The sequence below is a fragment of the Macaca nemestrina genome, chromosome 8 (genome assembly GCF_043159975.1).
Source record: "Macaca nemestrina isolate mMacNem1 chromosome 8, mMacNem.hap1, whole genome shotgun sequence".
Taxonomy (NCBI): domain Eukaryota; kingdom Metazoa; phylum Chordata; class Mammalia; order Primates; family Cercopithecidae; genus Macaca; species Macaca nemestrina.
The window spans coordinates 35,156,072-35,228,160 of record NC_092132.1 but is presented as its reverse complement, the minus strand read 5'-3'; positions in this window follow the sequence as shown (position 1 = coordinate 35,228,160).

Sequence of the window (72,089 nt, the reverse complement as noted above, 5' to 3'; positions counted from 1 at the left end):
AATATCCTAAAGAGTGTTTTCCAACTTGGTTCCATCCTCCCTGTCTTTTTCAGGTACACCAATCAAATGTAGTTTTGGTATTTTCACATAGTCTCATATTTCTTGCAGGCTTTGTTCATTCTTTTTCGTTATTTTTTCCTCTAATCTTGTCTTCAGGCTTTAGTTCATTAAGTTGATCTTCAATCTCTGATATCCTTTCTTCCACTTGATTGATTCAGCTATTGATACTTGGGTATGCTTCACAAAGTTCTCATGCTGTGTTTTTCAGCTCCATCAGGTCATTTAGATTATTCTCTAAACTAGTTATTCTAGTTAGCAATTCTTCTAACCTCTTTTCAAGGTTCTTAGCTTCCTTGCATAGAGTTACTGCATGCTCCTTTAGCTCAGTGGAGTTTGTTATTATCCAGCTTCTGAAGCCTACTTCTGCCAATTTGTCAAACTCATTCTCTGTCCAGTTTTTTTCCCTTGTTGGTGAGGAGACATTCTGGTTTTTGGTATTTTCAGCCTTTTTGCTCTTTTTTTTTTTCTCATCTTCGTGGATTTATCTACTTTGGTATTTGATGGTGAGCTTTGGATAGTGTTTTTGTGTGGATGTCCTTTTTGTTGATGCTATTCCTTTCTGTTTGTTAGTTTTCCTTCTAATAGTCAGACCCCTCTACTGCAGGTCTGCTGGAGTTTACTGGAGGTCCACTCCAAATCCTGTTTGTCTGGGTATCACCAGCAGAGCCTGCAGAACAGCAAAGATGGCAGCCTGTTCCTTCTTCTGGAAGATTCATCCCAGAGAGGCACCCACCAGATGCCAGCTGGAGCTCTCCTGTATCACGTGTCTGTCGACCCCTGCTGGGAAGTGTCTCCTAGTCAGGAGGCACGGGGGTCAGGGACCCACTTTAGAAGGCAGAATGTCTCTTAGCAGAGATCGAGCACTGTGTTGGGAGATCCGCTGCTCTCTTTAGAGCTGGCAGGCAGGAGTGTTTAAGTCTGCTGAAGGTCCCCTTTCCAGGGGAGTCAATGGTTCTGTCTTACTGGCATTCCAGGCACCACTGGGATATGAAAAACAAAAAACAAAAAAAACAAAATCTCCTGCAGCGGCCCCTTTCCCAAGGTGCTCTGTCTCAGGGAGATGGGAGTTTTATCTATAAGCCCCTGACTGGGGCTGCTTCCTTTCTTTCAGAGATGTTCTGCCCAGAGAGGAGGAATCTAGAGAGGCAGTCTGGCTACAGCAGTTTTGCTGAGCTGCGGTGGGCCCTGCCCAGTTCAAACTTCCTGGCACCTTTGTTTACACTGAGGGGAAAACTGCCTTCTCAAGCCTCAGTAATGGTGGACTCCCCTCCCCCAACCACGCTTGGGCATCCCAGGTGGACTTCAGACTGCTCTGCTGGCTGCAAGAATTTCAAGCCACTGAATCTTAGCTTGCTGGACTTCATGGGGGTGGGATCTGCTGAGCTAGACCACTTGGCTCCCTGGCTTCAGTCCCCTTTCCAGGGGAGTGAATGGTTCTGTCTCACTGGCATTACAGGAACCACTGGGATATGAAAACAAAACAAAACAAAACACACCTCCTGCAGCTAGCTCAGCATCTGCCCAAATGGCTGCCCAGTTTTGTGCTTGAAACCCAGGTCCCTGGTGGTGTAGGCACTGGAGGGAATCTCCTGGCTTGTGAGTTGTGAAGACCATGATAAAAGCGTAGTATCTGGGCCAGAATGCACTGTTCCTCACGACACACTCCCTCATGGTTTCCCTTGGCTAGGGGAGGGAGTTCCCTGATGCCTTGTGATTCCCAGGTGAGGCAACGCCCCACTCTGCTTCTGCTTGCCCTCCATAGGCTACACCCACTGTCTAACCAGTCCCAATGAGATGAGCCGGGTACCTTAGTTGGAAATGCAGAAATCATCTGTCTTCTGCGTTGATCTTGCTGTGAGCTGCAGACTGGAGCTGTTCCTATTCGACCAACTTGCCAGCCACTCCATGCCATCCTAATTGATTACATTTTAAAGATAATACATTTGAAACTGTTGATAATAGCAATTGATTTTTCACTGTAGGCAATGAATGATCTAGTTTATTTTTTAAAATATCATACACATATATTTACTTTTTGGATGTACATTTCCAATAATTTTAACATATATATAGATTTGTGTAACAACTGATATAATTAGGGTCAGATTAGTTCTTTCACCTCAAAAACGCCCTGTGCTTGTCCTTTGTAGTCACACTCTCCCTCCAGTCCTAACCCCCAACAACCACTGTTCTGTGTTCTCTCATTGCAGATTTGTCATTTTTTGAGAAACATGCTCTTTCTAATGAGTCTAACTTCATAATTCATAAATTAACAATGAAATGTATAAATATTTTACACCAACTGTTTTCAGTTACTCTCTTTTTGACTACATTAAGAGTAACATCCTATGATGAATATCTTTTTAACACAAAGGCCTTAATCTGTCTCTGTTTATAACTCTTTCAATGATTCTAGAAATGTACATGTTGCAACAGTTGCAGATTTTTCACAATGCAATTTTATTTGAAATAACAGTATGAATTTATCCAATAGAAAATACGACCTCCACAATAGGTTGTTTCTATAATTTGGGGTATCTCAAAGCACAATCATAACTGTCAGAATTAAATCTTGTATACTAATTGAGCTTCCTAATTTAACTTACCAGTTACCCCCATCATTGATAGATATAAATTTCAAAGTTATAACTTCGAATTGAATTGAATTCCTTTCAAAAATTGTTATTTGATTAAAGCTTAAACAATTGAAATTTTTTATGGGCCAGTTTAAGAATATTTTCTTACAGCTTTTAACTGATTTTGAACAAAATGCAACCAAAATTTAGAAGACTGACATTAAACAATCTAATACTCATTAAAAACATCTATATTAATTTTTATATCCACTCTTCAAAATCTCAGACATTTCTGAAGTCCTAAGAATACAAAGAAACAAAACATACATTGCCATGCTGGCTTTCTTTCTCTAAAAAAAATTCTGTATATTAGTTTCGTCACTGAACTTTTGTATTACTGTTACTTGATGTAGTTATTTTAAAAATTAAAAGTTACAATCTGTTTTTCCATTATATTTTAATTGGTATGTCAGTTTACTCTCCTATAATTATGCATTATGTGTACTTCTGAAGCAATTCCAAGTACATTTTACTGCATTGAAAGATTACTGTATCAAAATATTCAAAATATTACCAAGAATAAGATATTTACTTAACTTATTTTACAAAAATTACAAAATTATATAATTTTACACCATGAAATTAATGATAAAACCATTTTGTTAACATTCTCAATCTTTTTGATGGAAGGACTTCTCAGCCTCTTATTTTTAACACAGATTTCATGTGTGCATAAAGCTGTGATTTTTTTAATTCTTTTTTTTAATTATTGTACTTTAAGTTCTAGGGTACATGTGCACAACATGCAGGTTTGTTCCATACGTATACATGTGCCGCGTTGGTGTGTTGCACACATTAACTTGTCATTTACATTAGGTACATCTCCTAATGCTATCCCTCCCCACCCCGGTACCACAAGACAGGCTCCAGTGTGGGATGTTCCCCTTCCTGTGTCCAAGTGATCTCATTGTTCAATTCCCACCTATGAGTGAGAACATGTGGTGTTTGGTTTTTTGCCCTTGCGATTGGTAATGGGGTGGCTTTGTGCATCACAGAGTCCATGGCAGGGACCAACATACAACTTCATGGAACACAAGTTGGTCAGACGTTTTCCCCACCACTACCCTATGTGTGAAAGAGTTAGTTGCTACTAGATACTCATGCCCTTGTGCACTCAATCCTTCGCCCCCAACCTCTGTATTGTGCCATTATGCAACAGTAGAAAGGTATAGAATACTTCCCCATCCTGTTGCCTTCAGACCTTGTTATTTGATTGAGACTGTCTTAAGCCAAGACATGATAAATAATTATTAGCTTTTACTTCCCCTCTTGCACTCTTGGATTCACATGAGAAGGCAGCCGACATCTTCTGATTCAAAGAGAATGCAGAGACATGTGGAGTAGAATTAATTCACCCTTAGACCTGGAAAGTCCAGCCATTCTTCAACTTGAAGCAGACCTTCCCCCAATAAGCTGCAGACCTGTGAGCAAGAAAAATAATTCATGATTGTAACTGAGATTCTGGGATGGTTTGTTACACAGCAAAAATTGACTAGTACAGACCACAATATCCTGTCTAAAAATGTCTCCTTCTCCCTTCATTTTACAAATCAAATGTGCATTTTCCTTCCACTGAAACTTTCTAACATTCCTACTGCATTCATACATTAGGCCCTCCTAGCAAAATTCCCCATTGTTATTTTAAAGTTATTCTCTGGAATATTCTTGCCTCTCTCATTACTTTATAAGTACTAACTTATGAAGTATTTGCAACATACACCTTCACTCTACTGGCTAGGTTAGTAGGCAAGTGCCTGAAGAGCATGAAGATGAAATGAATACAAGTATAGATTCTGGAAAGAAAGATGTGGTTATGCTGTTCCATTCGCCTCTAGCCTGTGAAACCATATCTGTGGACCTAACTCTGAACAGTATCTCCAAAAGAGTTTCAATTAACCAGATAAAATACGCCATAACTTTAAGCAGAAACAAAATTCAAAGATTAAATCTACTAAATAAACAAGGTCTGTGCTGCTCTGTGTGTGTGTGTGTGTGTGTGTGTGAGAGAGAGAGAGAGAGAGAGAGACAGAGACAGAGACAGTGAGACAGAGAAACAGAGAGAGAGAGGAGAGTTTTCTTAAGAGAAGGAAACCGATACAACATTTTGTCTTTAAATATTTGAAGAATACTTCTGTGGATGGAAAATAAACTTGCTCTGTGGAATATAAGTAGTGAGAACAAGATCTAATACCCAGAAACTTCTCTGATTTGCAGAGATGCTGCTGCCATTCGGAGTCACTGGATATGGAATGGGCCACCTCAAGAAATGTAAGTGTGCTTTCATTGGAGACTGTCTGCAAAGATTATACCCACCTTTAATAAACATAATGTAAGAGATTCGTGCCTCACATAAATGATAACAATATCAATGAATGTTAATGGAGTGTTTAATTGCCACCACAACCAACCTTCAAACCTTCCTTCCTTCCTTCCTTCCTTCCTTCCTTCCTTCCTTCCTTCCTTCCTTCCTTCCTTCCTTCTCTCCTTCCATCCTTCCCTCCTTCCTTCTCTCCTTTCTTCGTTCCCTCCTTCCTTCCCTCCTTCCTTCCCTCCTTCCTTCTCTTCTTCCTTCCTTCCTTCCTTCCTTTCTTCCTTCCTTCCCTCCTTCCTTCTCTCCTTTCTTCCTTCCCTCCTTCATTCTCTCCTTTCTTCCTTCCCTCCTTACTTCTCTCCTTCCTTCCTCCCTTCCTTCCTTCCTTCTTTCCTTCCTTATTTCCTGCCTCCCTCCCTCCCTCCCTGCTTCCTTCCCTCCCTCCGTCCCCACTGCTAGTAAAAAGCTATGATCATCAACTGTGTACCAGCATAATGTTCAACACGGGGGTTGCAGTGGCAAACAGACAGATATGTTTTCTGACCTCATGGAGCATTCCTTTGAGTGGTAAAGACTGATAATAAAGTAAACTAATAATTAAGTATATATTGTAATAAATGCAAAATATGAATAGAGAGCACATAGAGGGCATAGTTGATATATTTGAAAATTTGCCAGGGTTTTCCTATCTCTATGCTATTGTATATTTTTTCACCAGTCTGGTCTTGAGGCCTGTCTCATGATAGTGGCCATAAGCTCTAGCCTTGCCTGAACAGAAATTCAGGGGATTTAGTCTTAGATGACTACAATATGCCTTTTATCAGATATTTCTTTATTCTGGCAGACTACCTAATGCCTAAGTGTCCAACCTGTGACAATGTATCCCTCTAGAAACTTATTTATACTAAGACACCATTGTGACTTTTGTTTGACCTGTGTTCGGTTTATTCCTACCAAGATATCGACTCTGTAGGAGGTCCTAACTGGGAAAGAAGTTAAGTTTGGGTGGTTTATTCAGGTAAAAGACAGAGTAGGCAACTCAAGAAAACAACATTAAATAGCAGAAACAATTTATTATTTACAGGTCCCAGAAAGAGAGGGCAGCATACCCTCGAGGACCAATGGGAAAAGGCTATTAGTCCAGGACATGCATGCCCAACCAGTGGGTGGGGAATGAATGAGAGTGAGCCAGAGATCTGTGTGCTGAAGTCTTTATTATAATCCATGGCATTACTTAGGTGGGTTTCCTGCAGCAAGTTCTGATGGTGGGTTTAGAACAAGCGGGGATGAGTTCCATGGAGTCCACTGTGACTGAGAGGCAGTCATTGTGGTGTATATGAGCAGTGCATGAGGTGTGTGGAGTCAATAAGTTATATCAAGCTTTTCCATAGGAAGATGATCACCGGGAGTTGGTTGTATAAAGCAGATATCTGGATTGGACACATTAAGAAACTAGATGGAGGTGGAAAAGTGTAAACAAGGGTGACTATGCCCTGCTCCTGATATGAAAAAATTAAACATATTCAAAATGGATGCCAAGGCAACATAAAATTATAATTTTCTATAAATCCTAATTACAGATAAATACACTGAGCTTCAGACAGGTTAACATCCAACAGCTAATATGTGCCAGAGCTAGATTTCAAATTGAGGTCTATCCAATCTCTATGTTTGCATTTCCATTGCACTTCAGTGGGCGGTGAAAGTAAGTCCCTAATAAGGCACTTTCAAACCCCAAGATGCTGAGATTCATATGACATATGCTGTGTTCACAGATATCAGTGATTCAACAGTAAAGCTGCTTTCATAGCAAGCATTTAATTATTTTTAGTAGCATTAGAAATATTTTTCTTTTTTTTCTTTTCTTTTTTTTTTTTTTTTTTTTTTTTTGAGATGGAGTCTTGCTCTGTCGTCCAGGCTGGAGTGCCATGGCGTGATCTCCACTCACTGCAAGCTCTGCTTCCCGGGTTCACACCATTCTCCTGCCTCAGCCTCCCGTGTAGCTGGGACTACAGGCGCCCGCCACCACGCCCAGCTCATTTTTTAAAATGTATTTTTAGTAGAGATGGGGTTTCACCGTGTTAGCCAGGATGATCTTGATCTCCTGACCTCGTGATCCGCCCGTCTCGGCCTCTCAAAGTGCTGGGATTACAGGCGTGAGCCACCGCGCCCGACCTAGAAATATTTTTCAAACTAAATACTGGTATGAAATTAAAATAAGAAGAAATATGGTAAAGTATAGGCTATAAAGAATGGTGGGACCATTAGTCTAAACATAGTAACCTGCATTTGTTTAAATACATAATGCTGTAAGATTTCCTGTGAACCCATTGAGAAGCTATGTTTTGTTTGTATTCAAAATCCTGCCTCAAAACTTGGTATTTTCCCATAAAAGTGAATAAACTGATAAGGAGGAGTTATTTTCTGAGATACTTGCTGCAAAATCATGTAGACTGTAAATCTGTCTGAAGAATAGACCTGAATATTCTTTGTTATGTTCTTCCTAGGTATGGCATTCAGTTAAATAATTACCAGGGATTTAACTGCAAGGCACCAAAAAGAGACAGTTGTGTATATGAAACACATGCTGAGATTGCACTCAAATAACCTGAGTTCAAGTCCCAGCTCTAAGCCTCAATGTTCTTTGTTCTATCTGTAAAGTAGGCATAACATTGCTGATTTCACAGGGTTGAATGCTGAGGGTTGAAAAGAAGTGTTGTGCTATCCATAGAGAAACAGGTCTTTATGGCTGAAGCTGGAAGCCATTATCCTCAGCAAACTAACACAGGAACAGAAAACCAACACTGCATGTTCTTACTTATAAGCGGGAGTTGAACAATGAGAACACATGGACAAAGAGAGAGGAACAACACACACTGAGGCCTGTTGGGGGAGTGAAGGGAGTATGGAGAGCATCAGGAAAAATAGCTGATGCATGCTGGGCTTAATACCTAGGTGACAGGTTGATAGCAAACTACCATGGCACATGTTTACCTGTGTAACAAAACTGCACATCCTGCACATGTAACTGAACTGGAACTTCAAGTAAGGTAAAATTTTTAAAAAGATAACATAAAAAGGAAACATGGCCCTGTTATAAAACCAAGCCCTAAGATATGCTGCATTTGTCTAGAATAATTTCAATAGTTTCTAAATGTTCAATTTTCTATATACAGTGAATTTAAGCTTGTATGTCTCCCATTACACATAATGTTGAATCTCCCTTACCTCAACAGTTAAGAATTGTCCATTTATGGCTTATGGAATTGTCTCTGTCCTAATCTCTCTTGGAAATTTTTCTTTTGCTACCCTACTAATCTTCTGTGCCCCACGCTGTTTCTATCTCATATCCGTTGAATTAAAATGGATGTATCTTTGTTCCAGGGTTGAAACTATGTTTAGGGAGCCCTCCTTTTTCTATCTGCATTTTCTTAAATGACATCTTCCACATTCATGGATTTGTATTGCTCTGATTCTCACTGTTTCTAATTTGGTTCTGATTAAAATTTTCAATCTGCTGTAACATTAAGAATGTGTGCTCTCTTTTAATATGTGCTGTGTGAAGTGCCTACCTGTAAAGCCAGAAGTAGCAGCCTTTTCTAGTAGGGAAGGGACACCTGGGTTGTTCTGGATGTTGGTTGTAAGTGAATAACATTCAGTTGGTCACAACCTGAGACAGCCCTCCCTGCTGTGTAGATGTCAATGACTTTAGGACGTGCACTGTGCTGCGCTGCACACATTTCTCTAGTATGCTTCAGCCTCCGATGTGTTGTTTAATTGTTTCGTGTCCAGTATGTGAAGGCTATGAAAGTGTTTTAAAATCTTTAAAATTCTCCTTATGGAAATTTTGTAATTTTGTGTTATTACTATCATTGGCATCACCGTTGTGAGCTCTTGTGTTTTTCCTATATCACAGAGCAGGCAACTGTCTATAGGAAAGGCTCTTCCCTCTCAAGTTGCTGCCTAATCTTGAAATTACTGGTACAAACATATTATATATTTATTATTTTGGATTAGATTCATTTAATAAATATTATCAAACACCTTTTATGTGCTAGGCACTCACTCATGTTCTGAAAGGTATAGTCATTGGTATTATACTATGTACATTTACAAAATACGTTTAAAGGGATCATGGGGTATTATCATTGCTCTTTAATGGATAAATATTAATGAGTGTTTAAATACCTTGTAGGTTACAGTTCTCAAAATTGTCCCTAGACCAGCATCATTAGTATCACCTAGGAACTTCCTGGAAATACCCTGCTAAATCAGCATCACTTGGGAACTTCCTGGAAATGCCCTTCTAAATCAGAAACTCTGGGGGTGGCTCCCAGCAATGTGTGTTTTAATAAACCCTCCAGCTGATTCTGATGATCCTTGAGTTTGGAACCCAATGTTTTACAGGATGCCAGTTATAGAGATGGTGGCAACGGTGATGGGAGTGGGGAGGTAGGAGAGTTGAATTTGGATCATCTTAGGAGAAAATAAGTAAATGGTATGCACTTCCGCTATGTAAGGAAAGGCCTTGGCTGGAACAATTCAGTAAAGGGATGTGGAAAGACTGAATTTTACCACTTAAATAGAGGGTGTCCAGATGAACAGAGATATGAACAGCGAAAAGTATGAACTAAAAAGCTACTGAAAACTTACTTCAGGTATGTCATTATTATACTCAGAGATGATTGACTCAGTAGTGAACATTGTTGACATTTGAGCCCCAGTCTGTCCTTGCAGGCAGTATTGCAGTGTCTGTGCTTATGGATCCATAAAGCAGCACACGTTCTATAAATGCTTTGGTGTCATACTGTCTTTTATTCTGCTGTAACTGGCGTGTCTTTCCAGTTGGCTTTATTCCTGAAATTTCTTATGTTGATAACTTGTCCCACTGAAGGTGTCATCTGCAGTAATTCACATACCACAACTATAAGAAGGATGGGATAACATAACCACCAAGGAGAACTTTAGCTTTGTTGATATAATTACTCTTTGTAGGTCTTCTGAAAGACATTCTGGTTTACTCATGTATGTGTGTATATGTGTTTTAGTGTAATATACATAACTATGTGCATGTGAGTGTATGTTTCCAGAGACCTGCTTAGCGAGAAAAAGGCAATATAAATTTTATTTCATTACCTGCGATGAAAATGTTTGACTATAAAAGGTTTCTTTATTCAAGTTGCTAAGAATGTTCCTGCTTTTAGTCAGTTCACAGCACTTGCATTGTCAGCATACACTTTATAGAATTTCTCCTGTGAACTTCTCATTAACTTATATTAGTGTCCAAGCCATTAAGTTTGGATTTAGACTATAAAGGGAAAATAAACCAGTCCTTCGCTTCATTATTGATTATATGTGTCATCCAAATCTCTCCTTCCCAGTGGCAAAGGCCCTCATGGTCATTAATATACTCATTCTTCTTTAATTAGTGATTGTAGGAGCTTCCAACTACACTTTCAGATTGCATTGTGTCATGTTGCTATTAAAAACAAATCATTCTTCATTTAGTTAATGAATACACCTTAGGGACTCTCAATAAATATTAATTAAATTGTATTTCATTTAGTTAGGATTCTATTTGAATAACACAATCTGTGTCCAGATAAAACAAATGGCTAGGAATATTGGCAGGTATGTTTTATTTGGAAGAGTGTAGAGTATGTGCTTGGCTATAGAAAAAACAGAGCAGTGTAGACACAGCAGTGGTCAAGGGAAACATTATAAATCTCCAAATCCCAAATATGAGTTTGGTCAAAAGATGGCAAACTTTATAAATTTCCCTCAATTAGTTAGAGGCCATGGAAAATAAACTGTAATTAAACTGAACATATTTTCTTGCTTCCCCCTACTCTTTCACTTTTCCTTCTTTCCTTGAACATTTACTTCATTCCTTGTATTTATTTATGATACACACACATCAATTGTGAAAATGCAGTGTAGTGAGGAGTACTTTATGAAACTAGAATGGTAAAAAGTGGAACTCTGGTCTTTACTTGCTGGCTTTATATTTTCAGACAAGTTACTTTATATCTAGGATTTTAAGTTTTCCTTTCAGTAAAATTTCTGTGAAATTTGCTTGTAGAAAGGCAGTGTTTTATCTGTGCATTTCTCACTCAGTAACACTTATTGATTATCTACTATGTTGCAGAGACTGTGCTGTGTGCCCTAGTGGATGCCTGTGATTCCCTGACATGTACAAGATGCATTGCTAGACTCAAAGAGGAAAATATATTAGAAGAGAAAGGGGGATAATATTGAAGATTTTAAATATCCAAGTGCTCTGTAGGCACTCATTTAATTCTCATTATGATGTTGTGATGTGGGAATAATTATAAACCATTGCTAAAAGAGTAAGGAACTGAGGCTGAGCTCAAAGATTATTTAGTGAATTTTCCTAGGTAATACAATTTTGAGGTGATAGAAATGGACTATAAACCCACAAATTCTTACCATAGAGCTTGGGATCTTAAAAATATTGCCTCTTGGCCGGGCACAGTGGCTCACGCCTATAATCCCAGCACTTTGGGAGGCTGTGGCTGGTGGATCATGAGGTCAGGCGTTCTAGACCAGCCTGGCCAGTATGGTGAAACCCCATCTCTACTGAAGATACAAAACTTAGCTGAGCATGGTGATGTGTGCCTGTATTCCCTGCTACTCAGGAGGCCAAGATAGGAGAATCTCTTGAACCCAGAAGCAGAGGGTCCAGTGAGCCAGGAACGCACCACTGCACTCTAGCCCAGGCGACAGAGGGAGACGCCATCTCAAAAAAAAAAAAAAAAAAAAAAAAAGACTTATTTCACTCTAAATACATAATATAATATGCTATATATATATTATATATATAATCATATATACAAAATTGTACATAGGATAGGTAGCTATATTTATATCCCATTTTGTTCTAAGATTTTTTTAAGACAATAAAAACGTCATATTTATATTCCACTTTGTTCTAAGGTTTTTAAAGGTGATCATATATACATAATTCAACCCACGAGTATCTTCCAGTCCCCTAGGAAACACAAATAAAATATAATATTAGAGGCATGTATGAAGTCCTATGAAAATGCTAAATAAGGTAAAATCAACTGCCTAGATAACCTAAACAAGCTGTTTCAGAGGAATAAATATTTGACCTATGCGTGGGAAAACAATAGGCATTTACCAAGAACCAAAGGAGGTGAGGTGAGGGAAAAGTATTCCAGGCAGAGGGTAACATGAGCAAGGACATGACTTTGGAGTTACAGTATCATAGGATAAAATATTTACTGAGATGTAAGAATCCCGTGGATTAAAGAAGGAACAACATTGAGCTGGAGAGAGGTCTTCTAAGGTCAATGTAAGTGCCCAAGCAAGAAACTATATTATCTCCAATTTACAGATGAAGAAATTGGCATAGAGAGACATTATAATTCAATGTCTTGTCATTCATGAAAATCAACAAAGAGGACTTCACTTACATCTAAATCTGGTAGGCTTATAACTCTCTAAAATCATACTCAATTATGAAAAATCAAATTTATCAATGTGTGAGAGCGGTAGAGGGCACATCAAAGAAAGCCAGAAATGACAGGAGAGTAGTGAAAAGCTTATCAGTGGGAAAAGTCATAAGAAAACAATACTCTTCAACTAGGAAGTTGTTGTGAAAGCATAAGAGGTAGACAAGATTTTCGAATTGCTGACATTAATAACATTACAGTGAATCATTTAGAGATACTCAAACAATTCTGAGGATTAAGGGGAGATTAGATAGCATATGTTTTAGTAGAATAAAGAGGTAAGGGATTGTAGAGTAACATAGAAATTATCGTTGAATGGCTAATACTCATGTTCAGGTTGATCTGGAAGGTAAATGGAGTTAGGAGACCTAGGAGTTATATACCCAGTAACAGAAATATGATGTATATGAAATCTAGTGAGGCATTTGATGTTATTTTTCTTGTTACTCTGCTCACAAAAGGAAATATTTTAGCTAGAAGATAGTGTGATTATATGAATAAGTGACTACATGCCTCATTGTATTCAAGAAGTGCTGAATAATTGGTTGATTCATTCTTGGTGTTACTCTGATTCAGCCATACTGGCTTTTTTTGTTGTTCCTTGAATAGACCAAGAGTAATTATACCCCAAAGCTTTGCTGTTTTTCCTCACCTAGATATTGTAATAGCTTTTTTTTTTCACTTCATTTAAATCTTTGCTCAAATATTACCTTAGGAAGGTCTTCCCTGATCACTTATTTAGAATACACATACTTATGCTCAATTTGCATTACCATAGATTTTTATTTCTACATAGCACTAAACAGTATCTACCATTATGAACTTATTTGTCTCTACTACAAACATCAGGACTTGTTTTTAATGTAATAACTTTGACTCTGGCATACAGTAGGTGTTTGTTAAATATTTACTGAATCAAGGAATGTCTGATCATCATTGGGATGGGATTCCTTGCAGAACTGTGCAGAAATGTCCTGTTTTACTCAGTAATTATATAAAGACATAGATGGCTTTTCAAAATGATGGAAACTCCAGGGAAGATGGCAGAGGGAGTAGATATGTTAGAAAAAGCTCTATGCATTTTTAATACAATGTTTGGAATAGAGACGTAATGGTCAATCTCTGTTTACCATATGCTCTAAATAGGTTATTTAAATCAAACAGATGAATGACCCAAAGCTAGCAAAGAATCTCTAATGTGATGCACTACAGCATTGTGACTCAGAAAGATTTCAAATAAAATGATGAAATAGGCTACATCTAAGAAAGTGAAATGTAACAGGAAAACTGTGAAAACTACACTTGGATTTAACAAACAAAACTGCGTTGAATTCAAGGGAGGTGATGGCACAATAAAAACTAATTCATAATGAAATAAATTCAACCTAGTCAAGACATGGAAATTGTAGTAAACCATAAATTGTATTATTATGTAACAAGGCTATTATAAAAATTGAGTCAATGTATGGTTTTGTAAGCTAAAGCAGTGTCTAAAGTACTAATAATTCCATTATAGTGTATGTTAAATATAGCACATCTGAAGTATACCCTTCAAATTATACATTCATTCATTTGATTAGTAAATATATATGGAGTATCTACTATGTGTTAGGCATTGTTCTCAGTACTGAGGATGGGGTAAGCATATCTCCACACCTGATGTTTTTGTGATAGTATGTTTTTTGTTTGTTTGTCTGTTTGGTTTTTGTTTTGTTTTGTTTTGTTTTTTTGAGACAGAGTCTTGCTCTGTCGCCCAGGCTGGAGTGCAGTGTGCAATTTCGGCTCACTGCAACCTCCGCCTCCCGGGTTCAAGCAATTCTCCTGCCTCAGTCTCCTCAGTAGCTGGGATTACAGGCACCCGCCACCATGCCCAGCTAATTTTTGTATTTTCAGTAGAGACGGGGTTTTACCATGTTGATCAGGCTTTTCTCGAACCCCTGACCTCATGATCCACCCACCTCGGCCTCCCAAAGTACTGGGATTACAGGCGTGAGCCACTGTGCCCGGCCTGATAGTATGTATTTTTGAACTAGCGGAAGACTACTCCCCTCTCTGCACCCCAAGTTTATGGACTTATTGACAAAGCGTTGGCGTGCATTTAGCAATAATATATATGATGAGGAAAAAAGATGAAATCAGTAAAAACAAGAAGGTTTATCCGAAGTATTTGTATCTTAGGTATTTATGATTTTTTTAGAGAGTAAAAAATGTATTGTGTATTGCTCTGAAGTTGAGAACTAACGCCTACAGATGAATTTAAACATTAAATAGGACTTACGTCTGCACAAGTCCAAATTAACTATCTCTTGACATCACTCTCCTCAAAGTACTAATCTCTCCATCTGTAAATTTCTTAAACACAGAAGAGAATTTCGCCTTCAAGAGTAGTTTAGGCATTCTTTATTAGAGTTCAGAACAGGTCATTTCCAATTCTAGATTTCTGTGAAAACGAATTACAATCTCTGAAGCAGATTCCAGAAGGACAACCGAAATGTGGTAAGTGGGTGGTGATCAGAGTGTGTTTAGAAAAAGAAATTTTACAGTCTGTGATCTCAGAGTTTAAAACATTCTGAATGACTTACAAGATCTCTGGTAGGACTATGCTTATTTTGTGAAGCTGAGGGGAAGTGAAGCACAGTCCTGAAGTCGAAGATAGTGGTAGGAAATTTGTAAGTAGACTAAAAAAGAGAGGAGGGGTTAGAATAGGGAGGAAAATTGTGACTCAGTTACTAAAGCCATTAAACTTTGTCTGAAATGAAGGCAAGTAAAAAGGTGTTTGTATGACTAATGTGGAAATTTTAAAAAGCTGAAAGTTGTAGCAGAATATTCCGATCCCCTTTTATAAACTTACTTTTCTTTGTGGAAGGTGGGAGATGGTACAGTGGAACTGGTGAAGGTTTGTGGAAAAGGATGATATCAGGACGAATACAGGTTTCTTGGAAGTAAAGAAATGGGAAGGACTTTTGTGAAGAAGGTCAATGCCGCAAGATGATTTTATTGAAATCAAGTAGAAATATCAAAGAAATGTAAGATTAAAGATGGAAAAAAATTTTAGAATATTAACTTGAGCTATATAGCCAACAAATCATAGAAATTGCTAGAGGGAAAGATTTGCACCCAGGTGAGTAATTAGGGATAGTGGGACGATAGAAGCAGAGATCTAATGGGAAGACTGGGGGGAACTATTAGGAAGGTATCTCTTAAAGGTTGATGTGGAAATGGCCGAGCATGGTAATTTTTGCAATTTGAAGATAATTCCTTCTCAAATTTTATTGGTTATGCCAATGTTGATTTGAGAAAATATGTTTTTGGGTAAGTGGAAAATACATTCCCTTCTTTGACTGATCAGAGGAGATAACAGATAGTGGTTGGGGCAGAAGTAAAGATTAACTGGTAAAAAAGGTATAATGACTCCAAAAAATTAACTATACCTGTTAAGAAGACATATTAAGGCTGCCTGGGAAAGAGTAAAATTATGTCTTCAAAGTCAAGTTAATTGAGTAAAGGAACTTTATATATTATAACTTGCCAATTGTGTGCACTGCTTTATTTCAAGATCCCTTGCACTGTGGCAGAACACAGACAGAAAAATATTGTGATGAAAGGCACAGAATGTGGAGTGATACTTCCTGAGTTTGAATCCAAGATCTGTAACTTACTCACTACCATCTAACTTTGAGCGAGATATATAACATTCCTGTGACACAGTTTTTTTTTTTTAATTTATAAAGTTGATATACTAAAATGCACTTCAGATAGTTATTGTGAGGATTAAAATGAGTTGATAAGTGGAAAAAAGAAAAATATAAATGTTTGTGATATATAATGAATGTACTGTATAGGATAGCTATTAAAATTCTGAATAGATGGCCAAGTGGACTGGTGCACCTTTTTATAAGATTATCCATTGTTGTTGAATCTTATTACTATAGGTCTTGTCAAGAGGCAAGGAAAACAAATGCAGAACCTCTTGATTAAGGATTTCTCTGGGGTCTTTGTTTATCACAGCTATTTTCTTTAAGGCACAAGTAAGTGGAAGAGTTATCTTTCATTTCTTTGCTCTGATAAGATTGGCAGAATGAATAATAATTTTAAAAAGTAATTTATCTATATCTCTTTATGGAAATGTCTGTGTACCTTTTGTTATCAGAGATTTGGAGCTGCCTGTTTTCTTACATTATTAATGTTCTCCATGGCATCTAAAATGCCCTTTTACTCTAATTTGATCATTCTCAGTATCAGTCCCCAGTAACTTAGGAATCCATATTTCCATAAATGCAATCAAATCATCATCTTTAGAATTCACCGACCTTAGAGTCTAGTAATACACAATCAACTTCGGTTTTTTAACCACTCAATCTTGTTTAGCAAAACTTGATTAGATTCTATCATCCTACTCATTAAAGATTCCATCTGTTTAAAACTTCTTTTCTGTTTATAACAAAATTTCTTTCTTGATCTCTGCATTCTTTATGGCTTATTCGCTTTTTGAATTTTGTAATCCAAAAGGAGTATTTGTGACATGTTTTTATTTTCTTTTTGCTTTAAAAAATATGAATTTTTAAAAGAAATTATATAATTTTTAATCAACAAATTAAGAATTCCAGAGAGGCTATCTCACTTGGCACAACAGAGGGATAGACTGAAATGAAATATAAGGAATGCACAGCATGGAGGGACAAGTTCAACTAAAAAACACAAAAGAACACAAGGAAATTTTTGAAGATGATGGATATGTGTAATACCTTGATTGTGGTGAAGGTGTTTTAATTAAGAAAAAAAAAAAAACCAGAAGAATGGGAGGATTTTGACAATTGGTACCAAAAAGTTAGTCAAGGGATACTTCAAAACTTAAGTGAAACATTTGTCTGTAGGAAAAATGTTTAGAGGATGTATTGCATAGAAGTCCTTAAAAGGATCCAAGATCAAGAACTGGGAAACAGCCCAAGCATGGTGGCTCACGCTTGTAATCCCAGCACTTTGGTAGGCTGAGGCCAGTGGATCATGAAGTCAGGAGTTCAAGACCAGCCTGACCAACATGGTGAAACCCCATCTCTACTAAAAATACAAAAAATTAGCCTGGCTTGGTGGCACACACCTGTAATCCCAGCTACTTGGGAGGCTGGGGCAGGAGAATTGCTTGAACCTAGAAGCCGGAGGTTGAAGTGAGCTGAGATTGTGCTATTGCACTCCAGCCTGGGTGACAGAGCGAGACTCCATCTCAAACAAACAAACAAACAAACAAAAACAAAAAAAACAAAAACAAAAACAAAAAACCCTGGGAAATACAGTCAAAGTAGGCCAGTATAGTGAGATAAGTATGGGCTCTGTAAAGAAAATTTCTTGGTTTCAAACACCAACTCTACCAGTTATCTCTTTGGTAAAATTACACAAAGTCTTTGAATGGCAAATTATCTTTCTATGAAATAGGAAGAACATAATTACTACTGAATGTTGGATTAGATGATATGAAATTCCTAATTCATTGGTATAGACTTTATTTTTTAGATGTTTTCACATTTTTCTAGCTCATATATATATCTTTGAATGTGATCTACTGCAACATATTTTAGAGAATTAGATTTCAGCCACACTGCATTTTGTCCTGAATTTTGGAAACATTTTCCATTTTTTTTACCTGGAATGTTTCAACTGTCACATTGCTGACCTTGTCAGTAAATTCTAAGCTTACTCTCATTTACTCAGAGTCCTTCCCTGTACAGTGTATGGTGTCAACACATTTCTATTTTTCTCATAGTGTATACTATTTTGTGAAATTATTTTGCTCATTTATTTATACATTTACTGTTTGTCTCTCTCACTAGAATGAAAGTTCATTGAGAGTTTAGCTCTCTTACCTCTGTTCTGTAGACACTTAAATTCTATAGCAGTTTTTCTTTCACAAAGTAGGCAGCAAATAATTATTTTTTAAACAGATGATTAAATACTTACTAAATATGTATAAGTACATAAGGCAGAACTTATTCAGGACTTAACTATTACTTGAGTAATAGAATAACCAGCTACCCAAGAAGAGTTGCAAGTAGCTTAAATAGTAGGAAAGAACTTATATTTCTTCTTTCAGGCTGTTTTACTTGGATAACCCAAATTTGCAGCAGGAATTCCTTCTCTGTGAAATAGTACACACTATATTTGAGAGGGATGTGTTTGGATAAATAAATCAGTAAATTTATATTGACTACCAATTATATACAAGGCATATAGATTATAAAGATGAACAAGAAATTGTAACCGTCTGTTAACCGTTTACAATCTGGGAGAGAAACATTAGAAAATATCAAAAATGAAAGATTTAAGAATATATATTAAATAATAAAACAGGTCATTTGTGCTTTTCCTTGATATTTTAATTATGAGAAAGTCCAATTGCTTAACATGCAACAGTGACAGAGAGATGGACAGATATAGACTTCTTCAGGACTTACTGGCCACCCAAGAAAGTGGGCATTGAAAGCAATGTTGAATTCTGATACCCAACTGAAAAATTGAAGTCCGCTTTTGGGAGCAAATGGATTAGAGTATACCCCCTAGCTCACTAAAATCTCCTGACAAGTTCTAGAGTTTTCTGTCTCATTAAACTAATATTAAAGTATTTTACTACAACATCTAGTGCCAAGTCAGCTTTTAATAAACATGGGTTAAATTAATTAATGAATAAAAATAAACAATAAGAAGCCTAACTTTCCGTGATTATATTTTGGGATGTGGATCTCAAAATCAGAATGTTAAAAATAGGATAGTAACTCATGGATATATGCCATTATTATCACATTTCATACTCAAAGCTGAGGCACAAGATGATGAAGTGACTTGTTCAAGTTAGTTGCAGAGCTGAAAATCCAGATATTTTGCATCACCTTCTAACATTTTTTCTTTTTTTGTAACAGTACTAAAAAAAAAAAAAAAAGTCACTGATGAAGCAGCATATCATATCACATAGGCTAGAAGTTTCTAATATAAAGAACATATGATAGCCCAAGTATTACAACTGAAGTGTGTGTGTGTGTGTGTGTGTGTTATCGACAGATACCATTGCATTCAACAGATCCTCAAGATGGCCTATGTTACGTAGGAAATATTACCAATGATTAGGCCTTGAAGAATTTGGAGAGGCAGAGGTAAAATGGGCATTGTAGTAAGGTAGGAATGTTTGTGGCTAGTTCAGGGAGTATTGAGTTGTTTCAAATCTGACTTGAACATAGGAGTCATTTAAGGTATAAATTGGAGAAAGAACAGGTAAATTGAAAACAGACTTTGTAAAATTTTGAACCTAGATGTTATTGACTGAGCTATGAGTATCAATTAAAGGATGTAAGCAACTGTGGAAGATACTAATTTCTTCTTCTTTTATTCTATTTTTTTCGATGCAGTATGCATATGAGGCTTCGTAATGAAGTAACCATAAGAGAAGTGCATTCTATTTTAATCAGAAGGATAGACGTAAGGGTTACAATGTAATTTTGGAAAATAAACTAATTTTTCAAGACCACAGCAACTACATTTATGGACTATAAAAAAGAAATTATATAATTTTAATGTAAATGTTAAAAATTATTTATTTTAACTAATTAAAAATTCCTGTACTGTTTATTAAGAATTCCTTGTTCAATTAGTACATTCTTTTAATTTAAATAAAATTATGTTTAAATCATTGAATAATTTAATGTAAGTTTTTGTAGAGCTAATATCCTTCAAAATTTATTTAAAAATTAAGATTGGACCCTCCGGACAGAACAGGTAAACTGTGATTTCTTTGATAATGTTGATGCTTTCCCATGGTAAATATAGCTTTCCCATTTTTTTATCTTATAAAATTCAATATATCTTGGGAAGAGGAATCCATGATATTATCAATAGTGTTACACTTTTCTCTACATTGCAACTCTTTTTACAGATGGATTTAAGACAGTATAAAAACACCTGTGAAATAAGGATGTTCCACATTGAAGTTGCATTTCAGAAGGCAATACAGGTGGTTCAACTTCTTGATTTTGCCTGGGACCAGCATTGCCATCAATGCACATTTAGGAAAATGTTGAAGGTTATGCTTTTGCAGAAATGTTGATGAATTTTTACATCTTTCTGTACTTGGTCCCTTGGGCAATTGTGAGAAAATTGGACTCAAATCTATAGTCTAAAATAATAAAGAACATTATTAAATAAACTGACTTCCAGAGGGAGAAGGAATACTATGATTATCAAGGGTCTGCATAAAACATATATATATATATACACACACACACACACATATTATACATATATAATATATAATTTTTTCTTAAATAAAACCATTTAGTCATTGTGTAAAGCTTATTTTAAAGAATCTCAATTAGAAATCAGCCCAAATAGAAAGAAAAACAATATTTCCTCTTCTCTGAAATATGGTAAGCCAGATGATATGTGGCAGAAAAAAAGTGTAATTATATTAAGCAGAGTAGACCAAATGGGGATGAGAACTGGAGCTTGACTTCAGGATCTAGAAGGATAGAAGGCCAAACCCTGGTAAAGAACAGGTGATAGATTTTATTTAGATAGAACAAAATTAAGATTACGGTGGCAAGCAATAGGTGCTAAATCTGGAAATAATTTGCATAAGATAATTAAGCAATAACTAAAGATGAATCCCAGCGCAGAAGAAACAGAGCAAGAAAAGAAACTCAATATTTGTAAATTAGAGTAGGAAAACCATTGCTATTAGAGTTAAATCATTCTGTGATTTACATAAAATATTTCTCTCTGGAGTTGGGATGGAAAATAGAGTCCATAACCTAAAGGTATCAAAGTACTGTGTTGGTTATTAAGGCTTAAATTTGAAGAGGGATGGTAGAACTTCATTAACAGCCTAAGGTACACGAACACTTACCCTTAGGAAGTGCAGTAGTCCCACTAGAACCTGAGATCAAAGTGAAATGTACAAGTATCATTTGAAAGAAAAATAAATTCACTCTAAAATTCAATACTTATATACCTAAAGCTAAGGGTGTTTCCTTAGCTGGGTTGTTTTATTAGCTAGGGTGCTCCTTTAGCTAGAGCCACAGGAATACTGAATTCTGCAGATGAGAGTCAGATAATCTTAGTTGTGGGAAGAGAACAGACAAGGGAGGCTGCCAGAAAGGGTGGGGATATGTAAGCCATTGCTCTGGGATGTGTAAAGAAACAACAGACTCACTTTTTATTCGTATTTTACTTTTTGAAGTTCTTTATTTGAAATTTGTTTCAAAAATATACATGATGTATTAGTAGTACAAGCACGAAATGTATATATATTTATGCAAACGCATATTTGTAGTGTAGGATCAAATATTTTCTTATTGATATAGGTGCTAGATCACAAATTTGGATACACAGAAGTAATGGGAAAGGCTGATAATATTTATGTTGGGAAGTCTTTAATTTACATTTTGTACCAGTTGAGAGAACTTGGAAATGTGTTATTTCTCTGTGAGTTAGTTTTCTTATCTGAAAAATAGGAATATCAAAACTTCCTCATAGTATAAATTAGCGTGCACTTGTCACACCATGGGCATTAAATTTATGACAATCATTAGTATTTTAAATAATTAATATTTCAATCATCTTTAAAAATCAAGTTATTTGTTTTCTTTTATTGAGTGGAGTTTTTTATGTGGTATTATGGTTATTAACCATTTATCAGATGTCCAGTTTGGAAATTTTTTTCCTATTCTGTAGGTTGTTTTTTCACTCTGTTGATTGTTTCACTCTGTTGATTGATTTTAGTTTGAGGTAACTCCGTTTGTCAATTTTTGCTTTTATTGTCTGTGCTTTTGGGGTCTTATCCAAAATATCGTTGCCTAGACCCCTAGGCTTTTCCCCTATGTATTCTTCTAGCAGTTTCATAGTTTATGATCTAATACTTCAGTCTTTAATCAATTTTAGTTGATTTTTGTGTATGTTGTGAGAAAATGCCAAAAATTTCATTCTTCGGCATGTAGATATCCAGTTTTGCTAGATTAATTTCTCAAAGATACTGTCTTTCCCCATTTTGTGGAAGGAATAATTTCAAATGATTTATTGTACAGCATGGTGACTCTAGTTAATAAAATTATTATTATTATTATTATTATTATTTTTTGAGACGGGGGTCTCTGTCGCCCGGGCTGGAGTGCAGTGGCGTGGTCTCGGCTCACTGCAAGCTCCGCCTCCCAGGTTCACGCCATTCTCCTGCCTCAGTCTCCCGAGTAGCTGGGACTACAGGCGCCTGCCACAACGCCCGGTTAATTTTTTGTATTTTTAGTAGAGACGGGGTTTCACCGTGTTAGCCAGGGTGGTCTCGATTTCCTGACCTCGAGATCCGCCCGCCTCGGCCTCCCAAAGTGCTGGGATTACAGGCATGAGCCACCGCGCCCGGCAAAATTATTGTATTCTTAAAAAATGCTAAGAGAGTAGATGATAAGTTTTCTCATTACAGAAATGATAACCATGTTAGGTAAGGTTCATGTTAATTAGCTAGATGTAGTCAAACCACAATGGGTATATACTTCTAAATATCACCTTATATATGATTAATACATGCAATGTTACCTGTCAGGTTTTTAAAATGTAAAATAAAATAAGAAGAAGATTTAAATCCTAGTTTAAAAACAGTATTATGAGAAAAATGATCAATATTCAGAATTGTATGCACTGTGAGGAAACAGATCATAATCTAATAAGTTCTATAACAGAGAGATTTACAAAGTATTGTACACAATTTTGTTAAAAATTATCTTTTCCCATAAAATTCTCCTAAGCTTTAGACTCTTGAGTCTACCTAGAATTTATTTTATGCAACTAATTTAAAGAGGGAGAAAATATATGCACAGTAATGTTCATTGTTAGGTTAATTATTATAATGAAAATGTGAAGCAATTTAAGAAGTCATCACAAGAGGACAGTTTAAGTACCTTTGAAAATGAACACATAAGGCCGGCATGGTGACTCACGCCTGTAGTTCCAGCACTTTGGGAGGCCGAGGTGGACAGATCCCTTGAGGTTAGGAGTTTGGGGCCAACCTGGCCAACATGATGAAAACCCATCTCTACTAAAAAGTTTTTAAAAACTTAGCTGGGCATGGTGGAATGCACCTGTAACCCAGCTACTCAGGAGGCTGAGGCAGGAGAATTGCTTGAACCCAGGAGGCGGAGGTTGCAGTGAGCTGAGATCGATCGTGCCACTGCAATCCAGCCTGGGCAACAGAGTGAGACTCCGTCTCAAAAAAACAAAAAAAGAAGAAAAGGAAAAAGAAAACTAACACATGAAAAAAGTCTATGTCCTAGTGTTAAGAAAAAAGTATTGTATTTGTATGCATAATTATGCCAGTAAAGTCTGCTATCTATCTATCTATCTATCTATCTATCTATCTATCTATCTATCTATCTGTCTGTCTGTCTGTCTATCATCTGTCTATATATATCTAAAAAGAGAATAAATGAAAATGGCAACAGTTATATTAGGGTGGTGGACATATAGTCAACTAATTTTCTTTATTGTTTCTCAAATATTTTACAATTTAATTATGTTACCTTTAAAGACATATTTTGAAAGTAAGATATAGGAGACAATTGCCAATTTTCTTTTCTTGCCTAGTGATTCTTTCTTTGGAAAATAACCCTTATTCTACTCCATGTGATTCTGTGGACTTTTTAAATTATCAGATGATCTTTTTCTTTTTCTTTCACAGGTGTCTAACATAATCTGGGTTGGCCAATCAAAATACTTCACCTCCCTGGAAATAATGAGTAACACTGGAGCAATCTAAGCTAAGAATAATCAGTATCCATTTAGGAATTTATGTGAGTTACGTTGCTAAGGTCACTCTTTTTGCAGCAGGTTGATCAGTTAATAGAATGAGTCTTGGGCCATCATTTTTACCATTAAGAGAGTAGCAATAAGAGACAGTGGGAAAGAAACAGACTCTTTATTATAAAACTTGAATTCATCCATATCTGAAGATTTTAGCTCTAGAGTTTTTCCTTACTTGAGTTAGTAGATTTCCATGTTTCTTAAGTTTATTTTTGGTTTATCTTCAAGACACGAAATTTTGAGGAGATCAAAGAAAAAAAAAATCAACTAATGAATTAACAGTTCTCAACATCTGAAATTCCAAAGACTGGGTCTTTAGTACCTTGGTTTCACCTCAGAAATATGAATTATGTGAACAATAAATAAAATGTTCTATTTCTTGCAGTGCTTAAAAGCAATATTATTAATTAAACTTATGTATTATTCTGAACTCAGTTATTTGTGTTCATGGAGCACATTAGTTACAATCTCTCCTCAGCACAACTACTAGTTTATTTTCATTTTCCAAGAATTACAAAATTTCCTGTTTTCTACTTCAACTTCTCGAGACAGAATGCAAAGAGAACACCATAATCATTGAAGCCAGCTGCTGTTAATCTATTTTAGGTGACAGATTCTGGGACATTGTGACAAGAGTACATAAATGACACCTTTAGATAATCCTAGAAGAACAAATTGCAAAACTATCACATAACTTTATTGAGCCAAGCGAAAAGAAAAGAAAAGAAAAAGATCAAACAGAACAAGAATGTTTGGAAAAATGTGAACAAAAGAAAGGGATTTATGGAAGTTATTTTTACAATGTTTCTGTATGGATCCTGACACAGCAAAAAAAGACGCTGGAGTGCATACCACCTTTTTCAAGCTTTGTTGGCAGGCACTTCTCACTTGGGGGAGCTTTATTTTATTAAATGGCTGTCAGGAAAGAAAAGGGTCTGCATTATCACATTTTTCAGGAAGGGTAATCTAGTGCAACAGCTGTTTGCCTTTGTACATTATTTGTAATTCTTTCTCTTCAAAGGTATGTTTGGAGGCTTGATTTTGATTTACAGCATGTTATTGTAAGTGTAAAATAGATAATGGGCAATGTGTCCAAAGAAAGTCTAGATTTCATACAATAACCAAGTTATTTAGAAAAATACATGGAATTTGGAATTGTAACACTTTTCTATAGTTATGATTTTTGGATGTAAAGCTTATATTAGCGACTTTTCATAAACAATGCATGACTTTGAATTATGTGCTTCCTTTTTGATGAAATCTACAATGTAGATTGTATTATCTCTTTAAATGTCTCCCCTCTTCCCACCTGCCAAATACTAGATTGTAGGTTCCTTGGGTGCAAGGATTATGGTGTATTTATTTTATTCATATTTGGAAACCAAGCATCTCACATCATGTCTGACATGTATTATTTCATAACTATTTTCTGAATGACTGACAGTAAATGGAGAAAAATTTATTCTTTCAATGGTTGTCACTTGTTACCTGTGACAGATATTTTGTCTGTGGTTGCACATGATGTTATTTTAAATTCTGACTACTGTATTTTCTGGTAGATAGTATTAAAACAAACAAATAAACTGGAATTGGATTTAGACAAGCCAGAACTTGATTATATCCATATGCCTTTACGGAAGAGTGGCTTAAAGAATGGCTCTATTTCATACCCATTTTCTGTAACTCATTCAGCATTTCGTAAGTTATATTCCACATAGCTTTAAACCCAGGTTGTGGTAGACGACAAATGAACTCTATATCCAAGTACATTTGTAAATGCTACTTGAGTTCTATATCACCTTCCTGGAAATTCATATAGAAATCATAAAATCTCATCAAATGCCTTGAGAATATTTATTTTGTTTCACTGCATATAGTTTAACATGTCAAAACCATTGCTTGCCATTTTTTTGTACATAGAAATCTTTTTTCCTCTAAAGTCTATTACCATCCCATGTTAATTATGAAGAAAACATATCAGGTTATGATATCCAATATATTTTAAGGTTATACCAGCGTTGTTGTTTTTTTTTGTTTTTTTTTGTTTTTTTTGTTTTTTTTTGAGACGAAGTCTTGCTCTGTCTCCAGGCTGGAGTGCAGTGGCACAATCTCAGCTCACTGCAAGTTCCACCCCCCAGGTTTATGCCATTCCCCTGCCTCAGCCTCCTGAGTAGCTGGGACTACAGGCGCCTGCCACCACATCCGGCAAATTTTTTGTATTTTTAGTAGAGATGAGGTTTCACCGTGTTAGCCAGGATGGTCTCGATCTCCTGACCTCATGATCCGCCCTCCTCGGCCTCCTAAAGTGCTGGGATTACAGGCAGGAGCCACTGCGCCCGGCCTATACCAGCGTTTTTACGTTTGAATTTGTTCTAGGTTTTTGCTTGTTCCTATTGCCCCAACAATCCATTACGTAAATACCAAAGTCTCTTGTTTAGGCAAAAAGTAAAGAGCTTTTTCACTTTCCTATATTTTACTGTATAAGATATGCAGTATTCATGTTGATCTGACTGCTCCTTTTTACTTCTCCAGTAGAAAACTCACTGAGCGAAGAGTTCATATAAGGAAGCCAGTCTGTGCTTCAACATGGTCTAAATATCATCAAGAAAGCAAAAAGCTCTCTTTTTTGTTTGTTTTTTTTTTTGTTTGTTTTGAGACAGAGTGCTGCTCTGTCGCCCAGGCTGGAGTGTAGTGGAAAGATCTCGGCTCACTGCAACCTTTGACTCCTGGGTTCAAGCAATTCTCCTGCCTCAGCCTCCTGGGTAGTTGGGGTTACAGGCACCCACAACCATACCTGGCTATTTTTTGTATTTTTAGTAGAGACAGGTTTTTACCATGTTGGCTAGGCTGGTCTCGAACTTCTGACCTCAAATAATCTACCCACCTATGCCTCCCATTGTGCTGGGATTACAGGCATGAGCCACTGCGCCCAGCCCCATCTTTATATTTTCATCTTATACTCTCTGGCAAAATTACCTAAAAGATATTTGAAAAAAATCAAAATTTTAATTACATTAGGTAGTCTCCCATGAGTTCTAAATCTGTTAGAATGGTTCTGGCATGTATCCAGTAAAGGTGTTGATATTTGTTGATTATTTAATATGGCATCCATTATCCTTAATCATTTTTCCTTGATTTCGTGGGTTCTCCTGTATTTTTGGAATTTGTTTGGATAAAAATGAACCACAATTTTGGCACCACTGCAAGTCATTTCATTATGAATTTCATAATGCTTTTTCTTGACAGAAATGAGGAACAGAGGACCATTTAGAGCAGAGTAAGGTGCTTTAAGTGAGAAACTAATTGGCAGGTAGAATAGATATTTTATTTTGCCTTTGAGTGTACTGTCAGCAAAGAGTTGTTGAGATCACAATCTTTCCTAGACATATAGAGGCATATTTCAAAGAACACTGTAAGAACATTGAGTTTCTGTCTGGGAAGTCGTAACATTTCTCTGTCTCATAACCTATGCTCACTGTTAGTGTTATCTGCTGCAAAATATTCTACAATGAGATTAGCAAAATTTTAGGGACAAAGCTTTGAACAACTGTGTCAGCTAGTTAGAGAACTCTACTATTAAATTAGAAATCACAACTCACTGAGTTTAAAAAAAATAAGTCAGGGGTGAACATGCATGCTTTCATAACTTCTAAACTTTGGTATTGGGTATGAAAATAAAGCAAGATTAATTTTACCACAGAGTATCCTAGTACTTGAGTCCCTTTATTAATATAATTGATTTTGTACCAATTTTCTGAATTAAATTATCTGATTTTTATTAGCCAATATATAGAACCTATTCTAAAATTATACAAAATTATTCTAAAATTATATATAATTGTAGTGATGTTATAATTCAACCCAGCGACTCACTGATCTGCAATTGAATATTACATGCAGTTAGCATTCAGGACCATTATTGTCTCACTAGCTCAGTTTGAACATTCACTTGTTGGAAAAGTATTGGAAATATCATTTTTATTATTATTTCCTTTATTGTATTTCGTGAGATTTAATTAAAAATACCAAATGAAATTTCATGGTATTTTGCTAAATGTGCTCTTTGCATTCATAATGAAATCCAAGGAATACAAACTATGTATTTATAATAGTTTCACATGCAATTCCTATTTCTTTTTCCTACTAACTTATCAGGAGTGTTCAGGTCTCACAGAAGTAAATAAAGTGACATTTATTTGAGCTCTTTACAGGTTTGCTCAAACGAAAAAGAAATAATCTCAACAACCCTTGAAACTATTTTATTTATTTCCATTTTACTTTCTGGTCTTACTAAGTCTCATAATAGAAAGGCTTTTTATACTTTTCCTTTAAACAGAACTTTTATGGAAACATTTTTAATAATTGAAACAGGGTCTTGCTCTGTCACCCATCTTAGAGTGCAGTGGCACAATCATGTCTCACTGAAGCTTCTTCTGCCTGTGCTCAAGCAATCCTCCCACCTCATCCTCCTGAATAGCTGGGGCTACCGGTGCAAGCCACCACACCTGCCTAATGTATTTTATTTTATTTTTTGTAGAGATGGGATGTCACTATGTTGCCTAGTCTGGTCTCGAAATCCTGGACTCAGTGATCCTCTTTCCTTGGCCTCCCAAAATGCCAGGATTACAGGGATGAGCCAACATGCCCAGCCTGGAAACATTCTTTTCTTTTCCTTTTCAATTTTCCATTCTGAAAATAGTCTTAAGTCTTTAAGAAAATTACAACTTTAGAATATATCCTGTAATTCTTTGGTAGTTTGTACTTTCATTTCTTTGTTTTAGTTTTGGTTTTGAAACTCCTCAGACAATTCTACAAATGTCAATCTTATTTAGTGTCCATGCTTTATTAATTACACAGATAACCCAGGATCTTTATAAAGTTTGGCTTATTGATTACACTGAGTGAAATAGTGTCTGTGTTCCTGGGTGTTGATTTGGGTATGTATGCCACTGCTAAATAAGAGTAATATTTAGGATTACTTCAATCCTCCAAGGACCTTAATTATGACAGTTTATAAGACACCGGAGACTACTACAACTTGAAAGGGTACCGAGAACTGAATTGAGGGATCTCAAATCTATGTCTAGGCTCTAAGTAAAGAAATCAAAAGGTATGTGAAGACCACTACATTTTCACTGCCTCACATGCTTAATTTCTTAATGCACAGTGGCTTTTTATTTTTGTTTCTAAAAGGAACTTGAAACGTGTTTTGAAAGATGTAGGCAACAAAGGAGGTCTCATCTGATAACTTAAATGTCAGCTGCTATCTAGAAGTGATATCAAGAAAATAACAAAGCCAAATCACTTGTTACGGATGTATAAAACCTTAAGATAGTTGGAAGGATGCCAGCCTGATTCCAGCACATTAGTTAATGAGAAATAATGATGAGAAAATTTACTTGAAGCAATTGTTGAGTCAGTCACTCTGAGAAATAGATGCTGTGCTGGGGATACTGTATTGCCTGGATACATACTTTCCAGGGTAGGACAATGTCAAGCTTACTGCTGAAAATCCCTCTATCTCTCAAAGCTTCTCAAAATCTATTGAAAATATCCCATTTTAGGTGCTCCCACATCATCATTATTGGAGCAGCACTGTCATATTGACTATCACACTGTCATGTAAGTTATCTCTTTATATAACTTATCAAACAGTACTCTATGGTAAGGCATGAATTATATCTGTTCTCTTCCCAATGTTACTACAGTGCTGGATATATGAAGAAATCAGTAAATATTTTGTCTGTGAAGGAGTGAATAAATGCAAGCACGATCGGATATAATAGCTGAATAAGAGACATTGCCTTATTCATTTCTTCATCATTTCTTTAGCTATTCTTAAACATCATTCCAAAAAAGTCATTCAATGGAAAGTTTTCTGGGCTTCTGCACCAGGAATTCTGTTTCAATAATTATGAGATAAAGCCTAGAAAGTGTGACTTTAAAAATTTCAAGTTTATGACCTATTAAGTCAAATATTAATTGAATCAGCAGATAATAGATGAGGGTAACATCTTGAAATCTGTCCTTCCATCTCCCTCTATGCTTCTTGCAGCCATTCCTGCATTCCTGTCTGGGATCGTGGTCTCACTCCAGGCCCTCACTCTCTGACAAAGACAGGACCTACATCTCATTTTATTGATACCCATGACTTTTGTTTCTCCCAAAGGGAAATATAAGTTTAGTTTGGCAGAAAATAATTACTTGTGTCCTTCAGGCTGTTTTACATTGTACTCCAGACCTTCCTTACTTTTTAACAATGGAGTTACACCTGCTTCTTTCCTGCAGGGGTGTGTGTGTGTGTGTGTGTGTGTGTGTGTGTGTGTGTGTGTGTATGTATGGGTATTTTGGAGAGCTAAGAGTAGAAAATACAGAAAGGAAAAATTAATGTCTCAAAATATTTGGACTGTGTGAACTGCGTACTTGATTAGGTTTATCTTTTTCAAGCTGGCTGCTAGAAAGCTTAAAATTATGATTCACCTGCAAATAATAATATTGATGAAATAATAAAGGATAATTGTAGTATTAATAATAATAATGAATAGCATTCATTAAGCTCTTGTTTTGTTCATGTTACATTCAAAGTATTCTATGTAAAATTCAATTGAGGCAATTGAGGCAATGAAAATTGCCTAAAACTGTCCCCAGGCCTGCAGCACAGCTTGACTTTCGCTCTTCCCTCTCCTACTTTCTCATTTATCTTTATAATAGCACCATGAGATAAATACTACCATTATCCCCATTTTTATAAAATAGCATGTGCAGAACTTAAGCCATATAAATCCTGTATCCATTTAGTCACTCAAATATTAAAACCTGGCATTTCACATCCAATTATTGAGAAAAGAGAAAAACACAAATCAAGGGTAAAAAAGGCGACATAATTACAATATAAATAGAGATAAAAACATTATAATGTAATGAATGATTATATTATCTTCATTGGACAAATAAGATGAAATTAATATGTAAATTGCCAAAATTGGTTGTGTATGTATATGTAGACTCTAAAAGTGTGAAACACCTAAATGTAAAGGTAATAAAATAAAACAAGAAAATAAAGCAACATTTTTATGACTTTGAGGTAGAAAAAGCTGTAAAATTACAATTCGCATAGTCAGATGTTGATGAACTAGTCTATACTAAAATTAAATATTTCTAAAGATCATAAACCAACTGAAGAAATAAGTGACAAGTTGAGAAAAAATATTTGCAACATCTGAAAATGACAAGAGATTAATTTCTAAAAAGAAAAAGAAAGAAGACATAAAACTGAATAGAAAAGCAGCTAATGGAGGTGAACGGGCAACTCACAGAGGGGAACCTCCAAAGGCTGACAGCTGCATAGATATTAAATTCACTAGTGATAAAAGTAATAAAAATTGCCCTTTGCCCAATGGAAGAACTATAATCAGAAAGGTAGGTTATTACCTAACCTCACTTAAAGGTTGATGTGGTGAGGAGTTGGAACTCTCCCAGATGCCTCTACAAATATAAATATTTGAGACCGTCTGAAAGAAATCTAATAGTATTTACCAAAATTAAAGCATATGCCCAGCAATTGTACTCTTGAGTAATATAGAATTGAAGGTAACTTTCATAACTATAAATGTGTTAAACACAGTGATTTGCCTAATAGATGATCTTTCAATGAAATATGTATTGTACTAGGTACGGGGGATGCTGTCAGTGGACAGCCTTTAGTCTGAGCCCCTTCAGGGCCCTCCAAAAGAAGTTTCAGCTGAAAAGAAGCTACCTAGCCCAAGCCCTTCTATGGACATCCCACATCCAATGGCTGATACAGATATATGAAGCTCTGGTGATCTGTGTCTAGTTCAGAAAATCTCTGGAGGCCATTCTAGCTCTGGTGTTTCCCATGGAGTTGCTAAAATGTGATTGGGTCTGCATCGCAGCTTGACTTTCCCTCTGCTGCCTCCTGCTTCCTTCCTCATTCTATAATAAACCACTAGCATGCTAAACTCCATGTTAGAGCATACTTCTAGGGAAGCCCAAGCTGTCTAAGAAAGCTAGTGCTAAAGAGGAAGCTCTAAAGCTGGATCACTTACTACCAAGCTGACAATGAGGATTTCATCATTGGTGTTAGGTGGAGCTGTTAATCTTAGCACCAGGTAGCAAATTGGAATGTTATACTGGTGGAATTAGATGTATTAGCTTGTATGATATAGCTATCGTATTTGAGAAATCATGAGTAATTAGAAACATAAAGAAAAGGGCAAATAAATGATCATTGCTAAGCTCTACTCATGTTATGAAAAAAAAAAAAAGATAACAAAAGGTTGACCCACTTGCATAAGTTTTACTTCCAATCCTTTCACTCATGGGCACTGCTAGTTTAGAAAACTTCATTTCTAAAATAGGGGATCCTTCTGTCAGGGGCATAAGAGACCCATTGCATTATAAGTTGCAACTGCTGCTTAAGAACTACAGGCTCTTTGTACTAAGGCACCAGAAGGAAAAAAGAGGAGTCAATATCCAGTTGGGATAACTGATTTTTTTTTTTTTTTTGAGACGGAGTCTCACTCTGTCACCCAGACTGGAGTGCAGTGGTGCAATCTTGGCTCACTGCAACCTCCACATCCTGGGTTCAAGTGATTCTCCTGCTTCAGCCTCCCGAGTAGCAGGGATTACAGGCATCCACCACCATACCCTGCTAATTTTTGTATTTTTAGTAGAGAAGAGGTTTCACCATGTTGTCCAGGCTAATTTGGAACTCCTAACCTCAGGTGATCTACCTGTCTCGGTCTCCCAAAGTGCTGGGCTTACAGCTGTGCCCAGCTGGGATAACTGATCTTAAGTAGAAAGAGATAAGGCTCCAGTTAAACAAAATGGAGGAATATGTTCATCAGCCAAATAATTTGTTCTCTTTTGAGAATTAATTAGATTAGATTAGAGGACTATAATCCTCAAACATGAGAGCCTCTGTCATAACATTTATATGTAAGCTAGCAAGATAGTAGATGTGCTAGATGAGTTGATGAAGACAAATGAGACCCACTATAGCTGTACAGACACTACCTCTTTTTTTCTATATTCCTCGTAGGAAAAAAATACAAGAACTCTGGAGGAGCTACTTCCAGAAATGTCTTTGAAGAAGCAAGTCTACATAACTAAAAGGATGAACTGTACTGGACACTGTGATATGACACTCAATCTTTCTCAAGGAAGGACTTGAATCCACTGTTGGGAGTGCTCTCTGCCAGCAGTCATCAGCTGTCAGCCTCTTCAGGGATTGTCCAGTTCACACCCCTTCCTGTGACGGCCCACCTTTAATGAATTATAGATATGAAAGTATCAAACTCTGATCATGCTGTGTCAAGGAAAGATGGTTTACTTCAATATAGGAGAGACCTGAACATGTTTAAATATTTGTAAAAGGAAGCCAGTAGATGTGGAAATTTCTTCAAGGAAAAAAAAAAAAAAAGCAAGAGAAAGCAAGGGGCTGTGAATTCAGAGCATAGATGATATTATGAAAAAGGGTCATGTCTGACTAATACTATATAAGAAGACTCAAATATACTATTTTCTTAAATAGTATTACCAGGGCCGGGAGCAGTGGCTCACACCTGTAATCCCAGCACTTTGGGAGGCCAAGACGGGAGCAGTGCTTGAGGCCAGGAGTTGGAGGCAGCAGTTGGAGACTGCACTTCAGCCTAGGCAACAGAGTGAGACTCTCTCTAAAGAAAAAAAAAAAGAAAAAGAAAAAGAAAAAAAGAAGCATTACCATCATCTTTATTAAATTTCTAAAATCAGATCTGCAATCCGCAATGTTATAATGATTACATTTGAATCCTTTAATGTTGTCTTTATTTGAATTTTCTACACATCATAGCAATTTGATATTGTCATTACATTGTCAGTATGATAAGTATTATCCTGAAATTCAAGTATTTGCAACATAATACATAACTGAAACTGTGCTTGTGTTTTTCTTTTAAAAAATTTTTCCCTGGGAATTTTGACTGAATTGGGCCATGCTTGCTGGCAAAAACTTTGCATTGGCACTGGGCTTCATACCAAATACTGTGTCTTTATGTAGAAATAAAACAAAACTTTTTATATCTGGATCACTGGGGAATGAGGCTGATTTGGATATATGGGAATCCTGAATGCCTGGCTCTCTTCTCAGCCATGTGGCCACTTGTTCTCCTCCCTTCTGGTTAGCCTCGTCTCTGCTTTGGGAACTGATCCCACCACTGTTTCATGCCAGTTCCTCCTTGGATCCAGCTGGCCATAACTCTGCTACTGGCTCTGGCTGTTCAATGCTTTCATGCCAGACCAAGTATTCTCTTTCCAACATGCCTGGCCCCATCTTTGTTTCTGATTTCACGCCAGATGCAAATTCAGGCAGATAGACTGGAAATTTGGGTGTGGAGTAATGGGGTGGGCATAGATACTTGGGAGTTGACCTATAATCTGTCAACTTTTGTAACACATTGATCATAAAACAGGGAATATTCTATGACACAGAAATTCTTTCCTGTCATTCTTCTCTCTTCACTATACTTCCATTTCCCACTGCCTGGAAAATCTGAGTGGGAGTAGTCGTGGGCATTTTTTGAGCTAGTCTGGTGCCATAGAACATCCCCACCACTCTAACATATTTTGTTGAAATTTAAATGTATCACAATGTGTCAGTCACTAGCCATTTTTGAGAGTAGCTACAATACACTGAGAGTTCTCTGAATCCTAAGGCATTCCCAAGCCAAGTAAGAATGTTGATAAGCAATGCAGAAGGAGTCTCTGTAACATCTGTTCTTTGGGGAGTCTTAGTCTCTAACATCCAGCAGATAATTAGGCAACTTGCTTGAAATATAAAGCAAAGTAGCAACTGCAATAACTCCCAAATGCACCTCTTTTTATTCTGCCAGTGTTGAAAGTATTTAATAAAAATAAGTTTAGGGATAACTAGAGTAGGACTTTAATAGAATATAATGACCATGCTAATATAGTTGTTATTTTAGTTTAGTATTTACATATATAAATATGTTCTTCCTCTTTATTACATAGATCTAACTTAAGAAACATAATGTGTATGTAAATTAAATCAAATGATTCTATTTAAAGATAACATAATGATTTATAAAAGCAGTTGTTTCAGATCCTATGGAGACTAAAATAGGTTAAATGGAGCTGAATATAACAATTTGTGAAATGAGAGTATTTTTCGCCTTCCTTAAAGCCAGGTTAAAAAAAAAAAAAAGGCCAGAATTTTTACCATCTGTTTCTAAATTGCACAGATGGTTGCAAATTTAAGTCTGTTGTAAAAGTGCATTGCTTACTGGGCTGTTCACAGTGTTCTTTGATAAGTGTCAAATAAATCAATTGACAGTTAATAGTAGCAGTAACTTCAGCTACCTAGAAGTCGTATTGGAACCCACTGGCCCATGAAATATTTTTGATTTTTTTCTGAGATAGCTCCCTAACGTTTCTTTCTCAACTAGTGTTTGTTTTTTTTTTTTTTTTCCTACATTAATTCGGAATTTTTTCTAGATTTTCTAGAAAATTTGGAGTCAAATTTCCATGTCACATACTCAAATTAAGTGTGTGCAATATGAAAATGGTGATAGCATATGATTTAATCGTGTGACATGGAATTTAAATATATATGAGTATATTGTTTGCTGTGAAAAATAATACTTTTTATAATTGTTATGAAATTAAAAATATGAATTAGTCTATCCCAATTTGGCAATACACAGCTGTTTTGGTGAGTCTGTTGGTTTGGTTTTGTTTGGCAGTGGTAGTTGGAGGAGAAAATTACCTGTCCTGCAACTAGGTTGTAAAGAAAAATGTCAGAAACCAAATTCTTGCTGTCTCCCTTCTCTCTCTGTGTTTCTCTTGTCCTTGGAAACCTTGGAAAATATTTTGTTTCAAAGTTTTACCTGAGGAAAATTTAACAGCATTTCAGTTTGGGGGCTTAGTTTAACTTCTGTCTGAGTCAGGAGACCTTGGATTTTTAAAAATCGGCAGAGGACATGTAATCATTTATGGTTTAAGTATAGATCACTGTCCCTAAATATAGAGGCTATTGGGCTTAACAGACTCATATTCATTTATGCAAAGAGTAGTCTTCTGATAGTTTATCCCGACCACATTTCTTGACTATTACTCATTATTTCACCAATAACACAATTTGAATATATGAATGAACAGACATTAATTTTAGCCATACAAATCTATTTCTAGCATTCATTCTGATTATAGCAGAGCCTCTGGCAGGAGTAGCCAGTTGGAGAGTTTCCTTTCTCTTTCTAATGCTACTTCACTACCCCTGGAGTGTAATTCTGATTAAAGTAACTCACTGCAGCAGGAGTGTAGCAGAAACCACACATGTATACACCCCAGGTTCTGTTGAGCTCCAGGCATAGCTAGAGGAATTTATTTCTGTTTGGGTTTGAGGGTGGGAATATCCTCAAATAATCCTTTACTGGAATCCTAATTTTCCTCAATTTCTCTTTTATTTCTCCTTGCTTGTATAAAATATGATGGAAAAATTGAATTATTTATTTGTTCATTCATTCTTTTATTTTTCATTCTCATTTTTGTTTATTTTTTTCGGGTACATAGTAGATATATATATTTATGGGGTACACGAGATGTTTTGATACAGGCCAGGCATGCAATGTGTAATAATAATAATTACATCATAGAAAATGGAGTATCTATTCCCTCAAGCCTTTATCCTTTGTGTTATACACAATCCAATTATACTCTTGTAGTTATTTTAGAATGTACACTTAAAATATTATTGACTGTAGTCATCCTGTTGTGCTATCAAAAACCAGGTCTTGTTCATTCTTACTAATTTTTTTTCCAACCATGAACCATCCCCACTCTCTCCCAACCTCCTCACTACCCACCTTCCTTCCACTCTGTATCTCCCTACGTTCATTTTGTTTTACTTTTACATCTCACAAGTGAAGGAGAGCTTCTAATGTTTGTCTTTCTGTGCTTGCCTCATTTCACTTAACATAATGACCTCTAGTTCCATCCAAGTTGTTGCAAATGACAGGATTGCATTCTTTTTTATGGCTGAATAGTGCTCTATTGTGTGTAAATATCGCTCATTTCCTTTACCTAATAACTTTTATTTTGAGTTCAGTGGTGCATGTGCAGGTTTGTTGCACAGGTAAACTTGTGTCATGGTGGTTTGTCGTACAGATTTCATCAATCAGGAATTAATCCTAGTACCCATTAGTTATTTTTCCTGATCTTCTCCCTCGTCCTACTGTCCACACTACACTAAAGAGCTCCTACACACCAAAAGAAACTATCAATAAACAGAAAACCTACAGAGTGGGAGAAAGTTTTTGCAAACTATGCATCCTACAAAGGTCTAATATCCAGCTTCTATAAGGAGCTTAAACAAATTTACAAGAGATAAAACAATCCCATTAAAAAGTGGGCAAAGGACGTGAGCAAGACACTTTTCAAAAGAAGCCATACATGCAGCCAATAATCATGTTTTTAAAAGCTCAACATCACTGATCATTAGAGAAATGCAATTCAAAACCACAATGAGATACCATCTCACACCAGTCAGAATGACTATTATTAAAAAGTCCGGGGAAAAAAAAATATGCTGGCAAGTTTGTGGAGAAAAAAGAACGCTTATACACTGTTGCTGGGAGTGTAAACTAATTCAACCATTGTGGAAGACAGTGTGGAGATTCCTCAAAGACCTAAAGACAGAAATACTATTCAACTTGGCAATCCTATTACTGGGTATATACCCAAAAGAATATAAATCGTTCTAACACATGCATGTGTATGTTCATTGCAAATAGCAAAGATATGGATCAACCTAAATGCCCATCAATGATAGATTGGATAAATAAAATATGGTACATATATACCATCGAATACTTTGCAGCCATAAAAAATAATGAGATCATGTCTTTTGCAGAGGCATAGATGGAACTGGAGGTCATTAACCTTATCAAATTAACACAGGAACAGAAAACCAAATACCCCATGTTCTCACTTATAAGTGGGGCTAAATGATGAGAACACATGGGCACATAGAATAATTGGAAATTTTCAACTGACCCTTGCAAAATTTTAGCCCCAAAATTGGTCCATTCCTTTTCCTAGTTGCAAATCAATTAATAACTGTATAAGTGTTGGTATCCCACAACATGCCTTATGAATAACACATTCTCTGTTTCCCCATGCCTTCTGAGAATTTGAACAGGGAACAGTTCTTGAAATAAAAGTGAACTTTAATCTTCCTCTATCTCTGCCATAAAATCCTGAATCATCTTGCTCTTTATTAGAACACACATCTTTATTTCCTCTTTGTGAAATTATTAATAAATGATTGCGAAAATAGTTTATTTTCCTATTGCTAAACATTTTCTGGATTTTTAGTGACCACTGGACAAATTACTATATTTAAGTGTAAAGAAACAGATATGCTGCTTTTGAATACATTATAATTCATTCATTAATGAAGACTTACCTAGTACTTACTACATGTTGATGACTGTTCTAAGATTCTTACAATTAGTAACTAATGTAATTTTGATAATCATCCTATGAGATAGATATTATTTTTATTTCAAATATGAGTAAACTGAAGCAGAGATAAACTAGGGATTTCGGTCAAGACTACACAGCTAGTAAGCAGCAGAGCTGCAGTTCAAAGCAGAATAATATGATTTCAGTGAATGCACTCTTCATGAATCTATTATATTACTTCCACCATATCCAGTTGGGCATAAACAGCAAGATTGGAGTGCTATTGAAAATAAACTTATTTTTTAAAAATTACCAGTCAGTTACAGGTTACATTTTTAAAGGCTTTTTGTTGTGAAAATGAAGGTTAAATAGAAATGGATCTTACAGGCCATTTTACAGAATCTAATCAAATCTTATTTTTCAAGGATCAAAGACAAATTAATTTCCTCTCTAAGTGATCACTAAAAAATGCATGCACATTGCAATTTGTACTGAAGTACTGGGAAAGCTAAGATAATCAAAGTTCACTTAAGAATAAATGAAGTGACTTCTGTAGAGAACAAAGTTGTGGAGTTTTAAATGAACCTAAACAAAGGCATTTTTTAAAAATCTTCTGAACTAAATAGACCTGAGTATTTTTTCATGATTTGAGGCCAAAGAGTGATTGGTAATAAGGGCTGATATTTGGATAATTCCTAAATCAGGCCAGTGAAGGCTTGGGACATAGAATTCTACTACATTTGATTACAAAATCAAAAAACATTTCTATAATATGTTTATGTATTTTTATATGTGTGTATGAAAATTTTAAAACAAATAAATGTGGCCATAATATGCATATTATTTTATAACCTGATATTTACCAGATCATCTCTCTCATTAATACTTCTTCAAAAACGTAATTTTGATGCCTTGGTGGTGATCATTTCTGAGACAGCATTGTTTATCAACAAAACCTCTTGTTAGGTATTAAGTATTTCATAACTTTCCATTATTCATAATGTGGCAATGACTATCATAAAAGCTAAAGATTTTTTAATAAGTATTTTTATCTTTAAGATAATTTGTCAAATCTATTTTTAAGAAATTCTGTTGCTGATTGGTAGGGATGACTAAACTTATCTTTAAAAAATTATTTATTTATTTATTTATTTATTTATTTATGTATTTATTTATTTATTTTTGAGATGAGTCTGGCTCTGTCACCCAGGCTGGAGTGCAGTGATGCGATCTCTGCTTATCGTGACTTCCACCTCCTGGGTTCAAGTGATTCTCCTGCCTCAGCAAGTTACAGTATACCAACACTCATACTGCTATTAATTGATTTGGGATTAGGAAGATGAATAGACCAATTTGGGGAATAAAATTTTGCAAGAGTCAGTTGAAAATTTTCAATTCTTCTATATATCCCTGTGTTCTCATCATTTAGCTCCCACTTCTAAGTGAGGACATGTGGTATTTAGTTTTCTCTTCCTATGTTTGTTTGAGAAGGATAATGACTTCCAGCCATTACTCCTGAATAGCTGGGATTACAGGTGCCCGCCACCATGCCCAGCTAATTTTTGTATTTTTTTAGTACAACTGGGGTTTTACCACATTGGCCAGGCTGATCTTGAACTCCTGGTTTCAAGTGATCCACCCGCCTTGACCTCCCAAAGTATTGGGATTACAGGCATGAGCCACCATGCCTGGCCTTAAAAAATTTTATTGATTTACATTATTTCCAGCTGAGTATGTGAATGTCCATCTCTTCAAATTCTTGAAATTTCAATAAACCTGTGCCAATTCTGAGTATTAGTGTTCCTTTTATATCTTTGATAATTGTACAAAGGAAAAATGATATCTCAGCAATAATTTATTTTTTGTATCTATTTACCAGTGACATTTTGCATTGTTGTTTATTCTTATGAGCCAATTGTTTTTCCTCTTTGGTGGTTTATCTGCTTTTTTAACCCAATGCAACATTTTTTTTCTGTTAGTATAGTGAATACATTTTTTTCTCTGACTGCAAAGAACTCATTTTATATTAAGGGTATAAAATCTTTGGAATGTTTTGCAATTTTTTTGAATGCCTCTAGTTATTTTTTGGTGCTTTTCTGATTTAATAAGAGGTATAAACTAAAACCCTTGGGATCAGATGTACAGTCGAGTTCAGAATTTTTCTGACTTTAAAAGACAGTACTATGTGTATACCATATATTTTTTAACCCATTGCTGAAGTCTGGGGAAACATCCTATAATCTAACATTGAGGTTTCTGCTGAAAAAAAAAAAAAAAACTGAAATTCACAGTATGTGGGAGAATAACCTCATATTAGTTCAGGACATTTGTTGCCTCAGTTTAAGGGAATTCAGGTTTTGCTGCCAGATGAATTGTGAAAAAAAACTCCTCATTTTTAGAAATTTTTGAATTCTAGAATTCTGTCCTAGGGGTTAACTTTAAAAAGTCTTCTGTACTCTATTCATGTGAACAGACTCCTATGTTTTTATTTTATTGCCTTATGGTTTCATTTTGTCCATTTTTATTGCTTATCATGGTCTCAAGTCGTACAATGGTTTATTACTCATAATTTATTGTAGTCAGTTGTCTGAAACAGAGCTGTAGTTTTTTTTTGTCACAACTTCATTTATTTTGCTGTATTTTAACTGATTTGAAATGGTTCTTTTATTATGTTGAATCATATCTAATTATATCATATATTTTCAAAATCATAGATAATTATATTTTATGTCAAATATTTTGTTATATACTGTATATGCAATGATACAATACATATATATCTACATAGCTACCTATGCATTTCCATTTTTTTTCCATTGCTTTGTCAATCTGTTTCTGACACAGTAGCAGAATATGTTAATTACTTGTTTTCTTTCTTTTTTTCTTCTTCCTTTCCTCTTGTTTTCTTTCTGTCTTTTTCCTTTTTTCTTCAAAAGAGCATAGTTTTTCTTTTTTTTGAAAGAAATAACTTTGGAGGCAGAGAAAGTTGAATTTAAAAACAGCACTAATTATAACTGGATAATATCAGAAAATAACAGAAACTTAAACTGTCGTAGTCTTAATTGCATCATCTGTAAAATACCTGCCTCATAGGGTTGTCTTGACTAAGAAGTATTGCTATATAATGACTGTTTTGTCCAGAATAATTATAAAACTTCTAAAAACCCACAGGTATTTACACAAAGTATGTACAATAATTTAAGAGAAGCTAATATTTTACAACTGTTTTTTCACCAAGCAACACATTATATCTCTTCATTTATTTAAAAAGTACATATATAGCTCAAGGAAAAGTTTATCAACTTTTTGTATTGGTTTTGCACATTTCTAATTCAATCAGCATATTGGCACCTTATTCTTGCTATTATAAATAAGTTGACTGTATAGTTTTATGTAAAACTCTTCAATTAGATATAGAATTACAGACTTTAGATATTTTAAACAGTTTAAAATGTGTTTCTGGGATGAAGTTACACTCTTTCAGGAACATACTTTCAAACTCATGGATGCCATGTAGAGTTCTGAGCAAATGTTATGTAGATCCTCTAAAATTGTAGATATCACTCATTTTCCTCAATAGCCATTTTCATTGGCTCAAGAATTCTCAAGAAGTTGTCTCACTATTCCATCAACTTTTATATTCTCAGGAGAGATTTAGCATACAAACACATATTAATTTCCTTTAGTTAAAGTATCTATTCTGTGACACCAAGGAGCAGGAATGTTCAAAAGAAAAAAAAAAAAATTACATTTGGAGATAATGACAATTTATATTTTTAATGAATATTAACATTTTATTTTGATAGACTTGTTTATAAGGTCTCCAAATATAACAAAAACTCTCATTACAAATGTACATATTACAATAATGATACACTAAATTGACTGTAAAGCTGTTATTTCGACTTTCTTTTATTATATGCAGATAAAATTATGGAATAAACATACCTGGCTAGGCAGGGTGACTCACCCCTGTAAACTCCCGGCACTTTGGGAGGCCGAGGCGGGCGGAACACAAGGTCAGGAGTTAGAAACTAGCCTGACCAATGTAGCGAAACCCTGCCTCTACTAAAAATACAAAAAAATTGCCAGGCATGGTGGCGGACGCCTTTATTCCCAACTACTCAGGAGGCTGAAGCAGGAGAATCACTTGAACCCCGGAGGCGGAGGTTACAGTGAGCTGAGATTGCACCATTGCACTCCAGCCTGGATGACACTGCGAGACTCCGTCACCAAAAAAAAACAAAACAAAAAAACAAAACAAAAAACCTTAAAATGAAATAAGTTAAAAATTAAAATAAGTCACAGAGATGCAAAAGAACAACCGTCTTGCTACCCCTAATATTTTTCTGTAAGCATTTATTAGACATTAGCCTAAAACATGTTTTCCTCCTGTGTGCCCTGAGATTGGTTGATTTATTATTACAAAGCATGTCTGATAGGGTTGCCAAAGTGTATGCAGAGCTGTATGTCATAAAGAATTTATATCATGATGTTAAAAGTGATTTGAGAATCCCATTAAAAGAAATAACTTCAATCATCCACAATAACATTGTATTAATTATTGATAAATCTAATCAGTAGTCTGAAATTGCTCACATTTAATATTAATCAGAAAAGCAGATGAGTTCCTAGCATGGTGACAAATTCTTTGTTCCTCCAAGTATCTGTATAGTGTTATTACTCACATGCTCCTGAGTTTGGGAAAATTTTATCTGTGCTAAAGCAGGGAAGATTAGATCCTTCAAAGAAATAGCTTCATTGGCTTAGGTTCTACTCTTAAAATTGGTGTATCTAATATTAAATCAACTTATTTAAAATGATGTAACTTCAGTGTTTTTGTTTGTTTTAATGTAGTTATCTTATATAAAATGTTGTGTTTATGTTTTAATATTCACCCACAACTATAATCAGGAGTAGTCATATACTACAAAAAATATCTTAATATATCGATACATTTTATATGAATTGTGAAGTAATTTCAAAAAGCAGAAAGAGAAATAATAGAAAAAAAAGCAGAAAGGAAAATAATATTTCAAAAAAATTTTTCTAATTCTCCTGGATTATATTCTCCACCCTTCCAATCATAGTTAATCATCATTTTAAATTTGAATTAGCATTTACAAATTTCATTTATTCCCATGTACTTTATTATATAAGTATACAAATTAATGCAATGTATAGTATTATTTTTCATATTTTAATATATACTGAAATATAAAATTATGATTATTCATGGAGCTTTATATAATTTATTTTCATAGCTGTAGAGTGCCCTAATATGCATATACTAACATTTATCATTTATTTTGACAAATGTTATTTTGACGTTTAAATTATTTTGAAACTTGAGGTTTCAACTGCATTGAGCATTCTTGTACATGTCTCTAAGAGAAAATATTCAAGCGTTTCTCTAAGGCATAAACCTATAGTGGAATCACTTAGTTGAAACATGTGCAGCTTTTCAACTTTATTAGGATTTCACCAACTTAGTTATCAAATGCCATTGTGCTAAACTGCACTCTCACCATCAGTGGTTAAAATTTTAGTTTTTTTTTACATTCACTTAAATACTTGTTTGCCAGTCTGATACATGTGAAATTGAATTTCACTGTGACTTTCTTTATATTTCCATGATTACCCATGAGGTTGAACATTTGTATATACTTATTGACAACCTCATTCCTGACTAACAGATATTTTTAATATGTGTGGCTACTAAGTTATGTTGATAATATAAACATTGCTATTTGACTGTCCCCATTTGTGACATGTTCTTTATGGCTTATGTTGCTCTTAGACACTCATAAAAATTTAAATACAGCTAAAACTTTCAATATTTTAAATTATATATACTTTATGTTTTAGAAAAATATCCCCTTTTGGAAATTAAAAAATATTTTATTTTTTTTCTAAAGCTTTGAAATTCTCATTTTTCTCAGTAATGTACTTTTGTGCATGGTGTGAGATAGGAATCTATATAGTTTACTATATCATTCCAACTGTAGTTTTTAAATCAGTCTGACCTTTTTGCAATGATATTCAATTACATTTCTCGTTACCAATGACATTTCCCTGTAGACATATGTTTGTTTTGTGGTTATTTTTCTTTTCTGTCTGTTCATTTATCACTACATCAATACTGTACTTACAGTCCTATTATAAATTTATCATAACATTTAACATCTAATAGGGCAAGTCGACACCTTCCAATTGTTTTAATTACAAAATACTTTAACTATATTTGGTCTTTTACTCTTTCATACAAGTTTTTGAATAAGTTTGCCCTGATGCCCCCAAAAACTTAAACATTTTTACTGGAATTATTTTATTTTGTACACACACGTACATAGAATTGAGAACATTTATTTATTTTAAAGCACATTTTTCTAAATACTTATTACTAAGTTTTATGCATTATTTTTATATGACACATATTGATTTCTATAATCTTATATTCGATATCCTTATTTAATTATTTTTAAGAAAAAAATGTAACTTCTGTTCCAGTTTCTAACCAATAATTATACTGTAAATGACTAAGAATATTTTTTATTTCATTGTTATACCTTTATTTGTTTTTCTTGAGTTGCTGCACTGACCGAATTGTTTAGTATGATATTTAATATCCTTTATGATATAAGGATTTTGTTTTATTCAAACTCTTAAAGCTAATATTTGTAACATTTTTATATTCATTTTTGTTGTAGGGTTTTTGATAGATGCACCTTATTCAATTTAAAAAATTTGCTCTATTCCTAGATTGCAGAGAACTTGTTTATATTTTTAATTTTAATATTGAATTTATAAACTTTAGGGAAATATTTGTTTCTGCACCTAGTGAGATGATAATTTTCTCTTCCTTTTAATCTGGTAATATGGTAAAGTACTATCCTATAGTTAAACCATCTTTATATTCCTTGAATAACTGAATTTGGTTATGAATTTCTAAAATATATTTTAGAAGATTCTCTTTGGTTGCGTTTCATTTATTCCTTTGGATTTACATATAAAAGTAAAATTAGCTGATACCTTTATTGTGTCATGATATCCTTGTCTGGAGTTGGTGTTGTAGGATAAAGATTAGTATAGTGTTATACAGAGATACAATCACCATAGCACAAAGAAGAGAAAAGATTATTTCTCAGTTCATATGCAGGCAGATGTTTCAGATATTAAGACGTCTAGAGACCAAGTTGCTTCTAAACTGTCCCTACACAAAATCTCACTGTATCATCCTCATTCTGCTAAATGGATACTAGTCATTTGCATTTAATCAACTTTTATTACTTTAGAGAGGAAGAGAAAATGAGAGGCAACTAGCTTCTATTTTTAAGGATGTTATTCCAAAGTTTTTGTGAATGATTTCTGATTGTTTCTTACTGGCTAAAATATAGATTCATAGCCTATCTAGCTTTAAGGAAAACTGACACAAGACAATGAAGCTGTCTCTTACCACTTCTATTAAGCATAGTATTGGAAGTCCTAGTCAAAGCAATCAGGCAAGAGAAAGAAAGGGCATCCAAATAGGAAGGGAAGAAGTCAAACTATCTCTGTTTGCAGATGGCATGATTTTACATCTAGAAAACCCTCATCCCAAAAGCTTCTCCAGCTGATAAACAACTTAAGCAAAGTTGCAGGATACAAAATCAGTGTACAAAAATCACAAGCATTCCTATACAACAACAACAGCCAAACCAAGACCAAGAGTCAAATCAGAAAGTCAGTCCCATTCACAGTTGCCACAAAAAGCATAAAATAAGTAGGAATACAGTTAATGAGAGAGCTGAAAGATCTCTATGATGAGAATTACAAAACACTGCTCAAAGAAATCAGAGAAGACACAAACAAATGGAAAAATATCCCAAGCTTATGAATAGTGTGAATCAACATCATTAAAATGGTTATACTTCCCAAAGCAATTTATAGATTCAGTGCTACTCCTATCAAACTACCAACCATATTCTTCACAGAATTAGGGGGAAAAAAGAACTAATTAAAACTTACATGGAACTAAAAAGAGCCTGAATAGCTGAAGCAATCCTAAGTAAAAAGAACAAAGCTGGAGGCAGTAAGTTACCTGGCTTCAAACCATACTACAAGGCTACAGTAACCAAAACAGCATGGTACTAGTACAAAACCAAGCCCGTAGACTAATGGAGCAGAATAGAGAGCCCAGAAATAAGGCCGCACAACTGATCTTCAACAAAGCTGACAAAAACAAGCAATGGGGAAATGACTCCCTATTCAATAAATAGTGCTGGGGTAACTAGCAACCATATGCAGAAGACTGAATCTGAATCCCTTCCTCACATCATACACAGAAACCAACTCAAGATGAATTAAAGACTTAAGTGTAAAACTATAAAATCTATAAAATCCCTGGAAGACAACCTAGGCAATACCATCCTGGACATAGGAACAGGCAAAGACTTTTATGACAAAGACACCAAAATCAATGATAGCAAAAGCAAAAATTGAAGTGGAATTTAATTAAACATAAGAGCTTTTGCACAGCAAAACAAACTATCGATAGAGTAAACACACAGCCTACAGAATAGGAGAAAATATTTGCAAACTATGCATCTGACAAAGGTCTAATATTCAGCATCTGTAAGGAACTTAAATAAATTTACAAGAGAAAGATACAATCCCATTAAAATGTGGGAAAAGGACATGAACAGTCACTTCTCAAAAGAAGACATAACAGGCAGCCAATAATCATATATTTTTTAAAAAATTCAACATCACTGGTCATTAGAAAAATGTAAACCAAAACCACAATGAGATACCATCTCACACCAGTCAGAATGTCTATTAATAAAAAGTCAAAAAACAGATGCTGGCAAGGTTGCAGAGAAAAGGGGACACTTATACTCTGTTGATAGGAGTGTAAATTAGTTCAACCATTGTGGAAAGCAATATAGTTTTTCCTCAAAGTGCTAAAAGCAGAACAACCATTAGACCCAACAATACCATTACTGGGTATACACCCAGAGGAATGTAAATCATTCTGCCACAAAGACGCATGCAGGCAAGTGTTTCAGGAACAACAACAACAACAAAAAACAAATACTGCATGTTCTCACTTACAAGTGGAAGTTAAATGTTAAGAACTTATGAACACAAAGAAGGAAACAACAGACACTGGGATCTATTTGAGGAGATACGGTGGCAGATGGGGAAGGAGCAGAAAAGATAACTGTTGGGTACTGGACTTAATACTTGAGTGATAAAATAATATGTATAACAAACCCCTGTGACACGTGTTTACTTATGTAATAAACCTTCACATGCACCCCCAAACCTAAAATAACAGTTAAAAAAGGCATAGTAAGAAATGTAGTATCTAACTGGTGACCTAAGAGTGCAGCCAAAATGTTATGGATTATATTACCATGTTTACCAATCTTTATCACAATAATTTATACTGATTCAGGCATTGATAGGACAGACTGCTGTATTTCAAGTTCTTGGAACAATTCATATATGATGAATCATTTATTTTTCCATCTGTGTGTGATGTTTTATTTTTCTTCCTTCCTTTCCTCCCTCCCTTCCTTCCTCCTTTTTTCCCTTCTTCCTTTACCTTTGTCTCTCTTTCTTCTCTTCCTCTCTCTCTGGATTATATATTTAAGCATGATTTATCTTATTAATATGTAGACCTTACTAATGGTTTTTATTTCTTATTGGGTTAATTTTTGTAAATTGTATTTTTCTAGTGCGTTCTCTAGAATGTGAGATGTTTTCAAGTTGAAGTAGTCATAGTGTATATATTTTTATATATCTTTTGAAAAACACTGCTGTTATTTACCCTTCCATACTGTTAATATTGCCTATTTGAAACTTTTCTTTAACTGAAATGTTCATAGGTTTATCTACTTTGTTAATTTTTCTTTAAATAACCAATATTCAGTTTTAAGAATCTTATGTATTGCATTTTGCCTTCAATTTCATTAAATTTTAATCGTATATTTACTGTATACTTAACTTTTCTATGTACTTTTGATTTTTTGAAATAATTAACCTATTAATTTTCAGGTTTATTTCCTCTTATAAGCACTCAAAGGAAAAATTATAGATAGCATTTTCATTATATTTAAATATTTTCAGATATCCATTATGATTTAAGCTCAGAATTGTGCTTTTTAATTTTTAATTTATTTTACTATCTTTGCTTATGTGTTGATATCTAACTAATGATAATTATGTCTGAGTGTTTTGTTTCCTTTTTTAAAAAATTGAGTACTTTTGCTTTCAATCTAATAAAAATATTACTTTCTTTTCCACAAATACTTGAAAAGAATATGTATTCTCTGTTGACTACAGGGTTATCTGTGTCTATTAAGTAATTTGTAATCACTTTGTTTAAATCTTCTTTATTATTAATTTTTTAAATTGATCCATCAATTATGAGAGTTGTATTAAACTATATTTATTGATTATGGATTTGCCCATTTTTATGGTTATCTTGATATTTGCTTGATGGATTTTTAGGTTGCGATTAGTCACATTCTTCTGTTAGTCTACATGCAAAGTTTCTGTGTCCTATGCCTTGAACAGGCAGATTTTAAATTGCAAATAGCTGGATTTTATTTTATCCAACAAAATCATCTCTTTTCATATTTAACTCTTGAGTTCAATCAATAAGTATTTATTATGATTGATAGTTTTGTACATATATGCTAATTTTATGCTTTCTATATGTATGACTTACAATATATAAATCTGATACACCTAGATAATATGCTTTCTTTGTATATTTAAATTAATTTTTATTTGAATGCCCCCAAAAATCTTGACAGTAAATCAAAATACATACATTTCATTTTTATTTTAGATACTCTTAAAATGTTTATACAGATACTTCATTTAGAAATGATGAATGCTAATTATTATTTTTTCTTCTCTTTCCCTCCATCCCCATAATATGAAGTTATTTATAACAATTTAAACCTGTCACTCCACTTTTGTTTCATATCTGAATTTGTTGTAGTTCGGGTTCTGCTGTTTGCTTTTTTTGCAAACTCTGCCTTATATTGATTGACTTCCTGTTGTATATTTAAGTTTGGTCCTGTGAGCTCATGCTCACTAGAGCATTATCTGAGAGAATTTTATGAGGACTTGGGATGAGAATGTAAACTTCCAAAGGGTATTTTAGCTGGTGTATTGACAGGAATATTAAAGCCTGGGATGGCTTTTTCTGCTTTTCTGCTTTTTCTGCTTTCTCTGCTTTGGAGTTTGTGGGCAACAATACAAAGAGTGCTAATTCAATATCAAATACACAGCAGGATAGAATTCTGGCTACCGATTTCTTGGAGGTGACTATTTTTGTTACTTAGGTCAGAAAGCAGATAAGCTTTCTTTCTTTTTTTCTTTTTTCCTAGTCTACCCTTTCACTAGAAATGTAGACTCACAGTTTTAGTTCTCCATATACCCTGATTCTCCTGTATCCATAAGATTCTTAAAACCTCACATCTAGATTTTTAAGACTAGGAGATGATCCCGAATGACCAAAACTTCAGGACTGTTTACACAAATGTTTCATATTTTCCTCTCTGGTTTTCGGGTCTGCATATCCAGTGCAAAATTTAAGAACTGGTGTTCTATTAGGAAGATAAAATCTGAGGTTTTATAAATAGAAGACATTTAGAAATGACTGATCCAATAAAAGATACTTTGACTTGACCCACATACAGATGTCTGCTCTATTTGATTAAGAAGAAATAAGGCCAGGCACAGTGGCTCACATCTATAATCCCAGCACTTTGTGGGAGGGGGAGCAAAGAGGGAGGATGGTTTGAGCCCAGGAGTTTGAGAAAGCCTATGCAACATAGGGAGACCACTATCTCTACAAAAATATAAAAAATTAGCCGGGTGTGGTCGTGTCTGCCTATAATCTCTGCTACCTCTCACCTCAGCAGAGGTGAGAGGATCCCAAGAGTGCAGGAGTTCAAAGCTACTGTTGAGCTGTGATCCTGCCACTACACTCCAACCTGGGCCACAGAGTGAGAAAAAAATAAAAGGAAGAAATAAGGAGGTTATTTGTCATATTAATCAAACAACGTGTAGTTTCTGGCATGTAATGAATATTAAATAGTATCTAGTGGATGCTGTAGCTCACGCCTGTAATCTCAGCATTGTGGGAGGCCGACGAGGGCAGACATCTGAGGTCAGGAGTGCAAGACCAGCCTGGCCAACATGGTGAAACCCCATCTCTACTATAAGTACAAAAAAATTAACTGGGCATGGTAATCTGTGCCTGTAATCCCAGCTACTCAGGAGGCTGAGACAGGGGAATCGCTTGAACCGGGAAGGTGTAGGTCACTTTGAGCAGAGACAGTACCACTGCACTCCAGCTTGGGTGACACAGTGGTACTCTGTCTCAAAACAAACAAACAAACAAACAAAACAGTATCTTTTCCTGTCTATTGTCATTTCTGCTTTCACTCAAAGATTTTTATTTTTGTAAGCAATAGCAGTAAAATGAGGATTAGAATTCAGAAACTCCAGTCTAGTTCTCTTTGTAAGACGCATAGCACAGAATGGGTTTTCTTCCTTTTTTCCCTAGTGCATTTTTATTAATAGCTCCCAAATAAATAAAAGACTTGGTGTGATAATTCATTAACATGGAAATTGTTCCAGATCCTCTTAGGCAGTTAGACTAATTGGAATAATAACCAATCAAGTTTTGTGTTGCTTGAGAAAGGCTATAATTAAAAAACATATGTATCTAAATATAACTTTGATTTACTTTAATCTTAAAGTATTTGACACAGTAAACTTACAGTGATCACATTGTTTAGCTAAAACTTTAATATAATATTAAAAGTGTGTAAATGTCATTCTATGCTATACACACATGCATAGTTGAATAAAAATGGTATAGAAAGGGCATTATGCGGCCGGGCGCGGTGGCTCAAGCCTGTAATCCCAGCACTTTGGGAGGCCGAAACGGGCGGATCACGAGGTCAGGAGATCGAGACCATCCTGGTTAACACGGTGAAACCCCGTCTCTACTAAAAAATACAAAAAAAAAAAATTAGCTGGGCGCGGTGGTGGGCGCCTGTAGTCCCAGCTACTGGGGAGGCTGAGGCAGGAGAATGGCGTGAACCCGGGAGGCGGAGCTTGCAGTGAGCTGAGATCCGGCCACTGCACTCCAGCCCGGGTGACAGAGCGAGACTCTGTCTCAAAAAAAAAAAAAAAAGAAAAAAGAAAGGGCATTATGCAAGCTCATTTTTTTTTCCTTATTTAAAAGTCTCAGCTGTCTTAGCTGAACAAGCTGAAACTTTAAGATACAGTTGAACTGTGTGATTGGATTTCTTTTTAATTGCTCTATGACAGACTTTACAGAACCATGTCAAATTTGAGAAGAGAAATTACAAAAGAGAGGTTCACCTGAGTTGTATCTGTCAGAAAGAGAACTGTTGAAACATGGATAATGGGCGTATACCCTGGGTTTCTTTGATTTATTTGCCTAAGGTCTCCTCTGTAGTAATATGTCTGGCTAAGGTTTTCAAAGAGTGAAAGTTGCTAGACTGTAGAGCTATTTAATAAAAACCTTTCTGACTGGCTTTCAAGATAGTCAACCTCCCCAAAGACAGGAAAGCCTAATTTGAGGGGGGGGGGGAATAGGTTAATTGATCTTCATGTGAAACTTTCTGGATAACTAGATAGATATTAACCTTCCCAAAAAATCAGAACTAAATCCTCTCTGCTTGAAATATGGTGCTTTTATAAAGCTAAACTTCCACTAAATGAACTAAACACTTTGGAGTACAAACACAGAGACGAACATTTTATCCTCAGCTTGATTAACACAATTTATGAAAGTTCTGGGTGTGTTACAGGGAGCACTGGATGAGTTACTATAGGGAATTATAAGGGAAAAAAACAGTCTGCCCAACTAGGTTTATAGTCCTAAAAAAGACTACATGGAAAGACCTAAGAAGGGTACTTTGAAGGGAAATAACCACCCCCCACCCTTTTCACTGTAATTGGTCCCTTTGAGCCTAGCTCTGCCTGAAGCAGATATAATTTCAAAAGGAAGCAGACAACCTAGTTGGGCTCTTGTTTAAATGATCTGAGAGGAAGCATGGGGTAAATCTGGGGGCATATTCCTTGGAGATATTTCTGTCATTGAGGTAGGATCTCTATTTAGCTCAAGGGATATCTTAGACCCTTCTTAAATCTTTTATTTTTACATTTTTCCACTATCCTGAGTTTCCTACTGTATAAATATCTTGGTAGTAACTTTCAAGCCTCATGCTTTATTGTTAATGCTGGTAAACAAGTGGTATTTTCAAATATACACAAAAACAATATATGTAAATATCTATATAGCTATATACGTCATGTCAATCTATATATAGCATGTCAATCTATCATCTATGAAATTTTTAAAAGGAGCAATTAACATTGTTGGTGCAATAATGGAACTGTATGCATGCATCACTTAATGACAAAGATACATTCTGAGAAATGAGTCCTTAAGGCGCTTTGTTGTTCATACCTAGGCTATATGGTATAGCCTGTTGCTTCTAGGCTACAAACCTGTACAGCGTGTTACTCTACCAAATGCTATTAGGAATTTTAACACAATTATAAGAATTTGTGTATCTAAACATGGGAAAGGTACAATACAATATGGTGTCAAAGACAAAAGGTGGAATACGTGTATAGGGCAGTTCCTATGAAGGGAGCTTACAGGACTGGAAGTTGTCGTGGGTGAGTCAGTGAGTAACTGGTGAGTAAATGTGAAGGCCTAGGATATTACTGTACTCTACTATAGATAGTATAAACACTGTACCTTTAGGCTACATGAAATTTATAGAAAAATTCTTCAATAGTAAGTTAACCTTAGCGTCCTGTGACTTTTTCACTTAAACTTTTTTTAAACTTCTTGACTCATGACAGCTGGAAATAAACACATTGCACAGTTATACAAAAACATTTTTTTCTTCCTATTCTTATATAAGCTTTTTTTCTGTGTTTAAAATCTTTCTGTATTCATTTTTAAATTATTTTTTGTTAAAAACTAAGACATAAACACATACATTAGCCGAAGCCTATACAGGATCAGGATCATCAATATCACTGTCCTCTGGTTCCATATCTTGTTTCACTGGAAGGTCTTCAGGGTCGATAACATTGAAGGAATTATCTTCTCCTATGATAACGATGCCTTCTGGAATATCTCCTGAAGAACATACCTGAGGCTTTTTATAAGTAGGAGTACTCTCTAAAGCAATAATAAAAAGTATAGTATAGTAAATACATAAGCCAGTAACACAGTCACTTCTTATAAGAATAAATATATACAATGCATAATTGTAGCTATACTTTTATATGATTAGCAGTATAGCATCACCACAAACACAGGAGTAATTGATTGTGCTAAGATTTTACAATGGCTACAATATCACTAGGTGATAGGAATTTTCAGCTGTATTATACTCTTATGGGACCACCATCACATATGTTGTATGGTCCATCATTGACCAAAACTTCACTATGTCGTGCATGACTGACTGTGTATCTAAAAAAAAAAAAAAAACCTCATTCTTCCCAGAAAATTGTAAAAATGAAACAAATATTTATTTAAAATATATCTAATACTGAGAAATTGCTGGATATTATAAAGGATAAAAATATAAAAGAATTATGTATTCTACAAAAGCCATTGTTGCAAAGTACCTACAATCTAGTGATAGATGCAAAATAATTAGAATCATGGCAGATATTGATGAGTGCTTTGAGAAATAGACAAGAAAAGTATTGTATTAATTTAGAACAGTGTTTCTTAAAATTTGGTATCAGAATCTCTGAGACCTTGTTGATTATGCAGCTTTGGATCCTTTGTCTTCTAGAATGGGCCTAGAATTTTCATTCCTAATCAAAAGTCCAAGTAATTGTAATGAAGTAGGCTGAGGATAAACTGAGAAACATATCAATAGAGGAAAATATTATTTCTGGCTAAAGATGATGAGAAAAAAATAAAATCTTCATGAAGATTCTAGGGTTTTTAATGGCTCTTAAAAACAGAATTTAGACTTAGTGGAGATAGTGTGTATGATCCTGATAAAATGCATTGAGAATTATGCCCACAGAGATTGCCTCTGAGACAGACAGCTATTGGCAGTAGAACTGGGGGAAAAAAGAGTTTTATGGATGCTGTAAGTTGAATGTTTCATCAAAAACTGGTGTTGAAATTTAATTTCCACTATGACAGTATTAAAATGTGGGACCATTAAGGGGTGATTAAGACATGACAGCTCTGCTTTCATAAATGGATTGAAGTTGTGATTGTGGGAGTGGGTTTGTTATCATGAGATTGAGCCTGTTGTACAAGCAAGTTTGTCCTCTTTTTGCTCTCTCGCATACTCTCTTGCCCTTATACCTTTCACCATGGGATGACACAGAAAGAGGGACTTATCATCCCCTGGGCCCCTTGACCTTGGACTTCCCACCCTATGCAACTGTAAGAAATAAATCTTGGTTTATATCAGTTACCCAGTCTGTGGTATTCTGTTTAGCAACACAAAATGAACTAAGACAATGGATTTGGGGAGTTAGCCAATAATTAGGATTCTGAAGTATTCGATGGAATGTAACAAATACGACTTCTATTAAATCTAAGTTTACTTCTGTAAAAATAGAGGGGTGTTGGGGAAGTTACAGGAAAATAGGATAGCAATAGTAATTTAAGGAATTCTTTGTTATCCAAGTGAATATTGTTAAGGAATATTTCACATCTCATGTCTTTGATGCCATGTTTCTAAAATGGGGTTGGTGACATTCTACCTGAGATTATCTCTTTTATTAGGGAGAATACAATTTTCTTTGTCAGGTTGCCTGTCAGGGAAGAGTCTTCACTTGTCTGTCTTGCCTTCTATGGTCAAGAACTTCACTGTAATGGATTTGTTGCTCTCCCCAGAAGAAGCATAGCACTTATGTCTAGTGTTAAATGGATTATATAAGTCAACATTTGCAAATCAGTTTAACAGTACTTATTAAATGGTGCCAACTAAATGTGAAATAAACAAAGTGGAACAAAACAAAGCAAAGCAAAACAAAACAAATTTTCTTGGCTTCCTACTATATCTTTTAGAGTTATGTAAACTGTTACCGAACTATGCTCAGTTCTTGCTGCCATCTAGGGATGATCAATCCATTCCTGGATCCGTATGGCTAAAGCTTAGAAGTGAAGAAAAGAAGAGTCATTTTTCACTAAGCTCTGTGCAGTACCAGAATCCTTCTCAACAATGGCATTCCAAATAGCCACTCCCAATCCATCAGAATTAGTACTTAAGAGGGTTGATATTAATGAGCTCACACAGGGCATCCATGATGTGACTTACTTTACAAGTAAGAGGGAAGAGTATATTTACCTTCAAATGTAATCTATTTTCAATTCCCACTGTTTCCTTTCCTACCCTGTCTTTTTATGACTCTGATGCTTTGAGAGCTCTCTCACTCTGGTATTTCTAATAGTAGGTCATGCTAATTTATAAAGAATGGGAGTCTTGTTTTAGTTTTATACCTACAACATTTTATGATTCCAGTTTGTTAGCTCAGATATAAGGTTGTTACTGATTCTTTCCCTATTGGCCCATAGCATCTGTGCTGGATATTTTTCATTTACCCCTCCAGATCTACTTTTCACTCTTCTAATAACCTCTTTGTGTCATCATAGCATCTGTCCTGTATAGATTGCATCATCTAGGCTTCCTTGTCCCTGATTTGGACAATGGAATGCCCTTGCAAGGGATTAGAGTGCATGATATTGAATGTCCTCAGAAGAAGAGAGCTTATATAGGTAAAAGTAAAATATGCATTTCTAGGAGGAAAAAAATAACACATCATCAAATGTCTTTGCTTTTTATTATGTACCTTTGAGCAGCTCTTTTTCCTCAGTTTTCTTTCCATTTCTTCTGAATTTCATTTTGTTGTTATAACACAAGGAACCTGAGCCTGTCCTAATATGAAAGGGTTCTCCAAGTTTGGAAGGTGCAGAACCTAAAGTGGTTCCTTTAGGAAAAAAAAAAAAGCATTGCAGAAGCACCTTGAGCCAACTGTTTTTGTTATTTTAGATCCATCTTTTTATGACTGAGGGTCATGAAAGGTCAACATATGTAGTAGCTTATTTTTTAAAAAAATCTAAATTAACAGTTTAAAATTCTATATATTTATGATGTATACATGATGGCTTGATATGTGTATACATTGTAAAATGGCTAAATCAAACTACATAGTACATGCATTATTTCACATGGTTTCCATTTCTTGTGCTAAAAACATGAAGTCTATTAGTTATTGACAGCATATTTCAAAATAGCTAGAAAAGATTTGAAATGTACTCAACACAGAAAATGACAAATGTTTGAGGTCATAGGTATCCTAAATACCCTGATGTGATTTTTACTCATTATATACATATATCAAAGTATCACATGTGCCCATAAATATGTGCTGTTATTAGGTATCAATATAAATAAAGTACACATTTTAAAAAATAATCTATTCTCTCAGCAATTCTCAAGTATACAATATGTTGTTAATAACCATCATGGTATTAATAGATTTCTTGAACCTATGTCTTCTAACTGACATTTTATATCATTTTAGCAACATCACTCCAATCCACCCACTATTAATCTAAAGGAGGAAGATTTTGTTTTACCTGCACCAGCACTCTATGTGGTAATCCCCTGTCAGATACTACTAATCAATATGGCACTCTTTTTCACTGAGCTCTGTGCAGCATGCAAATTCTTCTTAACATAGCATTCCAAATAGCCATTCCCAATCCATCAGAATTATTACTTAAGAGGATTCGTATTTCTCATCCCTTCTAAGAATAGAAGGAAAATGAGCTCACACAGGGCGTCCATGGCATAATTTGGCTCACAAGAAGAAGGAAGAGTGTATATGGGTTTGGAGTCACCACCCTAAGACATAATGGAGATTCCTTTTTCTACAGTTAGGGAGAAATATTGGGTTACATTAAACAGTCGAAAGACTAATTTTTAAAACTTTGTATATGCTAATATATAGTGCTAATCTTTATCTGATGAGAAAAGTCTACAGCTTGAATTAACCTGGTTCATGTTTGCTGTAAGTGAGAGAACTCGATCTGGAATGAGTTTAAGGAGGGCAAAACCCCACAATTTATGTACACCAAACTATAGAAATATGTGGCAAAAGTGAGCAGTAGTTCAAACCAGGAATTGAATTAAAGGGAGGGATACTGTAAGGGTTAGCTGTATATCTTATTTCTGCTTCTATTTATCAGTTTCATTCTTTACAGACTGTCTTTCTCAATGACATGGTACATTACACTAGCATTTCCAAACTAGTACCTCATGGCTTTGCTTACAAAGAGAGAATGCCCCATTTCCAGTTAAAAGAATACAAGCTAAAAAGCATATAATGGGTTTGGTTTGGAACATACTTTGGGGGTGGAATACTATGATTGATTCATCACTAGATCCATATGCCTAAAGCTTAGAAGTGAAGAGCTCAAAAAAGAAAAACAAAGTGCTTTTGAAAAGAGCATATGTTATTGGGCCGACAAAATAATGATCACTACAAAGTATTTTCCACTTTATTTGATCATTGAATCCTTTCATTGTACAGAATATCTCAAAAAGATCTCTGATCTGTTAAAAATCCTTTAGGAAGTCCTGGTTCATTTTAAAGAGAGTTCTCAGAATATTGAAGTGATGGCATATGGCTTGTAGAGAAACCAGTTTCTCAGAGTTCTGGCCATAGTCAATGCAGCTACCATCAGCCAAACAAAGTTGTAGTTTCTCATTCCTTTGTCCATAAAATTTCTACTCTTTCCAGTCATTTTGCTTCTTTATGATCTTTTCTATTAATAATCACTTTCTTTCTATTCCATTCACCCATATTCTACATAAACTTTCAGCAACTGCTCAAGCTCCTCTGTTTCTGAGAAACTTGCTGCCAAGTGATGTCTTATGTCTCTAAGCTTTTATATAATTTGTTGTTTTACAATTATGTGGCAAAATTACAAGCTACCTTAAATTGTTAACTGTGTATGTATACAAATGAAGTAGATGCGCATTTCTATGGGTTACACATATCTGTGTTTGTGTGTGTGCATGTGGGTGGGCTACATACATAAACCTAGGGCATATAATTAAACTAGCAAGTTCTGTCATAGATCATAGAGGAATAGGAGTCGTCACAGTGAAGGGCCTGAAACTCAAACACACGCCAGAAATTGTCTTACCTGTGCAATAGCTGTATCATAAGCTGTTGTTCCTGGTGAGACTGTGTTGTCTTGGTAACCGTAACTGTGTTCTGTGGTGGATTTGTCCTGGCACACAAAAAGAGTTTTTTTTGCTCATTAGTTATTTCTGCTTATCTTTTCAGAAAATGTGAATATTGATTCCCTCAACAGTGGTTTCCTTGAATAATGTTTTCGTTTGATAGTTTCAAAGTGAGAATAAAACCAAAGTTATGCAAATAAATATTTATATCTAATCCTTAAAGAGTATATACATTAGGATTAAGGATGGACTGAATGAAAAAAAAAAAAAAAAAAAAACTGACTCCAAAATATTTGGCACTTAAATACATTAGAGCTTAAATTGCTGTTACTTGAATTAAGTCCAGAAGCAAGCAGTCCTGGCCAGATATAAATATTCTCTACTCAGAAGGGTCCCTTCTCCTTTCACTCCAAGATTGCTTACATGAGTTCTATTTTCATTGTACAAATTAGCTTTCAGACAGCAACATTGTGGAAAGGTTCAAAATGGAGAAGCGGCAAATACATCCTTTGTCTTTTAAATTGTGTTATTAAGAGCTGTTACCATTGTTTCCACTTTAGTCTTTTTGGTCAAAACTTAATCGCAGAGCTTCCTGGTTCTCTGCTACAGGAGATTAGGAGAGCAGATATTGGGATCAGCAACTATTACTCTCTGACATTAATAAAGCACCTGCAAAATGGCAGCTTAATAGTCGCATATTAGAAAAATAATTAAACATAACTAAAATGTATTAGCTGTGAGAAACATGTCTGACCAAGTAAATACATGCAAATCTTATTGCCATCATATGATGATTTTGTAATACCTATCTTAAAATATGTGAAAAAGTTAAATATTTAAATATTCAAAATAATGAGTAGTTGAAAGACTAATAAACCAAAAGCATGTGACCTAGGTGATTAAATACAGGGCAAAATATCTAATTCTGACACTACAAGCAATTTCACTCAGTGGGTGATTTTCTGACGTCATATTGTGATTTCTGAGACAGTTCTGATTCTGTGCAATTCCAAGTCAAATATCAATTTATTAATTATTCTGATAAATCCATGATGTCAACATTTAGATTAGAGCTAAAGTTTCCAAAGATTTCAGCTGCTAATGAATTTTAAAAATGTATTCTGTGAAATGTGGGTGCAATGAAAATATCCTTTCATTCTGTCCTACCATGTACAACTAATCCCCTAAATCAGAACTTAGGGCTTCTTGGTCTTTCTTTTTTTTTTTTTTTTTTTAATTATTTTTTATTATTATACTTTAAGTTCTAGGGTACATGTGCATAACGTGCAGGTTTGTTACATATGTATACTTGTGCCATGTTGCTGTGCTGCACCCATCAACTCGTCAGCACCCATCAACTCGTCATTTACATCACGTATAACTCCCAATGCAATCCCTCCCCCCTCCCCCCTCCCCATGATAGGCCCCGGTGTGTGATGTTCCCCTTCCCGAGTCCAAGTGATCTCATTGTTCAGTTCCCACCTATGAGTGAGAACATGCGGTGTTTGGTTTTCTGTTCTTGTGATAGTTTGCTAAGAATGATGGTTTCCAGCTGCATCCATGTCCCTACAAAGGACACAAACTCATCCTTTTTTATGGCTGCATAGTATTCCATGGTGTATATGTGCCACATTTTCTTAATCCAGTCTGTCACTGATGGACATTTGGGTTGATTCCAAGTCTTTGCTATTGTGAATAGTGCTTGGTCTTTCTAAAAGAAATCTTCCAGCATCAGGATATTGTGAATACAGTCAGCCCTCCTATCTGTGGATTCTGCAACTGTGGATTCAACTAACCAAGGATAGAAAATATTAGCATAAAAGAAATTTTGTCAGTTCTGAACTTTTTTCCATGCCATTATTCCCTCAACAATACAGTTCAAAGACGATTTATATACCATTTACATTGTATTAGGCATTGCAAGTAATCTAGTGATTATTTAAGTATATGAAAATAGGTACAAATAGTACACCATTATATTAGGGACTTGAGCATCCTTAAATTTGGGTATCTACAGGAAGTCCTGGAACCAGTCTCCCACAGATACCAACAGAGAGCTGTATAACATTAAAATGTTTTTTCTCTTATCTTTCATATCAAATGACATTCAAGTCAAGATCAGCAAAGTTTTTTATCCTATTATCAGAAGAATTATTTATCTTGAGCTGTTAGAGGTATATCGTACAAATTTTTCTTGTTTTCATGTATATTTTAAAAAATAACTCCCCCTTTTCTTTTTTTAAATATCTGTATGACATTTAATTTACATTTAAAGGAATTAAAATTAGTTGAGTTTTGAAAATCAGAGGATTTAGAATATGGTTTGAATAACTGAGGACAACTCTAGGTAGTAATTTCTAACTTGAATTATTGTTCCAAGGATTGAAAACTGGTAGTTGATATAAATTCAGCATGTGAGGAAAGGAGAGGAGAAATGCACAAGAAATGCAAAATCAATTTCAGCAGTGAGAAAAACATTGCGTATATAAAAGAGGTTGAGACATTTTTTCTTGTCATAAATTTTAGAAATCCACAAATCATAAATTAGGAAAGTATAAATTTTTAAACATCTCTGTCTATAGCTTACAGTAAAATATAATCCCAAACTTTGAGGTTGTTAGTTGGCAATTTAGAAGGTATTATATCTTATTCTTATGTGTATGGGGGCAGGAAAATATAGCTGTGTATAATGGGACATCCTCCCATGAAGCAGATATGAAATTTTTCCTGATAAAAGGTCTGTGATTTTCTAAAATTGAGCATTACTCTTCTTCACTATTGAGAACTAACCTAAGCCCTTTGACCATTCAGCAAATGTCAGGGATCTGTTGATAAATATTCATAGTCTCTGGGGTTGAGAGGGAGGTGGGAACTATACTTCCTTTCTTTCAGATCCTTAGTACCAGGTGGTGGTATCAAAAAAGCAAATACTGCCTAACGTACAAATATTTAACAGCAAGTATTCACGAAATGGTCATATAACCAATCTGGTGACTTGGGCAAGTGCCTCTCTTTACCTTAGACATTCTCCCAACACTTTGCATGAAGACTTGACTCCAAGGTGGACTTGTGGATTATTTAAGGAAGAAACTTGCCAACCTTATAATGAAGGCAAATTTAACTTCCCTGTGAATTTGGATGTAGAAATGTACCAGTGTACAATGACTACAGTAGTCCTTCATAATAGACACAAATTCTCAATGACATTAAAGAAAACTTAAAATACATATGTTTAGTTCATGTCTCTTAATGTTGGCAGGTTAGGGCGGAGTGTCTGGCTTATCTATGTTAGGCTTGGCTGGGTGACTCTGCTTTAAGTTGTAGCTCCAGCGGGGCTTGGCTCCTAGCTGAGATGGGATTTCCTCTGGGTCTGAGGCAATTGGAGAAGCACCCCCTGGGGGAAGCTCATCTTATGGGAATAGTAGAGGTAAAAGAAGGTACACTCAATTGGACAGGTACTTGGCAAGCTTTTGGTTATATCACTTACACTAATATTCCTTGGATAAAGCAAGCCATGAGGCCAAGTCAGTAATGAAGAAGCAGAGTAACATACTTCACCTCTTAAGTCAGAAACAGCAAAAGTTGAATGGCAGAGAATGTGCATATTGGGAAAGGTAAAAATCTAGGCCCATTAAAATAACCTACCACAAGGATCAACAAGGTTATATAACTCAAAAGCTATAGGTCCTGCTTTCCAAATTCTTGTACCTAATCTTAGAAAACTAATGCCCATGCAAATTTTTCAAATCATTCTTCTTGAACATCTCTATTTTACGAGTAAAAGAATTTCCTCTAAAATCCCCTTGCTAATGAGCAAACTGTCTGGTGTAGATTTCAATAATGATATCTGAAATTCCGAACAGTATTTTGGGAATATTGATTCCTGATTAAGGTAATCCAACTGCTGTCAGAACAATTCTGTTGATGTGGACACATACATCTCTTATCACTTAGACTGAAGTACTTTTAAATAAGTTACCATACAGGCAATTCACGAACCATAGGACTTTCAATGAAACATTACCTACTGATTTTTGTAGGGCAGTCTCCACTCTGTTACAGCAATACTATCAATCAAATTTTATATTATATATGCTGGGTTAAAGAGAATTTCAGGTTTGTCAAATAACTTGAATTTAGTAGAATCCTAGCCACAGCAAGCTGGTACTTGAAATTCTTCCTGGCCGGGCGCGGTGGCTCAAGCCTGTAATCCCAGCACTTTGGGAGGCCGAGACGGGCGGATCACAAGGTCAGGAGATCGAGACCATCCTGGCTAACCTGGTGAAACCCCGTCTCTACTAAAAAATACAAAAAACTAGCCGGGCGAGGTGGCGGGCGCCTGTAGTCCCAGCTACTCGGGAGGCTGAGGCAGGAGAATGGCGTGAACCCGGGAGGCGGAGCTTGCAGTGAGCTGAAATCCGGCCACTGCACTCCAGCCTGGTTGACAGAGCGAGACTCCGTCTCAAAAAAAAAAAAAAAAAAAAAAAAAGAAAGAAATTCTTCCTGATAATTCACTTTCTATTACCTCTCTTGGTCTTGGGTACCTAGTGTCACCCATTCCTGAAATGTGACCACCCTGATTTATTATGAATTAATTAACAACTAGCCTGGAAACCACTAGAAAGTTTTAAAATCATTGGTAATGTCAGAGCTACATAGAATTTCTTTCAATAAGGAGTTTACCCTGGAGGAAAACAGAATTATGGTTCTGGCTAGTCAGCCTGAAATGGAAAAGGTGAGGAGTGCAATATCTCAGAAATGAGTGGCAATTCTTGACTGCAATCATCAGAAAGGAGAAATCTAAACAAACAAACAAAAAAAATTCAGAAGGAAACTGTTCTCCTGATGTTTCCTAATGCTGCTATGTGAGGTCAAGCAGGAGGGCGATGCAACGAAAGTTAATTGACTATGAGGCTTGCAACAAAAGAATAAGCCAGAGGGAAATCATTGGATTGAAATCTAAATATAATTGTTCTGACAGGAAATTACCAAATGATAATAAAGTCAAATGCAGGGCAAAAAAAAAAAAAAAAAAAAAAAAACAAAACCATGAAATACTATTAAAATGAAAGCAGACACTTGAAATGTTTCTAAATGTAATAAAACTGTGTCTTTAAGCTATAAATATATTTGTGTACTAACAAAACTTCCAGCAGTTAAAATGAAGCCACTGTTATTGAGCAATAAGGATTGTAGGTAAAGGTGCTTTTAGAATTCATGGGGTGAAAGTAGCAATCACAAAGCATCAGAATTTCTGTGAAGTGAGAAGTCTGCAAATTATTACTCGAACCATTACAAAAGAAAAACTACATGCAATAATTCTGAGTAGTGGGAAAACAATCACAAAATATTTCTAAAGAAAAGTATGCTGGAATTTTTAATATGATTTCTAAGATGAGGTCCTTGAAGTTCATAGGTATTAGAAAATCTCTAAATATTACAAATTAAATATTTGGTCTACTTATTGCTGAATATGTCTTATTTTGTCTATGAAAATTATTTTTATTCTTTCTATAAAAAGAAAAACTTTATTTTTTTGTAAGCTAACAATTTTTCTACCTGTAAAAATACATTTTGAGATGTCAAAAACTGCTATTTTTCCAATATTTCAAAGGGCAACATGTTTAACAAAATGTAAAAAGAATGTGTATATATGGGGGCAAGAGGTATAGGAGAAGTCTCTGTATCTTTCATTTAATTTTTTGTGAATCTAAAACTGCTCCCCAGAATAATGCATATATATAAAGATATAGATATAATGCATATATAATATATATACAGTGTGTATGTGTGCATGTGTGTGTGTATAGCTGCTAAGCTAGATGAGCTCCAGGTACCTAATTGTAAAATATGTATTTTACAGTTATGTAATATACAATATATATATTAAAATAATGTATTATGTAATATGTATATTTTAAGATTAGGAACTTGGAGGTCACATAGCTTAATCCCCTCCCATACATAAGCACTTTGTACAAGGTCAGAATTTCTAGTTAGATATTAGATTTTTGGACTGTAACAACTGACCCGGAACTCCAAAAATCTCAATAATGCCAAGACCACTCAGTTGTGGAGACCCTAACCCAGCGGTGCTAGAGGAATTAAAGACACACATGCAGAAATACAGAGTGTGGAGTGGGAAATCAGGGGTCTCACAGTCTTCAGAGCTGAGAGCCTTGAACAGAGATTTACCCAGATATTTATTGACAGCAAGCCAGTGAAAAGCATTGTTTCTATAGATTATAGATTAACTAAAAGTATTCCTTCTGGGAAATAAACGGATGGATCGAAATAAAGGGATGAGCTCTGGCTAGTTATCTGCAGCAGGAACATGCCCTTGAGGCACAGATCACTCATGCTATTGTTTGTGGTTTAAGAATGCCTTAAGCGGGTTTCCACCCAGGGTGGGCCAGGTGTTCCCTGCCCTCATTCCAGTAAACCCACAACCTTCCAGCATGGGCTCAAGGCCATCAGGAGCATGTCACAGTGCTGCAGAGATTTTGCTTATGGCCAGTTTTGGGGCCAGTATATGGCCAGATTTGGAGGCCTGTTCCCAACATAATAACATTTCAATCAGATAAAAAATGATTCATATAGATAATAAATGAAAAAATAGTCCAAATATAATTCACTTCAGATTTACAGGCATGCGCCACCATGCCTGGCTAATATTTTGTATCTTTAGTACAAGTAGTATCTTTAGTATCTTTAGTATCTTTTGTATCTTTAGTACAGATGCTTGCTTAGCATCTGACATTATTTTTAAGATTTTATCTAATATATTGACATTAGCATTCTTTCATTCTTCCAGTTTTAAGTAATTGTGAGTTTCAAAAAGGCAAGATTGAAGTGACACTCTATCAGAATCATTAAGAGAATTTAACATGACAGCTGAATGCAAGCCAAATACGCAAACAATAAATTGTTTTATTCTAGCGATAACTTGCTGGAAAAGTTATTTAAAATGATCCTTAGTAAAGTAATAATGGACATTAAAAATATCTAGTAACACAAGTAACATATATTTAAGATTTATGTGAGAAAATGACATTATTTTATTGTAAGACATAGTCAAGAAATATGCAAATAAAAATCAATATATGTTTAATGGAAATCTAATTTGAATCTTATGATTTTTTTATAAAAATCAGATAAAATAACTTTAAAATTCATGTGGAAGAAAAAAACATTTAGTAATACCCAAGCTAAAATATTATACAAAATAAGATTATTGGGGAAAGGGAGAGTAGTTTTAATAGATACTAAATTTTACCTCAAAAAGGCAAAATCAATAGAGTTTGGTTTTGGAATTGGATGAACAAGTATGCAGTGGAATGGATATTATGGTCACCAGGATGCTACTCTTTGGATAGACAATTTGAATCAGTGGAAGCTGTATATCAACAGCCTTAACTATATTCATATAGTTTCATACTTCTCAAAGAAAAAATACAAATTTTGAAACGTACAAGCAAATAAATTTTAGACTAAGTAGATATTATTGAAAAGCTGAGAGACTTTAATTTCTTAAAATACATATTGGATAATCAAACAATAAAAGCATTATAAAATATTAAAATATTAAATATTATTCAACAATATGGGATAACATATCTATTGCTCAGAAAATGCTTAGATAAAAGAAGTTTACAAATAATATACAGATAATTAACATGATCCCAACTATATGGATAAAAAATAAAGCTTCTTCATAGACAAGACTAGAAGAAAATATTTTTAAAAGTTAATATTAGCTTTCTTTGGAAATAGAATAACTATGAGTGCTTATATTACTTCTGTATTTATTTGGAAAAGGTGTACTAGTTCCATCTTTATTAAATTGCTTCTCAAACTTGCATTTTAATATTAATACATACAACATTATGGCAGGCTATTCTCTTGGACCACAATTAAACTTACAAATATAATTTGTCTGATGTTAGGAAGAAATAAGTCATTTTATCTCTTTTAAGTGTGATGTTAGATATAAGTTTTAGTTGGGAGTTTTTTTTTATATCCAGTTGAGAAATTCCCTTATGTTACCAGTTTGTTGAGATTTTTAATCATGGATTAATGCTGAATGTTCTTGATGGCTTTTTTTCTGTCTTTTGAAGTGATCAGTTGTTTTTTTATCCTTTAATCTAGAAATATAAAATATAACATTAATTGAGCTTTAGATGGTAAATCAACCTTTAATTTCTGGTAAAAATTCTACAAGATCCTGATGTATAATTGTTTTGATGTGTTGGTAAGCTTGATTCTCTAATACTTTGTAAGGACGTTGGCATCTGTGTTCATTAAATATGTTGATCCTTGTTTTATTTTCCTTCAATGTCTTTTTGTTTGAGACCAGTGCTTCATAGAATGAGTTGGGAAAGATTCTTTCCTGAAATTCTAAAAGTGTTTTTGAAATTTTACATTACTTCTTTTTGAAAAACTTGACAGAATTCACCAATAAGGCCCTAGGATTTTCTTTGTAGAAAGGTTTTCAATTACTAATGAAACATATTTACCATTCAATTTTTAAAATTTTATTCATAATTTAGTTCTGGTAATTTTGTCATTTTAGAAAATTTTTATGTCTTCTAAATTGTCTAATTTGATAGCATTTTTGTTTAAAATATTCCCTTATATTAGTCTTACTATCTGAAGCATCATACATAGTAATGTTTTCTCTTTTATTGCTGATTTTGGTAATTTGTGTCTTTTCTTATTTGATTAACTGTCAATTATGTTGATATTTAATAACTAATCAACTTTGGTTTCGTTTACTTTTTCTTTTTTTTTAAATAATACTTTAAGTTCTAGGGTACATGTGCACAACGTGCAGGTTTGTTACATATGTATACATGTGCCATGTTGGTGTGCTGTACCCATTAACTCATCATTCCCATTAGGTGTATCTCCTAACGCTATCCCTCCCCCTTCCCCCACCCCACAAGAGGCCCCGGTGTGTGATGTTCCCCTTCCTGTGTCCAAGTGATCTCATTGTTCAATTCCTACCTATGAGTGAGAACATGCGGTGTTTGGTTTTCTGTTCTTGCAATAGTTTGCTGAGAATGATGGTTTCCAGCTGCATCCATGTCCCTACAAAGGACACGAACTCATCCTTTTTTATGGCTGCATAGTATTCCATGGTGTATATGTGCCACATTTTCTTAATCCAGTCTGTCACTGATGGACATTTGGGTTGATTCCAAGTCTTTGCTATTGTGAATAGTGCCGCAATAAACATACGTGTGCATGTGTTTTCATAGCAACATGATTTATAATCCTTTGGGTATATCCCCAGTAACAGGATGGCTGGGTCATATGGTATTTCTAGTTCTAGATTCTTGAGGAATCGCTACACTGTTTTCCACAATGGTTGAACTAGTTTACAGTCCCACCAACAGTGTAAAAGTGTTCCTATTTCTCTACATCCTCTCTAGCACCTGTTGTTTCCTGACTTTTTAATGATCACCATTCTAACTGGTGTGAGATGGTATCTCATTGTGGTTTTGATTTGCATTTCTCTGGTGGCCAGTGATGATGAGCATTTTTTCATGTGTCTATTGGCTGTATAAATGTCTTCTTTTGAGAAGTGCCTGTTCATATCCTTTGCCCACTTTTTGATGGGTTTGTTTGTTTTTTTCTTGTAAATTTGTTTGAGTTCTTTGTAGGTTCTGGATTAGCCCTTTGTCAGATGAGTAGATTGCAAAAATTTTCTCCCGTTCTTTAGGTTGCCAGTTCACTCTGATGGTAGTTTCTTTTGCTGTGCAGAAGCTCTTTAGTTTAATTAGATCCCTTTTGTCAATTTTGGCTCTTGTTGCCGTTACTTTTGGTGTTTTAGACATGAAGTCCTTGCCCATGCCTGTGTCCTGAATGGTATTACCTAGGTTTTCTTCTAGGGTTTTGATGGTTTTAGGTCTAACATTTAAGTCTCTAATCCATCTTGAATTAATTTTCATATAAGGAGTAAGGAAAGGATCCAGTTTCAGCTTTCTACTTATGGCTAGCCAATTTTCCCAGCAGCATTTATTAAATAGGGAATCCTTTCACCATTTCTTGTTTTTGTCAGATTTGTCAAAGATCAGATGACTGTTACTATTGATTTTGTTTTGTTTTCTATTTCATTTTTCTTCCCTGTAGTCTTTAAGATTTCTTTCTTTCTGCTTGCTTTGGGTTTAGGTGGATTTTGGAAAGAGGCTATGTTGATCTATTCACCCCATTATGCCAGAAATGAGTATCTTTAAAAGTGGAGATGTATTATTCCAGACCTCATTAATCAGAATCTCTGGAAGTGCTTTCTTTGAGTGTTTACTTTATAAAATCTCCTTAGATGAATCTGAAGTTCATGAAGATTGACATCCAATTATCATATTTTAGAGGCATATGAACATAATTAAGCCTGCATTCAGAAGTGATTATGTTCAGATTCCTGACATGTGATAATAAAGCTTAATTGATAGCATGTTTAAAATCAATAAAAAAGTAATTTGTGTGGTGTGTGTATGCACACCCATGCACACATACATGTGATAAGTAATACAATTGCTTTGTATTATTATTGAACTGTCATATCAGTTGCTTATCACCTTTCTGAAGGCAAATTTAAATATGAAGTTAAATTGTAAATAAAGGATTGTTCAGCATGAGTAATTAATTAGGACAGAGAAGGCTAGGTAATTGATTAATGGCTAATTTGATTGGTTTATGGGAACCTAGTATCTCCACCTAATGATTACACTCAACATGGTAAATTCAAATATCCGAGGCAATCAGTCACTCCTCAATGGACAGTACTAGAAACATACTGACAGTTCTTTCTCTTTGCTTGTACCTATTTTATATTCACTTCAGATCTTTAATTAGCAGGAATCACTTAAGTGCAGAATTAGTTTTAGTTATGTGATTCAGTTTGCATATTAACAAAGTCTTTGCACGACCACATATTTACTCATCTCAGTGTGGGCTATTTCTTTATAGGCCTTCCTTATGAAGGTTGTGGCATACTATCAAATGATATTAAGATCAGAATAAAGAATGTTTTCACTGATGTCTTAGCAGCATTCTAGGTAAAAGTTAAGAGGTGAATTAGTTTTTCTAACATCGTCTGGATAAGGATTAAAATAATTTTGATGTTGGAAGGCCGAGGCAGGCGGATCACGAGGTCAGGAGATCGAGACCATCCTGGCTAACCTGGTGAAACCCCGTCTCTACTAAAAAATACAAAAAACTAGCCGGGCAAGGTGGCGGGCACCTGTAGTCTCAGCTACTTGGGAGGCTGAGGCAGGAGAATGACGTGAACCCGGGAGGCGGAGCTTGCAGTGAGCCGAGATCACGCCACTGCACTCCAGCCTGGGCGACAGAGCCAGACTCTGTCTCAAAAAAAAAAAAATAATAATAATAATAATAATTTTGATATTATAGTTTTATATCTAACAGAAACCTTAAGTCAGTATAAATTTGGGTGACAAATTTTTGTGCATTATCTTCCATTCATAGCATATATGTTTTATTTAATTTAGTAACATATTAATAGAATAAATGCTAAAAAATTATTCTGTTTATATAGTAGAATAAGACACATTTCAATCAATATTCCAAATGGATAAAAACATACAGTAAAAGTTATGAGAAAATAATTTGTTTCCTTCACTAAATATTTAAGTGAGTCCCAATCAAACACCTGCTTTTTTACCTGTTTTCATAGTTTCATGTATAGCAAAAATCTACAAGTACAAATTCCTTGCCTTAAGGACATCATTTACATTTCCATATTTTTCTTTTGGCTATATAAATTAGAGGTTATAATTTGGTAGCTCTGGGATGAAATGGTCACAGATATCTGGTTTTTTCTTTTTTTTGTTTTTGGCCTTCACAGGATTTTTAAAAATTTGTGTGTGTGTATAAAACCTACATTTAAAAATGGAGAGATTTCAGATCGTCTTGCTATTCACAAAAAGAAAGAAAGAAAGAAAGAAAGAAAGAAAGAAAGAAAGAAAGAAAGAAAGAAAGAAAGAAAGAAAGAAAGAAAGAAAGAGAAAGAAAAGAAAAAAAGAACAGTAACACTCTAATGTCACATTGGCTGCCACTGAAGTTGAGAAATTGCTGACTGGTTAACTATAATCCCTTTTCTCCCTACTAAAACTGAAGTTTGAATCAGTAACAATAAATGTTCATTTTATTTTTAGAACGATAGATAAATATTTTATATGCCTATATCTCTGCAATACATGGAAAATTCAAAGCAGGAAGGGGGAGAGAAGGAGAGAGAGATTCATGTAAGCATTTGACTTTAATCTTTCCTCAGATCAGTTTCTTATCTGACCTATCGGCTGCCAAAAGTAGCAATTGAGTTGATTAGGTGGCAAATTGTCATGAAAGTAGTACACACAACCACATGATTCTCTGGACCATTTTAACACAACTGAATTCTTTACACTTGTCTTGATTTCTTGTGTTTTTATTAGAAGAAATTGGAGTCTGAATTTTTTTTTTTTTTGATAACTGGCTCCATCTTTCACTTGAATTTGCATTAGTTGACGTAGAAATGTTCCCCAGCCATGTACAATGCCCAGAGAGTTACACCTGCTTATTCTGCTGAGCCTCAAGGAAAAGAAACAATCATTGCATTTATACCATAAAGGGCAATTAACACTGATTTATATTTTAAACAAGACATTTTTAGGAACAGTGAAATTCAATGTGTTCTTGAAAAATAATCTTCATATTCATTGTAGTAAAAAGTCAACAGTAAGTAATTCTGTCTTCATATGGCACTACATTTATTTAGACAGGGTTTCTCATTAGCAAGGCAAGTTTGCCTCAACTAAATTACATAGAGATAATGCTTAAAAGACTCCAGAGAAAGCAATCCCAACTGAATAATTCTCAAGCCGGTTTTCCCATAGTGACCCATAGTCAATAGCCTAGCAGTATTTTACTCAGCTTGATTGTTGCTAAGCAACAAATAGGGGGCTAGGGGTTAAGCTTC